Genomic DNA, 72,089 nt, shown 5'->3' on the forward strand with positions numbered 1-72,089 from the left:
AAGCCGAATAAAAATGAGATAAAAGGAAGAAACCGTCTCGCAGGATGACTCATTTCTATAGCTCATTGTTTGGTGCTGATTATTATGGCCACACATAAAACTCAGAGCAGCGCTTTCTCTGTCCCGTTATACAACGTATATGTAGTCATTGTTCTGTATATCGGCATTTAAAAGACAAACTGAATGATTCGTACCACGATGTAGAACTGTCACTTCGTTGCTCATCGGAACAGCTGTGGGGTCGCTTGGGCTACATGACTGTCCAGTGTCATGATCCATGATTAACTCTATAACCCCCTCAAACTTAAAAAAAAAGAATGTCCGAATGACAAAACATGAATGTATATGATATTCTGAAATCGGAATAGATTTCAGAAAGTCAAATTAGGGCACTATTTCAGAGTTTAGGGTAATAGAGATGAGAATGAGAAAGTGAGTTCCCTAATCCTCCGCTCCATTGGTTCATTACAGGGGTGTCACCAGCTTTTTTCAAGGGGGGGGGGGTGCGTGTATATTTCTGATTCCAGTTTCTTCAGTTGGCAACATCACCATCAAACGGATTGTACAGTTCTGTTGAGATTGGGCTTCCAATTTTTGATAATTATATTTTGTGATAATGAGCAACCTCTTATGAGATATGAAAGAGCATAAATATTTCCAAAACAAAGTGGTCCTATAATAAAAGGTGGGACCAGATATTTATTAGGATATCTTTGTTTTACTCTGTTTTTGGATATCTCAGCCAATTTAAAACCAATTTTCATCAAAATAGATTAACAAACTTTGGTACCTGGTATGCTCTCTAACATTTCAGATAGTAATTTCTAAGTATCTCGCGAAAAATTAACAGCTGAATCCTCACCTCAACTACGTAATATTTAGGCCTATCACATCCCTTTAAGATAGAGGGGAAGGGGTGTTTTTCGCAGACATCATCTGCCTGTGGAATCGCACGCCTTAAGCCGTATCGCGTGATTTCGACATCACTTGATATTAAATAAAAGAGCAAAGATGTCACCTTCATGTAGTCACTGGGGTAAAAAAGAATGATTTTAACTTGTATACAAACCTCTTTGGAAATATATGAACATACTGTGCCTACTCCTATGTCTCATGCCTATACTGTACGTTGTGCGTGAGATGCAATTTTGATGTGCGAGTATGAAATTACTCAGTTCTAATTGTCATTTTGTTTTGCTAGCTTTGTTTTCCCTTTTCCATGTAGGCTAAAAACTGCTCCCAAATTTTGTGATTTTATGTGATTGTGAAACAATGAAATATATAGGCCTATATAGGCTTAACTATCAGGGCCATACGGAACCAGGGAGGGGCTGGGTTGCAGCCCCCACTCTTTTGACTTAAAAAAAAAAAAAAAAAAACCTTGGAAAATAGAAAAAGTAGGGGCCTATAATTTCTAATACAAAACCCATGAGTTTTTAAAGGTTCCGTATACTCAACACGCGGCTACCCTTGACCAGATTCCTGGAACAGCAGCCCCTCCCCCTCTTCCCCACCACCCCCCCCCCCCCAAAAAAAAAAGAAAAAAAAGAAAAAAAAAGTTCCCCGCTCAGATACCACCACAGCTAGAACTCTAATGAAATAAACTTCTGTGTTACATCAACGGGAGGTGGAAGCCCACCTCCCTGGTAGTGGTAATAGTGTATGGAGTTCTGTTGGATCTACCACCTCCCTGCCCTGGATCTATACCTATCAGAGTGACGGATCCAGGAATTCCATAAAGGGGAGGCGCCTTTGCAAGATTAAAAGGAGGACGCACTAACCCCTTCCCCATTTCTTCTTATTATTATTTCTTTTGTTTTAACCAAAAATAAAGAAGGGGCTTGCGCCCCCCTCTGGATCCGCCACTGTTAATCAAACACGTAGATCAATCCCACTGAACTCTCAATCTACGGATCAATCATCATATCGATGGGATCAATCCACAGAATATTAGTAAGATTTATAAGAAGCGCTAATACGATATCTGTGCCTGGATCAATCACGCGTACACACACTGTAGGATCTCTGTGTGCCCACCACTTCAGTGGTGGGTGGTGTACACACACAACAAAAATGCCCTCTTTGACGTTGGGGGCGCTGTAGCACACGTCTTAAAATTATTTATAAAGCTTTTGTTCAGCACCTCCGCCAGGAAGATTCCATAGTGTAGTGGTTATCACGTGAGTCTAACACACTCAAGGTCCCCGGTTCGATCCCGGGTGGAATCACGTTGTTTTTGTCTCTTTTAGTTTAAAGATTGTAGTACATATTCACCCACAGCACACTTCAAAGCGAAACATTTCGGCGAAAGATATAACGATATATATTTAAATTTAGTGTCCTACAAATTTCATCGTTTTGCAGTTGCAGAAGCTCCACTTTGTGTTAAAGAAAAAAATTCACTCCAAAATTTTATCACTTCCATACGAGAAGAAAAAAATCCCTGCAGAATAGTGAAAAAATGATCAAAAGCGCACATAAGGAAGTCATAACATTCTGAAATTTCAGAATTTTTCAAAAACAATTCTTGACTGGTTGTTATGAATTTTCAAATCAGCAAATTCATGATGTCATGCTCTCACAATTTCTTATTCATTTTATATACAGAAATGTCAATGACCTCATATTTCAACTGTACAAATGTAATACTTGCCTTAAACTACCCAAAATCAAATTGAACAATGTTACCTATGGCTATGATCATACTTTGGTATGGGAATATGCTTTTACGTGTATTAGCTGAAAATGCAGAAAGTTTTCCGAATTTCATTACGTATGAAAAATTGTGAGCACATGACATCATCGACTCGCTCATTTGAATATTCGTATGGACTGGTCACGAAATGTTTCTACAGCAATGTGAAATTTTAAAATGTCATATTTAAAAAGTTCTGTGGAGATTTTTTTTTTCTTCCTTTTTTTTTTTGGAGTTTATTTTTTTGGGTGGATTTCCTCTTTTAAGTCTTTTTGCCAAATATTTGGGGTCTATTTCACATATTCTTGAGAATGAAATTCCTTGATGCAACTACCTTCTTGTAAAAGGAAAGAAAGAAAATGGAAATTATCAGGCCACTTCTTACTTTCTGAACATGTGTTAACTTCCTTGATCAAAATTGCTTTTTTGTCATTATTGAAGTATCAATAATACATGCAAGACTTTCAACCCCCCCCCCAAAAAAAAAAACATGCACACACACAAGCACCCTTATAAACATACACATACATGCAAATACACACACATATAACCAAATTTCACTACATTGATACGACAGCAGCAGAATTTGAATTTTTGAAAACTGTTTTTGTCTGTTCATAATAATTTATTTTCCATGTACACATTGCACACTGACAAAAATTGGGTTGTACATAAAAATTTCACGATATATAGGAACACCTTCAATAACAGTTTTGCACAGCACAAAAAAAAAGGAAAATAAAGAAAACTAGAAAGTGATGCTGTGTTCTACATATACAAAAGAAAGGGAACAAAAACCCCTAATTCATCCCGTCTTCTTTCTAGTACAGTACTTTTTGCCGTAGAATACACAAAAATTTGCTTTTTTCTTTAGATGTTGCCACATAACATAATATTTACTTGGCAGATATCCGTCACAAAACATTCTTCTAAAACAACTGATGAGAGATACACATGATAGAATACAGGTCAAAGCATACCGACTACTAAAGCACCAAGCTGAGGATGTACAGGGCTAGCAGGAGTGATTCCCTCTGGTGGCAGAACACGCCCCCCTGGCTCAAGTACCCCCTACACGTACGAAAACAGGAATTTTGTGCTCACTTTAGCTCCTACCAGACTCATAGTCGACAATGAAATCTGCATGTGTCATCTCACTATGACAATCAACTCAACTACTGCAAAACAGAAGAAGCCAAATTGAAAAAAAAAAAATGAGGGGAAAGGGAAAAAAAGGAAAAAACAGGGGGAAAAAAATACTGTGATTCTTGTATGGCTTCTTCCATAAATGCTTCAACTGCAATGAATGCAACATTTTTCTCTGAGTTAAATAAATAAACAAAAAAAGGAGATAATTTCAAATCTGAATTCCAACTCATCATTTCCTGGTATACCTCAATGAAACGCAACAAGGAATGTAGTACCACCTTTGAAATTCATGAAGATAAAAAAAAAAAATTATCAGTGCGCGGCAGAAATTCACATCTGCAAGAATCTATTCTACGTATCTTAGATGCATAGTGCAAACACTGGAGAATGTGACATGTTCCATTTGTATAATAATTTATACCTACACTACAACATGCGAATATTCCTCCTCTTTTAAATCAGTCCGTTCATCTTCATAATCAGTAATTCATTCTCACTTATTGTATAACATGCAATGTAATTTGAATACTATTGTTAAGGTTGTTGGATTTTCATTTTCCTGATACTAACAGATAGGACTGCAAAATTTGTTGAAATTATCACATCCTATTTCATTCATATGATCCAACTGAATAGAATTGATACCTTTGGAGAGAAACATCATAATTTCATATTTTTTGTATTTCCATTCTGTTTTGAAACAAAGTTAAGATATGTTGTCATCCTTGTGGATATTAATTTCATCATGTAAACATACAAAATGAAAAATGGACACATGTTCATGTGCAGAGAGCTATGTGTCACTGATAATTTAGATTGGGAAGATACATATTAGTGACATAACTGACTTAAACGAGCCTACTTGATGATACATGTCATCAAGAAAATGTGAAAGAACATTCAATTTTAAAAAAAAGTATACATGGTGTGGAGGCATGATAATCTACTAAGACCCCTGCAAGAAATAAGGTTACCATGGAAATATATTAGTTACTAAAGCAAACTACAGATAAGTGACATTATATCATTAAGTAGAAAGTGCCTGCAGCATTTTGTAATGCATAATCTTCCTGATCAATTGTGATCACATTTGGTTCATTTCAAACCTTTTCATGAGTTGCTCACATACTGTTACCATCAACACTCTTCCACACCTATGTTACGAGGTACTTGAGTTGATACTAGCTATTAAAGATTTCAATCTTACTGTCAATCAACCAAGTGAACTGCAAGTAGAGCAGCACTCCAAATCTATACTCTCCACAACTTGGCAAGTCAATATAAACACTGCTTTGGATACCTCAAAATCGAAAGAGTGACTTTGCACAACCTCCTAACTTCTATTATGGTATACCTGCAGTTTCGTTTCATTCTCAAACTTATGAAGGGCAAGGCATACTTTTTGTGCATCAGTTTGGGATATCTAACACGAAAATCATTCACATATCATCACTGAACAAGAAATGAAGATCCCGTACCTTCATCCCTCCATCTAAACATGTGGTTGTGAATCCATTCACTTTGTAATACATCAAAGACAAAAAATAAAAGCCCACTACCATTCCTTCTGCAAACATGTGCATTGGTGGGGTTCTGCAGAACTCTAATACAATTTCCCTTGGACAGATTTCGTTTATAGAATATGCCATGAGATAGTGCAATTATTAGCCCCTCACTGACGAATCTTTGCAGTCAATCAGACCCTTTTGTTTGTGTTTGCTTTTGCTATGGCTTTGGTTACTTTCAGCACTCAAATGTCAACGAGGGGACCATATCTGGGGCTGGAATTTTTCAGGATCTGATGACATGATTCAAAACATCAATGAAATTTTATGATAAAAATGAATGTTTTGCATGGCATATGAAACACAAGCATCATATGCTCGACATCCTACTACCAGGGGAACCAATAAACCCGTGATCCACTTCCCAAGCCCTCCCCGGCTAACATTTCCCCGGAACAGCTAGCTCATCACAACTGCGCTCATTCAGGCTACTGGTCTCTTCTCTCATTGGCAGGAATAGTGGAGCAGACGACAGCCATTCACTGACTCAAGCACCTGGGGTCTACTCATGTGGAAGCATATCGGTGATGTGGACTTACAGTGACAACATACGGACCATCCTGACATGAATGAGATTATGATCAGCATCACTGTGATGACAGCGATGATGACTATGATGGTGATGATGATGAGAATGATGATGAATATGATGATGATGATGATGATCATGGTGATGATCATGGTGATGATATTGCTAATAACAGAAAAATCTGATTAAACATGAGACTAATAATACATACCATAATGCCTCTGGCATTTTTAGGAGTGATGACATAAATAAAACAACTAAATCTGATACTGTATAAGCTGTTATTTTCACATAAAAATATTTTTGCGAATGAGGAGGTCATGGACATTTTCGCGAGAAGTTGTTTTTCGCGATTTGACACCGAGGCTATCATAAGTGCATTATTATGATAGCATATGGTGACATTTTTGCATGTTTTTAAATTTGCGGTCCAACAGTGCCTCGCAAAAATTTGCGCAAATTAAACCCTCGCGAAAATAACAGCTTATGCAGCAGATCTGTATGTTGACTGATGCATAATATAATCAAGAATTACTATGCTTCAATATTCATGTAAATCCTCCCCCCCCCCCCCCCCCCCCCCCACAGTAACAAAACATTTTGGCCATTTCTATTCCTCCATGACACACGGTAGAGTAACCACAATGACAAAACAGAAATGTGTGAAAAAAAAGGAATGAGGCACTTTATAAAAACAAAATCCTATCCAAAGTAAGATGAGAACTTCCACAAAACGTATGCACCTGGCAAATAGACAGGTATTGAACTTTATTTGACCCATCAAATTCCAAACTTTTCCAGTGTTTTTTTCTTTTAAGCCATTCATTGTTAGTGTTTCATTAGGTAGAGCAAGATATTCTCATTCATATGATCCATCTGCATGCTTGGGCTACAGACCTTCCAATGCCACTCAATTTTTTGACTTCATAAATGAGTCTCAAATTGGCAACACATTTTCCATCATTAACATTCCTGCTTGTCTCTAAATCTGGCATATTTTGGGTAAATTTTTTTTGAATTACTGCTGACTTTAGTAACTCCACCGGTTCCATAAATTTCTTTTTTTTTCCTCCAATGTTCAAACACGCAGAGACACTCAGAGTTGCCAATTTAGTAACAGGATGTCGATGACACTTTCTGGCGAAAATTCTCATAGGAATTGATGGGTCAAATCGAGGGGGATGAATAACACTGAAAAACCACATATCTGCAAGGAGAAAAAGGACAAATCATCCACATACAGGTCCTAGAATGTGCAGGTCACTCATTATGTCACAACAATGCAGCTGCCAATAGGTGGGCTACTGTTTCTCACAATTACACATTTGTTTAAAAAAAAAAAATGACATTGAGGAGCAGATGCTATGTACATATGGAAATCAATTGGACTTGATTTGTCATATTTTGTTACTTTCTCTCTTTTTTTTTTGCATCTGGACACATTTAAACAGTTTGGAAAATAAACGAACTAATTTTTTTGCAGCTTTACTGACAAATGCAGTCAATTCTCTTCATTTTTTTTTCAAACTTTCTCTTTTGAAGTAACAATGAAAACACCAAAATCTGACAACCTAGAACAATTTCACCAATGTGACCGGGTAAAATGGCTAACATTCAAATAAAATTATATAAAGCAAGCATATCTTATAAGTCTGTACTTTATTGGCACTTGATGATATATATATAGTAACAATTACTCTCTTTTACTTATTCTATTTGAACACTTAAAAACTCCAAACATAGAACACATGTACACAAATTCACTGTGAACTACACTGTCTTACTACCTCCAGTATATGTAGATCCTATGTCTCTTAAAATATAGATTTACATCTTATATTTCATCTCTTAAGTGTGTTCTCCTTCACTGACAAATTGTTTTATAGAATATTAGAGTCATATCTTCTAAATTATAAGCTTTTTTTTTCCCTCTCCTTTTACACAGATGCGTAAGTTCTAGATGCTTCCTATGGGATATCCAGGAATCATTCTGTAATCCCAATTCCACGGATGCCCCTAAGCTTACTACTGGAAAGAGGCATCACCCACGATAACAGACGCCAGTGAGAAAGAGCCTTCGTGCTCTTTACATCTCTCCTTCTTGTGTGTGGTTCAATTTGTTCGCCCTGTTGCACTTGGAAAACACTGCTTACATTTCATCGCACGCAACGATTTCACAACTCTTCCGCTATCTACGAGGTGGAAGTCAGTGTGACTACAGCGACTTGCACGTTGCTGACGTGATGACCGTAAGACGATCCTGTGTGCGCACTTTACCGTGCAACTAAGTGATATGCGCTGACTCCATGTTATTTACTGTGTGCTCCATACTAAAGAAATACAACACAAACTTTGACATGAATACCAAACTAACCGAGTAAGCAGATCGTTACACTGTACCGTCACTAATTTACAGCAATGTCTACTGTTTTCCAACGTACAAGAATGAGTATTGCAACTTGATAAGTTCAGTCCAGTGATAGGCGATGCTTGTTTCTATACAAGAGTAGGCAGTGAAAAACAAGCCAGATACATGTTCGCTCCGACAGTCTCAGATACCAAACAATTCAGAGCGTAGAGTGAAACCTTCAATCTTTAATCACAGTCAGAGAAAGATACGTGTCATTTTTAAGAAAATTTCCAGGGAAAAAAATAAAAGATGAAATAAGAAGAGAGAATAGGGCTATCAAAGAGGCACGTTACACATGATGGGTTTAAGGATGCATGAAAAATGGTCTTGAATCAAATGACGATTTGTACAAACACAAGGTCTCCTGCTTACCAACAAAAGTTCATTCCTACATTATATTAGTACATGTGTGTGTGTACTTTAGGCAACACAGCTGTGAAGTTACTTTATGTCTCTGGGGGGAGTGCTGGCAACAACACATAATCATGGCAGCCAACCATTTAAAAGCATGTTATCCTTCTAATAAAAAAGTACAAAACCCATATTCAGCCATTTCAGATGGTTGTGTGCGTGGTATTTTTTCTTTCTCCTACTATTATGTCTGCAAAGTTGTCACGGCATTAATTCAAGGTAGAAGGCCGCACTATACAAAGTTAAAAATGGAGCACCCCCCTGTAGTCAATATTGTTTGGTCACATGTTACGTCATTAAATTGGCAAAGCTTCTGCTCAATAATATCCCTTCATGTAAATATCACATTGGGAAATGGCTAAAAGAAGTAAAGTATTTCAGGAATATCATGGCTGTGAAAGTTTGCTCACCATGCAGAAAAAATTCCAGCAACAGAGTTGGCCTGGGAGAAGATACTACTCAATGTTTGACCACACAAGGGATACAAGCTGCTCCAGTTTAAAAATTTAATATTAGCAATTTCTTGGACCCCTACAGAACCTAGAGAGGAGATTAACATCAGTTTGTGAGAAGAAGAATTAAAGTTACCAGAATTTCTAGAGGCCAAGGAAGCTGGTTTCATGTTCACCAGTTGCCACTGGCACCTATTCAAACTATGGATGGAACCTGGATAAGAAAATTACACACACACAGTGAAGAGGAAAAAACAACTAAACAATTTTTGTAATATCGCTTTACTATGGTATGTAAATGTCCTATGCATGCACAGAGGGTTGCGGTTATGATATAGGAGGCAAGGGGGAGGAGGAGGAGGAGGAGGAGGAGGCCAGAGATAATCGCCCCGAGAAGTCCCGCTCCGGTGTCTTGAGGAAGTAGCTGGCGTTCACGTGCCTCGAGAGGGCGTTCTGCGCCATATCACTGTTCGGGAACACTGCCAGCACCACGTAGTTGGCGGACTGCTCCGATTTGTCCACCTGGCCTGTGCTGAGGGCCTGAGAGAGTGGGCTGTGGTTGGGCAGCCACTGCAGGTCCACCCCGTGGCGCAGGAGATCGTCCAGGTGGGTCAGAAGGCTACCGCAGGTGGTGTCGGGGGACATGGCACATACCTCCACTATCTCGGACCCTACAAAGGCACAGGAAGAAGGAGTACACTGTTGCAGTTGCTGTTCATTTTCAGACGAGCTATGAGTGTATCATCCATAACACTTATACCTTTGAAAAGCACAAATGAAATTCAGACATTTTCCTATATACCACTGGTCTCTTGAATGGTATGCCACCATCTGTAATCAACTTCAAATTGACCAGATTTCTGACGGTTTTTTGGTACATTGAATGGGTTAATGGCAGAACGACTAACACTTCTTCCAAATGATATCCATATATCGTTTGTGTCAGCAAAATCCATCACTGTTTGTACATAGTGAAATTGTCGGGATTCTAGGTTTTTAATAGGTGTTTCTGTCACAAAGTGAAAAGTATCTCAGTTTTTCAAAGGGGGCATGATACTGCAGAAGCTGAGAAAATCCAACTGTAGATAATTTTACTTTTATCATGTCCACGCTTTTAAACAATCCACTGCAGTCCTGCTTATAGATGAGAGTTGCAATGTTCCTTTAATTATTTACACAACATTAAACCTATCATCTAGCATTCTTCAGGGCAAACGTTAAGCAAGAATCGAGAAATGAAATTAATTATGCATCAATCAATCAATCAATCAATCTTTTCACTTCTTAAACTCCTATACTGCTATACAATTATGTGGATATCAATGTCCTCTTGGATACTGTAAAACCAGAAATGTTTGTGTGCATTGTAATTCTGCAAATTTTCTGAGAGTCAAGATTTGCAAAATTAGAATGTACATAAAAGTTCCTGTCAACACTACGTGCATTGAATGCCAGTGGCAATTCGCAAAAAAAATCATGCCACAAAAAAGATTGGGTGTTCCAATTTTCGAAAATTTATGTTGCGAAAAATATCTTGCTCTACAGTAGGCCCATAATGAAGTTTTTTATTTCCTTTGCTAGTTCCCAGTGTCCTATGTCTTACCGTGGCTTTCCGGACTCTCTGATACCACTAGGCTGTCCCCTTGCACCTTGCGCTGTCTCCTCGGTGCTTTGGACTGTTTGGTTGACTTTAATGAAGGCCTCATCCCTGTGTGGGGAGGTAATAATAATAATAATAATAATAATAATAATAATAATAATAACATCATCAAAATCAATCCCTCATGTTCATCCCTCACCTTGACGTGAAGAGTCGTGACGTGATGATGTGTCTTCAATGTCAGATCGATATCTACACATTATCGTGATTTACATAGAATCCAAATTCATAAGTGACTGTTTTGTTCTTTAATATACACATTTCCAAGTTTCACTGGGTGCACAGCAATTCGTATTTGATGGAAAATTTGATGTGATTGTGATGTGGACAAGGGAATGTATGTTATATGCATTAATGTACCCCTCTATGCATTGATAGCTAGAACAACAGAACCCTTTTCTCATTACATAGCTTCTTATGGATAGCGAAGTCTTCACTTATGAAAACAGAGCCAACTAGAAAAGCACTCCGAGAGCGCAGACCTCCGCCAAGCAGTTACTTTCCACCGATGATCTTGCTCTTCCATAGAGATCAGTGATTTCCAACCCCTGAAAAATCGCCTGATTTCCCAATATAGAAGCCTTTGTTACGTCATAAACCCTCAGATGCGCGGTGCGCCTCGCCCCAGCAGAAACTAGAGCACGCGCTTTAGTGCGCGCATGAAAACTTCAAAAATGCGAAGCTTGAACTCCCCAGTTCATTGACCCTACGTGGCAGAATATAGAAAATCCTTCATAAAACCCATAAAAATTTCTGGACCACTACCAAAATTTAATCATCTGTTTCTTGTGTCATTCTCAACTTTTCCTGCAAATTTCATCCAAATCCGTTCACAACTTTTTGAGTTATTTTGCACACGGACAAAGAAACAAACGAACAAACAAACTAACAAACAAACCAACGGTAACGAAAACATAACATCCTCCCTTGGCGGAGGTAAAAATAGGGTAAAAGCACAGAGTGAAAGGAGTGCTGATGAGCTTGGATAAAAGCAGAAAATGTCATTCAGCACCAACCTTTGTCTTGACTGCCAGGTCTTTGGAGTTGTGGTCCAGGACTCTGTGATGGCGACGTTCCTGGGCTGTGCAGCCCCTGAGGTAGCATACCGACACCCATCCCGAGACCTGGACCATAGAATTCCCTTGGCCTGGCCCCGTGTTGCTGGTCCAGCCCATGCCCTCTCCGCTGGTGCAAGGGATTGTAGCCCATCATGGTTTGGGGCACCATGCCCGGGGCCCCTGCTACACTGCCTGGACCGGTGCAAGGCACAGACTGAGAGTAGGACACACCTGGCCCCAAAAACTGCGGGGACTGTGGCCGCTGGCTGCCCAGGAGCCCCGGTCCCTGTCCTAGAAGCTGCTGTTGTTGTTGTTGCTGCTGCTGTTGGCTGACAACTGTCATGGGTATGCTGTGGATGGACTGGGAGCTGGGTGAGGTAGACCTTGGCACTTCCCCAGGGCTAGCCAGGGTGGGGCCATAGTGAGAGGTACTCCCGCCCTGGGGCAGTTGGGACTGGTAGAGTACTGGTACACTCTGATGGGAGGTGGAGGAAGTCTGGTCCATGGGGGCTTGGTACACAATCTGGGGCTGGCCGGGCTGCTGACCGGGAGGCTGCTGGGGGGACATCACCCCCATCCCGGGGAACCCCTGGGTGGAGTAGTAGCCCTGGGGTGTGCTGACTGCTCCCTGTTGGTTGGAGGGATATAAGACACCGCCAGCTGACTGCACTAATTGGGGAGGCTGGCTGGTGGGTGCAGGCTGCTGGGGATGGGGCTGGGATGGGGGCACACCTTGGACGGCTTGGGGGCTGTAGAGGGCAGAGGGCGTGGCTGCTCTGTAGGCTGCAGGTTGAGGCTGACCACTGTACAACACCTGACAATATCAACAAAGAGCATAAAGATATTGACGAGCAGGGGAGGAGAGTACAGCAGAATATTCCAACTAGCTGTCGGACAATGACGAAAGGTACAGACATTTAAAATCAACAATGCAGTCAAGTTGTATAGGGTAGAAAAAGTGTAACTCATGTCCTCACGAAACAAAACATCAATTATTCCTGATGAGAAAGTCTGTTTTCTGATATTCTATGCAATCTGATAAATGTATTATTCATGGCTCCTTTTTATTAACAAGCACACTTTCAGAGGGCTGCTATCAAATACTATCAGCAGTTATTTTTCCTTTCCCATTAGACATAAGATACTGTCATTTGGTCCACCAAAAAAAAAAATACTGCTTAACAAACAAAGTAAATACTTTGTTTTGTTAATATGATGACACAATTTAGATGTAATATATGTATACACCACATTTTAAACAACACAATAGGACAAGTAACACACAAGCTATCAGCACAACTTGAAACAAATTTTTATCTGCACCTGCTGATGTGCTTGAGGAATGCCTGGTTGTTGCCCCACCCCTTGTTGCTGAGGAGCTTGATGAGGGGCCGGGGCTTGGGATGCAGGACCATGGGGGAGTATGCCCTGTGGGGACGGGGGTAGCCCTGCACCCCCTCCCGACCCCCCATGTCCTCCAGACAGCTGGCGGATCATGTAGGGCTGGTTCATGCCCTGCTGTGTCTGGAGCTGCAGCAGGGGCGGGTGCTGCTGGGGGTGCGGGTGGGGCAGCTGCGGAGGTTGTGATGGGGGCTGCTGAGCCCCTCCAGGCGGCTGGTGATGTGGCTGCTGGTGGTGGGAAAGTGGCAGTGGCTGGTGGCTACTTGCTACACCCCCAGGAATGGGCTCTGATTCCCCACCTGAGATCTGCCTAGTCAGAGCCAGACCCTGTAGTTGGCTGCTCAGATCAGCATACTCCTGCACAAACAAACGAACAAACACAACCCCAAAACGTCACCTACAAATGTAACTGATACATAAAAACAATGATTTGAGTGATACATTTTATCAGAGATAAAGCAAATTAGAAAATTGGGCTCATAGACACAATTCTACATCCACACACTCAGTGACAGTCTATATTATTGCAAACCAATTGTCAAAGAATTTTGTGAAACACTTTGTGCTTCAATGTGTTGCCAAACAGCAAGAGCAATTATTTGAAGATAGATTAAAAATTCAAGCAAATACAAGCAAACACTGGTCAGAATCAAATGTTAAACTTTCATTAATATGCCTTGATTTGCATTAACAAGAAAATCTGGATTATGAAGAAAAAAAAGACCCACATAAAATAATTACTGATAAATTGATAAATGACTACAAATGGTAATGAAAACAAGGACTGTTAACATGAGCAAAAAAAATACAAGAAACAATATAAAGACAGCATGCTACAAAACAATACTACTATCATGAATTTCATGCTTGTGTACACAGCCGCTCTGCATGTTACATACAGCACATGGAAGCTGTAACTTGACGTCATAGGTCATTTAAACCAGTGACAATCTCAAAGTGACTTGGAGAGACAGTCTGAAAGTTATTTGTCCAGCAATATAGAGCAATCAAAACCATGCACTCACAGATCTTCAGCGGTAAGTCTATATGTAACAGGCAAATGTCCATATACCGTAATTATATCATACTGTACATGCCATTTATTCATTTAGTCAAATTTTGTGCGAATCAGGACTTTTTGACAAGTTTGTGAGTGGTGAAATTCGCAATCGTGAAGTACAGTACCTTGGTAATGAAAGGAGAAATGTATGCATGCATGTCACATTTATGTCAGGATCAGAATATATATTTTTTGAGTTGTTTAATTCACAATTAGCACCCAACATGTCAAACATGGGAAAATAAAAATACCCCCCCCAAAAAAACAAAAACAAACAACAACAAAAACCCCAAAACATGGCGTATACAGTAGTCATGACAAGCACACAGATAGGCATTGTGATGTACTAAATGATGAAAGTGGAGAAGAGAAGAATATAAATATATCAATTCTTTGCAGCCAAAGTTACAAGGATATACAGTGTAGCACTGGCAGGCTACAAGGGGGAAGAACATGAACAGAAACTAGCATGAACGCTAAACAGTCATTACAGAGCTACTAGGATTCTACAACACATAATCTGCTCTTTTGAAGAATCTACCACAAATAGAACACCTCAAGTCCATCTAAACCAAGATGACTACGGCTCATCAAGCCTACATCTTGTGTTTTATCAGTTCAACGCTTTCTCTTCAATCAACTGCCATTTCACAGTCTTGGTAGACCTCTACCAGGACTCAAAAACAGCCTAAATACAGAGCATACAAGGCTCTAGAACACAGAAACTTTGATTGGGTTCCACAGCACAGGGAAATTGAAGGCTCGACAATGGGGACCCCCCACCCCCCAAAAGATTTACCCATCAACACTTGGGATTCCATATCATATAGACAAATAATGGGGATTCAAGCATACAGGCAGGTTAACTTCAGACTCTACAGGATGTAGGCTGTACAGCTTAGGACGATGCAGCAAATATACATCTCATGACAATTTGAGACTATATAGCATCAAGAAACCTCAACTCGGGACTATAAAAAGGATAGAAACAATAGACATAGGATTTACTGTGTGCCATTTTGATTCCAAAAGGGGGAGAGGGTTGGGTTAGGTCTGCAGTGTCTCTGGAATTTAATGTACGATCTACAGCATGCAAGCAGCTTAACTTGGTATTCCATAGCACATAGACAACTGGACTGGACTCCACTGCATACACATAAAAACGGAGCTATGTGTTACACAGAGAAGTCTATGTAGCGTATGGAAGTATCAAGGCAACTGAACCTGGGTTTCTAAGTCGTAAAATTGCAGAATTTCTAGGATAAATCCAGCAAAGTAGAGCAAAGGACAGGTTTTTGTGCAGACACTGAGAAAAGTTCTGATATATATATATATATAGATCTAACTACCCGTACACTTCACCAGCGACTGCTCTTTGACTACACAACATGATCGACACAGTGTAACAAGAAACCAGAAAGGAGTACTACTTTCACAACAGCCATCTAATTGTTGCACCAGACTTTCCACACAAACGTACACAATTTGACCATGGTTGGATACTAAAATGCAACGTTTGAGCGTGGCTATTGCAACTGTAACTACAACTATGAGACAAGACTGACACAGCGAGGCTAGGTAGCAGAAGCTAGCTAGCTACTGGAGGGGAGGCCCCTACCCCAGAGTGCTGGTGTTGGACCATGACAGTCTGTGGCTGCTGCTGGTGCTGGTGCTGGCCCTGATACGTGGAGTGGATCGAACCCTGGGCTGGGCTCTGTCCGTAGCCCAGCGGACTACCCCCCGCCGCCCCGCCCAGGGGCTGGCCAAAGCCACCGAGGGTGGGGTGATTGGATGACGAGACCTGGTTTGTGAGTCAAAGTTGGTTAGTGAGGAAGAGATGTGGGCCAGGGCAGAATTTCCTCATTCTCATCAATATCACTCCTACAGGGAGTTTTAGTATTAAACAATCTGACCAATATCACACGTGAAGGAGTTACAATTATGGAGATACTTCCTTTTTCCACTGATTACTTTACATGCTAACAAAGTGTACATAATTACATATTGTGTGAATCTATTCCCTGTCAATATTCATTTACCTTTCTCTCTGACATGACTTTCGAATATCACCATCAAAAGACTACTTGTCCAAACACCAGTCCCACCACTTAACATAAGACATATCATCTTCATAAACTGCAAACCACCATCACGCTCAGCATCGCTACCTCACCCTATTGCTCACACCATCACAAATGCAAAAAGATATCACTACTTGATGCAAACAGGTTTCAATTGATTTCCTTGGTTTCCCACTTTGATTTACAATATTCTACTCAAAATCATCCCTATAACCTGCATATCTAACCTGGACGACACATGTAATTCTAACATAACCTGGAAACTTTAATTTCCTGTATGGGGAGGCTGCAATCGAAGCAATACTCACTATTGCCTGACTGTGCTGCGCTAAGCTCGGCTGGCTTCCAAGCTGCTGCTGATTGGCCAACTGCTGGGCGGTCTGAGTTGAGAGGGCGTGTCCCGACACGCTTGGCTGCAGCTGATTGGACGAGGGTGTCTGAGAGTTGGGTGGAGAATGGACCACCATGGGTGTGCCATCTTGGTTTAGGAATGGAGTGCCTAATAAAAAAAAGAAAAGATGGAAAGAACATTTGTCGGGAGATCCATGCGAGACTCGGGTCTTCATCATCTGCAGACTAATCTATCAAATGCCTTCTTGAGATGCAATCTACTGGATTTGACAAAATTGCTTGCAGAAGAAAATCTCTACCCTTTCGATCCTACGGGGGAAAATATTTTAAGTTGTACCATTATCTTTCTACTCATCCAAGTAGGCTACTTATCATCAAATACAACGAAAATGATAATAACTATTCAGATTAGCACGGAGCAACAAATACAGCAGGGCCCAACATTAGCAGTGGCCCGGAGCAACTAAAAATTAATGGTGGGCCACCACACTTTTCAAAAGATCGTCTTTTCATGGTCCAATCAGGCAGCTAAAATCTAATACGAATCTTTACGATTTCCATTTATTTTGGGCCACTACATTTTTTTGTCAGGTCATCAAAATCAAAAATTCAATTTCACCGATTTTAGTTGGTCGAATGGGAAACCAAAGAAAAAAGTTAATTGTCAAGCCCTGAATACAGTCATATAACTAGTCTGCCAACATCAAGACTATTTAAAACCATTAAGAAATTGTATCTCAGAGCATGTTGTTGTACTTTTTCTGTGTAAAATGAGTCCCACAATATAAAAACCCCCCACACATATACACATACAAACACACGCACACACAAGAAAAACGATGTGGGAAATAAATGTAGCTGGAAGCCAAGTCATATCGAAACAATGTAACATTTTTTCTCACATCTTCTATCATGAGATCACTGTTAAGCACTGCTCTTTGAATTTAAAGAATCCTAAAAGTTACCTCAAGACATTGCTACACAATCCTCACCAGTGTGCTCATCTGTTATTATGAAGTCATCTACGAGCAATGCTCTTTGAAATTAAAAAGTCCTAATCGTTATCTGAACACATACTGTATACGCTATAATTTTCGCGTACATAAATTTTCGCGAATTGCCGCTGTCACACATTTTCGCGAGTGGTTAAATTCGCGATTGGGGGACCAGAGAAAATATGAAGTGGCAAAGAAAGTGTGAATTTTCAACTTACTAGCAAATAAGAATGATACTAGTTATACACTGCATGAAAAAAACTTACCAAACTCTACTAACTAGTAAGTTTTAAGTGGTTAAGTCCATCGCGCTAGATTTCTGACGAGTGGTCCCCTTGCGATAATGGATTGGCTCTCTACAGTATTCGTAAGTAGACGTGGACGTGCTATATGTACGTAAACAAGCTTAGCCAGTACAGTATATAGTCTGTTCGGTAAGCCATGACATGGTATACTACTAGTACTGAAATTTTCGTATCATCAAGGCAAGGGATTCATTTTGGAAGGTAATATTTTCGCATGTTGTTAAATTCGCGAATAGCTCCCGACTCGCGAAATTCGCGAAAATAAAACCCCTGCGAAATATATAGCGTATACAGTAGCTACACAATTCTCACCAGTCTGTGGGTTGATGATCACGCTGCCAGGGGGAACATTCTCTATATTGGATGTAGCAAACAGAACTGGTTGGCCGATGCCAGGTCCCGCGTGTTGAGGCAGTGCGCCCTGCTGTACTATGAGGGGTACCCCAGCGTGCGTGTGAGGTTGCCCACTCTGGCCCTGGTGCTGTTGTTGTTGCTGCTGTTGTTGCTGCTGCTGCTGTTGCTGTTGCTGTTGCTGCTGGGTGGCCAGGGGCAGCAGCTGCGGCTGGGTCTGGTAGGCCTGGGCCCCGACGCTGAGGGGGAATGCACTGGTCCACGTGACCTGTGGGCCCTGCTGGAGGGAAGGCTGGGAGGAGTAGGGCAGGGGTGGCTGCTGCTGCAGCTGAGAGGGGGCAGGGGCCTGGCTAATGGGGCCTAGAGTGGGCTGGTAGGGGGGATAAGGGGAGACGAAGCTTCGCACTTGGCCGTGGGGGCTTGTGGCACCGCGGTCCACTGAGTCTGTGAACAAAGCACACCAGCGAGTGTGACAGCAAACATATCATAATACACTACATCTCAAACAAGTCTCCAAATTCAGCAGTACCGCACATGGCAAATGACTTACAATAAACTATGCTGACATTTTACTGCACAACACTCTGTTCTATTTTTTCTATAAAACATAATGTATGTTTTGAAACATTGCTCTGACCTGCAGACAGTGAAAGGTACTGCTATTCAATTTGATTTTGATCTCTTGACAAAATAATTTGTGCACACCTTTTTATTATTCCGGTTGGGGGAGTGAGTGTAAAAGAAATACTTTAAAAGCTGTTATTTTTGAGAGGATTTAATTTTCTCAAATTTCGCGAATCTCTGTTGGGCTGCAAATTCAACAACATGCAAAACTATTGCTATGTACACAGAAAAAGTTGCGTGCACTGATACCCTCAGTGTCAAATCACAAAGAAAACATCTTGTGAAAATGTCTGTGACCTTCTTATTCAAGAAAATATCTTTGTGCAAAAAATAACAGACTTTACACTAACAGGTAAACAAACTGAACACTGCACGCAAGTTTTGCAGCTGATAGGAAGGACCTTTTGATGCCATACATAAAAACAGACATACATTACAAGTGTAGACCATAAAAGTTTTGTTTGATGACAGCGTCAGAGTAGCATCAGTGCCTGAGGGATACAACTTGGGTCTTGGGAGGCAGTTCAGCCTTGTACCTCGTCACGCAGGTTCTCTCCTGCCACTCACTCACCCATGGGGTGCAGCTTGCCCAGGCTTCCGCGGCTGCCGAGGCTGGAGCTACTCCGGCTGCTGGCGCTGCTGTCGTTCCGCAGCAGCAGCTTGTGGGACAGGCTGCCGGCGAAGCTGCTGGCCTTGGTGACCGCTGGGATGGACGGCCGCTCGGACCCGCTGGAGTCCACGCTGCTCCACGGCCGGTCCTTCTGCCAGTGGGAGGAGGAGGAGTCGTCTGATGTGCCGCTGTTCTGCCGGCTGGTGGCCTGCAGGATACTCTTTGGTCGGCTGGGAGGTGGCTCCACTGTCAGGCACTCCTGCAAGGCGGTCACAGGGAGGGGAATAACATTATAGCCTCTTTCGTATAAACACATACGCAGGTTTACTGTATCAGTATTTAGGACAAGCCTCCCCTTCCAAACAGTAGTATCACTATAGTGTAGATGTAGAGTGGGTACTCCTTTCAAGTTGGCATGTTAACATTCCTAAGACTTATATATTCCGTGCTTGGCTGACAGATGACATATATATGCAAATACACAACACCCTATGCCAAATGTTGGACATGCTGGTGACAACTGCACTCACACAAAGTCAACAAGTGGTTGCAAGTGGAGCTCCAGACATGTGGATAGTGGTACATGCTTGCACTGATAGAGTGGTTGCCACATGACATGCACTGCCAACACCATTAACTGCAATAATACCGACTTGACGATTGATACAAAGGTTTGACGGTTACATACACACACAGAACAGGCAAAAGTTGTGACATTTAACCTCAAGACATGACATGCACATTACTCAAAACATCAAAGCTTATGGCAAAGAGATATCACAAGTTCACGGTAAAATTCCATAAAGGCCTCTGAAAGTGTATAGCACATTTTCTCATCGGATTAACAGGGGCAGCAGAGTACATGGGTCAATCAAAATGCCTGTAACCTGACAGGGCCACAAGGCTATAATCACATGAGTGTCTTCAGGCATGAATGGTTTCCTAGCATGTGCTGGAATGATTTGATTGAAATGGGAACTGGAATTATATATTTCTATTTCTCCTGATTTCTATTCAAACAAAGAGATTTATGTGTTCCCATGCCGAGTGAAATCACGAAAGACAAACTGATGAACTGATAAAGGGGTACCACTACTGTAAAGTCGGATATTAGACATTACAAGTGAAATTCTCTGCACAGGGTCTGTGAACGTGTGACAGGCATACTGTTTGACACGGATCTAGCGTAAACGTACCGTAGTTACCTCTTGGTTAAATATTCTGGCTCTCGCCCTCTCATACTCCTCATGCCTCTCTTCAAAGGACTTGCTTCGTTTTTCGTCTTTTAAATCGCCCTTATCTTGGCCCTATAAGAACACATCCAGAAAAACAAATAAAAATGGAACGGAAAAAAAAAATCGGAAATGAAAAGGAGAAATCAAATGATAAAAACAAGGCAACTTGAGTAAAAAAAAAAAAAAAAAAAAAAAAAAGGAGAGAGGACAAGAAAGGGATATGAATCATCACTATTTAGTGGCCATGCAATTAAACACCAATCAAGGTCATGGCAACCTGAATCTGAGGAGAAATCAAAGCATAGTTGAAACGGCTGCTGAAGAATTTTCTGAAGTGAGAGGGGCACACTTGGCTTTCCATACATGACTGCCAGCTTTTACAGCATAGCCAAGTGGAACAAGACGTCGTGTGTGCTTCACAATGATTCTCTGTGAGCATAAGATTTCTGACATCATTTTCCTTTTTTTTTTTCTTCTAACAAGTCAGAAAAAGAAATTTACACATGTGACATTGCGATGTCGGCTGAATTCTTTGAACACCACAATATACCTAAACCACAAATGTTCAAGGTCGTAACCAAACATACCCTAATCGTGTGTTGCTCAGATATCATATTAATTCTTGGTACTGAAGGACAAGCTATCAATGTACCTGATCTCATCAATAACCCAGTCATTTTACTTTCATATGCCACAGTTGATGAGCATATGTCAAACAGAAGAAAGGAGCACATAAACAAAATCTATGCTTGAGCCTAGAAGCTTGTCAATTTTTCTTCCCCGTATATGATTGGTTTGACAGATAGACTGTACTAGCTAATCAGTCTACCCAGTCTCATTGTGAACAAAAAACTACATTCATTCTGGGGGAGGGGGAGAGGAGGTAAAGTTCATCATACACAGTCAGTGGTTAAAATACATAATGCAACAGCAATACTGCCCCATTTAGATGCAGAAAAAGAATAGTGAAAGGAGATGTAGGCCCTTCTACACAAATTAAAGCTTTCAAGGTCGATCTTCTCTGGGCAGAGAAATTTGGTCCACTAATCCTCCTTTATTTATTTATTTTTTCCATATAAAGCATGCTATAGGTAGCTTACAGAAATCTCCAGAGTTCATAGAAGAATGTCCTAAGTTTGGAAACATGGTAATATACAGATTTCATACAAAAAAGGCATCTGAAATTCAACATTAATTTTGTACAGACTGTAAAATTGAATGGCATATGATTTTTGCAGATAGAAATTCATGCAGCACATAAGAACACAAGCAAATATGATCCATGCACAAATTTACACTCTGCATTACTACAGCATAGACATGCACCAGTAAAAAAAGATGATTTTTTTTTTTTTTTTTTTTTTGGGTCTGTAGTGTCACACAACACTGCAATTGTGTGATATAAATCAAAGGCAAACATGAATGTAACGGAAGAAGCACCAGGAAGCACCAGTAATGCTGCAGACTTTTTAGTCTTTCTGCTCAAATTTTACAGGTAAATTGTGCAGGAATCATGAGAAAAGTTTCCTGCACACGCTTATTACTTCCAAAATAAAGAAAAAAATTATACAATGCAACAAACATCACTGCAGGGTTTTCGCAAAACTGAACAAATGTAAACAAGTCATGATTTTGAATAGTGCATAACATTGACATGGCATCACAGCAGTTCAAATTGCTCCTTCATCGAATTTCATAAACGTGAAACTTTTCCCTTGTGAACATCCCCTTCAGAACAGTACTCAAAAACATATGAAATATATATGTCTTGCACGCCTTTTTGATGCGAAAGAGTCTTTTACTGCCTTGAAATGAAATGTATAAATGATTATCCAATTAGTGAAAAGAGCAGTTATCCATGGGCAATGTAATCATCTGACTGGGTCCTTAATTTCAGGCAACAAGACCAAGTGCTATATTTGATGCTCAACTTAATAGAGAGAGTGTCATTCATATGCTGATCTGTCCCATTGTTCTGAAATGTTAGGTCTTTATATTTGTTAGTGTGTTGTTGTTGTTGCATTTAGCTATTGCTATTATCATATCTTATGGGGGGGGGGGGGGGGCTCTTATTTCATTTCAGTAATGAAAGACTAATTTTGTATGCCTAAGAAATCCCCTTTTTACTGCATGATTCTCCCAATATAGAATTTGACAGAAACTCTGAAAATGCTCACAAATATCTGCTATTAGATTACGGTACTCTTAATGTGCTTTCTTCTCTATCTGGATGCGGGATCATATCTCTCTCTCTCTCAGAGGAGTATAAGAGTGCCATCCTGTATTTCTTTCATTATGTTTTGATATTTTGTGCTATCAAATAATCTATCTACTCTCTGTTCGCAATGGGAGTCATAATTTCAAAACAGATCATCAAAGTATGCTCTGTTGACTGTTTAATAAAAATGAAATATTGTAATGAGATTCACTGTGCCTTTATACCTTTGAAAAAGAAAGCTCCCCCCCCCCCCGCACGAATGAAATGTATGTGTCCATGTTACATTTTCCAAACAAAAGGAATTTATGTCCTTATATGCAAATATTGTACACGAGCTTATGAAATGGCATCGACACAGGTGATATAATGCCTCTTCCAGGGGTGATCAGAAAAATACTCTGAATTCTGCCATAAGACAGGGTAGGAGTTAAAGTTACACCATTATGAACTTTGAACTTTATATCACCCCCATCCTCCTAAGTTACTGAAGAGGTCAAGGATCAACCAAACTCATCCTACCTCTTCATCCTTGTCATCGAAGCTGGTCGTGTTGTCTCTCTTCAGGATCTTCTTGGCCGTACTCTCCATCGGCTCTTCTCTGATGTGCTCTCTGAATTTCTGCTCAGGTCTACGAGAGGGCGAGAGATTTCAGCTTCATTTATCACAGCAGTCATACAAAAAAAATAGTGAATTGACCCCAAAACAAAAAGATATTTCACACAAAATAAAGTCGCTGATGCACAAGAGAAAATTCCAGGAAAGTTGGACTAACATCTGAAAGGTTGGCTCTATTAAAGGGAATTTAACTCAAATGTACATGTGGATTCAGTGACTGCAAACACATTAGTAGTACACAGTGGTGAAGTTTGATGAAAATTTCTTGAAGTTTTGGTTAAAACTACACTCATACTTTTATCTTTATTCCAATGAATCTGCTCTAGTTCATATTTGCACAATGCAACATTATGATACTGAGGTGGATGAATAAATGTGACTGTCATTACAACACATTTTCGAAACAAAAGTTTCATTATTCGTACAGTATTTTTGTCAAATCATTTCAACAAAATACAAGTTTGATTTTCTTAATCCAGGTAAAACTACAATCGCTGTTTGAGCTCACAGAAGAGGATACAACCTGCCTTTGTGGTACCTTGCTGTAAACTGTTCACTCATGAAAAAACATCCATTCAAATCAATCACAATCTAAACAAGCCAAGTTGAATGTCATATTCTGATATTAGATTGCTATGATTACAGAAACAGTGTCCTAAATCTATTCTGGAATTTGGAATGCTTACCTATCTAGGTTTGCATCCACATACTTCATGGTTGGGGTCTACATAAATTGCATATCATGACTACTGAAATCAAATTCTCATTGATAAGTTGACAAACTGCAGCGTAGAGGAATAATTCATTGCAGAATTCCATCTGTAGTTTAGGTATACTGACAAACTTCAAATACCATGACATTTACAGTGTCAGCTGGCAAAGTGGGCACAAATTTCCCCAGATTAGCAAAACGTTAGTCTGATCAGCTCGATGAAGCCCTACTAGTTGGCACAATGATATGAAATGATGGTATTTTTTGATTTACAGGCAGCCGAGGATAACATGCAATTTGTGCAGAATCAGTAACACGGCCACACATTTCCATGTTCGCGCAAGATTTACTGCCATGCTCTGATGAATGTTTATGACTTATCAAAATAATTGTGATTCATCTCCCCTGCCATCTGCAAATTGCCTGGCGGGACGAGATTTATGCGACAGACTTTGAGGTGGAATGGGAGAAAAAGAAAAACATATTTACATCCAAGGGTTGTCAAACGGGCATAGCTTTTCTGTTCTGTGCCACTGGCTTGTTAAGTCTCACCAACTGGAAATCCTGAGGTATGGTATGAATACATTTTGGCTAAATATACTAACGGAAAATGAAATCAACGACAGCCCAAATGGTGAGCCAAGACAAGGACGCCTCTTCATGGCGCAACTCACATTCTTGTGTTTGGCGTTTTGTTCACAACCACTGCTTTCCCTGATTGGTCAACATTGTGGTCAAGGCCAAAGTAGGCGGCAACACGGTGGACGATCATCCGGTGGTATGATGTCATGGAGGGGAACTTTAGCATGTGTTCGCTGCAGATGAAACAAAGATTTACATTCTGATGATAATCTCTGTGTATGCAAGTGACTGAGAACCCCGCCTTTACTGGCTGAGCTAAAAAAAAAAAAAAAAAAAAAAATAGTTGGATACATTATTTCTGAGATTTTGGTCTTAAATATCATTGTACCATCAGCTTTGAATTTAAATGTGAAATATAAGAATAAAAGGCAAAGAAAATTAATATGGCACAGTGAGAAAATTGAAGAACCTCTTCACACATCTGAGCATGTGGAACTACTAGTATTGGCCTAGAATGGTTTCCCGAACAAACCAAAGCAAGCACTAGCTCAATTAGGTGGAGCCGCTACTCTTCTTCACTCCTTGATATTACAATGGGCAACAGCTTTGAGATAAGGGATACACTCACTCGGACTGAATGAACCTGGTGAGTTCGTTCTCCAGTTTGAGCAGCATTGTGCGGTCATTGGCTTTCTGCAGGGTGTCCACGATGAACTGGTGGAGGTCCACCCCACTGGAATCTGTGTAGATTTCCCTCTCCTGGCTGGGCTCTGGGGAGGCACGGAAATATAAAGTACAGACATCAATTGAGTGTGCGGTGTCTTTAGAAGATCTCAATTCTCCACAAACAGTGTACACAGATGGAGACAAGAAAAGTATTATTATGCAAATTAAGCTTTCTCTTAATGAGAAAGAACAAATGTAGTGCACTCTCATAACCCAAACATTTGTTGAACAGAGACGAAAATATACAACATAAATATACTCTTGCAGAGTAGCTGTCACTGCTCACACATCGAGTCGTCTGTTTCCCCCAGAGTCACGAGTCTCCCAAATGAGACAATGCTATCCGTTGCACACATTTGCTCTTCATCACAACTGCATTATCTTTGATGGGAGGGTATGGTGTGATTTGAATGTATATATAAAGTCATCTGATTCAGCATCATATGCTAGTTGTTATGACGCAAGACTGAGGAAAATTCTGAATGTGGGGGACTGCAAATACATGTTCACATCTAATCCCAAGAGCCACCCCCTCCACTCTATAATTTGTGCGAAACATGATAAATCAACTGCCCTGTGATATTAAAGAATGTCCTAATAGCCAGTTAATGACATGAAACCCCTAAAATAGCACAGATTACCTCTTAAGCATAGGACATACAAACAAAATGTAACAATTTGAGATAAACCTCTGACCTTCATCAGATTCTGCCCCTTTGAGATTTGCCCAAAATCCAATTAATAAAGTGACACAATCTACGTCATCCCTAGTAGTACTGGAATCATAAACATTGAAATGTCAGAATCTGACCTTGATCACTATCTGACCCCGGATACGTTCACCAGAATTTGCCCAAAATGTCATCAGTGAATGAACATTTCATACTATACTCATATACCAAGTTTAATGAGAACATAAAAAAATTGGGATCCTATGATCCTAGCCATAAATTAAAAAACACCCACACAAACACACATACACACTCAAACACAAACTCCCTTATCTACCTTGTCACATTTCATCCTTGCACAAAGCCTGATGAAAATCAGATCATTTATTTCATCATAACTCCTTGAATTATGATATATCCACCATGAATCTAGGCGGACGCCCCACAAGCTGAATGCCCCTTCAACCCCCTCAGCATGGAGGCATTCGAAAATAGGTCAAGAAAGCATGTTCATGCACAGCCTTTGGAGGATACACATGGGTGGGGCAAAAATGGAAATGACAGAGCAAAGAGAGGGAGACAAGATCAATAAATATGGAAAGATAGATAGATAGATAGATAGATAGATAGATAGATAGATAGATAAATAGATAGATAGATAGATAGATGAATAGATAGATAGAGAGATAGATAGATAGATAGATAGATAGATAGATAGATAGATAGATAGATAGATAGAGCAAGCTGAAGAAATCCAGAAACTCATCAAAGGATGTACCATCGACAAGAAATAAGAAAACAGTGAAAAAAAAAGAAAGATGATGATATCAAAATTTCCGAAAATGCAGGGTAGAGAGATGCTGATCACGAGCTGTGGGTAGTTGTAATGCTTAGCTTTTTTTTAAATCTCTTCAGAATGAGAATGTTTCCATATCTGGCAGTTTCATACCTAGGAGTGAATTATTTGATTCCAGCAGGTCAATTGACCATTCCTTTGGAAAAAAAGAAGAAAAATTAATCACAGTGACACCACTTCAGTGTGCCTCCGGGCCCTTTCTGCCTTCCCTTGAATTGCTAGTGAAAGTCGAGCCAGGAAGTAACTATCTTGAATGGTGCCGGTTTTCCTATAACCAGCCTGCAGTCAATTAATCACCTCTTGGTTCTTCTCCTCTTCCTCATCTCATGCAACCTAAGCTCTTTCTCTACTCCTTCTCCAACCCCTCCCCTCCCTCTCCCATCATCTACATGAACCTGACCCGATCACAACAAGCCTGGGAGCAAAAGGTCTAGTGATACCATCACATGCTAACCCTCTCCCTGCCGCTCACATCTTCTAACTCAGCCCTCCTCCTCCATCACCCCTCCCCTTCCCCCTCCCCATCTCCCTCACCATCCCCCAGCCCATTCCCTATCCCTCTCTTCACTAATCTCTCCTCTCCAAATCTGGGAGTGGAGCAAAGGGTCTAGTGATACCATCACATCCTAACCCTCTCCCTATCCCTCCCTCACCGCCATTCCCCATCCCCATCCTAAATCCCTCCTCTCCATTCCGCTCCTCATTCTCCACCCCAAACTTGAATCCTCTCTCTTTTTCCCCATCCCCCATCCAGCATCCCCACTCCCCCCCCCCCCCCCCATGAATACACCCAAACAAACATAGATCTCATGTTGTCACCTCTTGATAGCGCTGGCTCGCTACGAGCCTCCAGACTGCCCTGCTTGTGCACTCGATTCGACGGCGTCTCACCACTCAGCTGGTGAGGCAGCCTTCGTATCCTCTTGTCATCCTAGGAGAAGGAACAAGACAGGGTCACGTGGGATGAGCGTAAAATTAAAACAAAAAGTACTGTTAGCTTACACGTTTAAACCAACACAAGGAGAGAAGCTTAATTTGTATGGAATACAAGACATCAATCAGTTTATATGTTTAATCTTTATGCCATTTTGACAGCATCACGACGTAGTGGAGTACATGTATCTATCAAAATGGCACACATGGATGGATATTACTTGATTACCAGTTGATTTGCAAATGTACGGCAAATAGCGAATAATTCTGAGGGAATGAACCTGATTGTAATTCCTTATAAATGACAGATTGCCCTTTCTGTAAACAATCAACAAACAAGCAAAGAAAAACAGATTGCCCTTTCTGTAAACAATCAACAAACAAGCAAAGAAAAACAGGGAAAACTGGACAATGGAAAAGTCATCAACTCTCCTCTTCCTACATATCAGCAGGTTCTTACCTCACCAAAGTTGAGTTCAGGTGTAGACGGTGGTGACATGTCATCTGAAACTGGCTGACTCCGCAGCAGAAACTTCTTGGCGTTGGCCCTCCGCCTAGAGGGGGTCTCTGCCTCCTCCTGGCTTGCTTGCCTGCGCACCCGTGGCATCCCTTCACCCTCCGACTTGACCCCCTCCTCTGACCCCATCCGCCGGCCCAGCTTGGGGTTGCGCCCACCTCCAACCTTGCTGGAACAGTCATGTTTCTTATTGTTGCCCTGCCCGTCAGAATTCTTCCCGCCCGGGGAGTCCTTTTTTGTTGACTCGAAGGAGCGTTCCTTGCGGAGACGCCCCTTCCCGTTCCCCTCCTTCCCTTTTTCCCCATCCTGGGATTTATCAAATGAGTTTTTCTTAGTCAGCATGGCATTCCTCTTACTGTCCTGCTTCTTCAGGTCATTGTTCTTGGCACCGGCAGGTTTGGGATCCGCCTGCTTACCTGTCTCCGACTTGAAGTTCGCGTCCGGTGCATCGATGCGTATCTCTGTGACCTCATGGGGCACATCGGGCACTTTCTCCTTGCCATTCTTTTCTCCTATACTGATTTTTGGATCCATAGTCGCTGAGATATTCTTTTCCCCCCTTCCTTCCTTTTTTTGGTTGTGGTAGCTGTACCTTGGTATTGATCCTACAGCACTGGCCCTTGCTTATGTTCAATATATTCAGGCATCTGGAAGCAAAAATACAAACAAGGAGTGATGAATGTTAGACTCACTCCTTATCTATTTCATGCTTGTGGGCAAAGTACAAAACTATTACAAAAATAATTCAAGATTGATAGCATCATTCAAAGTAATCCTACATTCGTGTTTAGTCGCCCTGAATGTACACAACATAAAAGTCCTAACAATTCAAGAAGAGAATACAGAGTCTGTTGTAGAACTAAATTGTTTTCTTCAGTCTTATCATGCAGACAAATAATAATTTGTCTTTGTCTTTGTCCTCTAAAGCGGTTTCCGATCATCAGGTGAAGACTGTACATGTATATGTGACCCGCAACAACAAAAGGATCCGAAAGTCAGGGGAGCTCGATTTTCTGAAAATGACATGATATTATTCCCTTACTCTTCTACTTTAATATCATCCACATATAACACGACTCCTAGAAATACTCGGTTGTGGAGATATTGATGATTTTATTAGAGCATGTCGAACAGTTCAGGAAATGAGCATTTCGAGAAAACCGCCTTTAAAGTTTTCCTTCCGACACAATCGTGATCAAGGGGAGGAAAGACAGTTTTCAACTCTTGACAATAGAAGATAATTATGCTCCTAGCAACCTCCGTGATGTTCATTCAAGCTTAGTGCCAGCAGTCTATGCATGATCACTCCCTCGTTGCTAGGGGTGGAGTCTATGTGCGGCGCTAAATCCAAATCTTCGGACACGTCTCTGTTCCGTTGAAAGTTGGAAAATAATGGCCCAGAAAATGCTAATTTCTTGCCTTTCCTTGATCATGGAGCTTCATAATTTCGGCAGATGATAGACGATACATTAGACTACAAAATTACACCAAAAACAGAAATTCAATGGTTTTGACCGATTTTGATGATCTGACTTAAAACTCAATTTTTTCAGCTCATGCGTCAGCAACTTTCGGATCCTTTTGTTGTGGCGGGTCACATATATCTATGCAGTTCCAGTTGAGAATCTTATTTCACATTTTTAAACAGCACATTAAGGGAAGTGCTCGCTGAACAAGTAGTGTCGAACATGAATAGACATGAGGCTTTGAGATGTGTCACATGGATGGACCTGACTGGTTTTCCAACATCTCTGCCCCCATCTTCTTGCTTGCGTCATCAGAGTAACATGACATGATTCTTTTACTCCTCAGTTTGGTTTGGACCACAATCTCATTGATTACAGTTCTAATACTACCTGATTCTATCTAGTTTTAATCTATGCATACAGAGGTAGCTGGTTAAAGAATCTGGAAGCTGCTTTTTACTAAAAAAGAAAAACAAAACAAAGCAAAACCCAAATCCATGGCATACACACAATGCCTCCTAGTACAATACGGGATTAACTCTCTGTGTGTCCATAAGGGTATTTTCGCCACCCAAGCCACTCATTTCATTTCCATTAGGCCTGCCTGGTTGCGCTGATTTGCTAGAACAAGGTTTAACCACAAACGGGGTCTCCAGCGGATCAGCTTTTGCTAGCAGCTCCTGAGACCGAGTATCGCCAGAACTGACAAATTAAATCAAACCTGTATGATGTTGAGAAACAGGGACAAAAACAAAACAAAACAAAACAAAACCCTCCCTCATGAAGTGCAACATCAGCAGATCAGCTTACAGGGCACATGGCGTGCTGAATTCATGTCTGCTATAAATATCTCAAATCCCTTTATTGCTGAAAATGAAGCCCTGATATTGCACATTTAATTATTCTTCCTGAAGTGAGATGGCAGACTGTAGTGTGGGTTTTTTACCACACAAACATCAGAGAGACACCTTCCTCTTCTGAAGCATCATTTCATCATAATGAAGTGCTGTGACCTTTATCATTCTTGGTTTGAGCTTTTTAAGGTGAAATTCCACTCCATTCCATTCACATAGACTTTCATATAACAGATTGCAATTTAACAAACAATTGTGAATTTCGATCGAAATTGCACACATGAAGTGAAAAAAAAGTTCCGGAAATTTGAAGTTTTAATGTTTTCATGAAATAGTCACAACTACATATGCAAATTAAATGAAGTGAATATTTCATCACCTAGCAACTCTCTCATTGGTTTGAATGTGACAATATTATATAAATTATGATTTTGGTAATTAATTCAGCATTTAGCGACTACAATCCCTACATCATAATAAGTCACCAATGCTATATTTGTGCTACCCTACAGTTATTCAATGAAATAGATAACCTACTGTTTTAAAGTTTGATCGAACAGAGGAGAAAAGTAGCACAGATTAGTGGGCAGGTCAGTGGCAGGCTTGTCATCATGACATCACTGCCTATCATTGCTTATTAGTACAGATACTAATTTGCATAATATGCTCATACGGCCAATAGCGATGCTTCCTAAAAACAAATGAACAAACAAACCAACCAGGGACAACAGCAATTTAAATTTCAATGGCATTTTGCTCTTATGTCCAACTTTTAACATTGCTAAGTAGTACAGAATGCTCATATGGCCAATAGCAATGTTTTCTAAAAACAAATGAACAAACAAACAAACCAGGGACAACAACAATTTAGATTTCAATGACATTCTCCTCCTATGTCCAACCTTAACAACACTTTTGATGAGGAGGGTGATATACAACATAATTTCAAAGAGAGTAATAGTTAGACATGGTTATATTGGACATCATAATCAGGCTGCTCTAGATAAGAGCACAATTTTTATTTTTCATTCCCAAGACATATACTTTTAGCAAAATGTCTAAAAGGCTTTGCTTGAATTATCAAATAATGAGCTAATTTAGGCCTCTAATCCAGTACTTGAAATGAACAACACATCATACAGCACACAGCTTAATGCTCTGAGTACGATGATCATACATTGTATAACAACAACATATTACAAGAACTCTAGTTCTCAATTTCTCTTTGATATCATTCAAGTAAGCTAGATACTTTAAAAGCTTAGCTAGAATAAATCCCACAGGAGGTATTGGGTGTGTATGCCTGTAGTGCGGAAAGCGTCTTGATAAAGTTCAAGTACTGATCTACAGGGATGCCAACCTTGTAAACAACACTACAGTACTCTGAGGGCTTGAAAGGTGTATTTTGGCAGAAAAACAGTATTTGTACCTTTTAAGCAATAGTCGTGTGTAGCTACACAATTTGGGATACAAAATAATATTGTGTAATATATATATTTTTAATGTAACCTGCATTTTTTTTGGGCAACAAACAGTACAAAATACTGCAAAATAAGTAACAGTTGGCATCTCTCGATCTATATAAGACCACAATTAACTAGAAATGTTGCTATGGTAACTGGTATGCCTCCACCATATTGCATTGTTCTCCTAATAGCTCTACAGTACATCCTGACAATGCGAGATGATGGTTTGACATGATTGGCAAAAATCTGGAATGACATGTTCAAAAGGTGGGCACGACTACAAATGTGCTGAGTGTTTACATTCCTTGAACCAGGTTTCATTTGGATGGCTGAATTGTTTCAGAGGGCAAGTACTTGGGAATTTGAGCTTTTAGTTGACCTTTGACCTTTGCCTTTTTATGATACTATCCAATTTTCATGACAATACTATTGAAAGATATTTTCAAAATATGGGGGAAAAATTGTGACATTTTAATATTTTCACTTGACCTTTGACCCCACAGCCCAAATCTTTTCTTTCAGAATCACTGTGCAGTAATGCATATAATACCATTAGTGTATTTTAATTAAGTGTATACATCGAGTCCCATAAATCTCCAAGGCATGGTAAAATAGTGGAATTTTAGTTTTTTTTTACGCTGCTGTCATACTACGTGGGAGAAGAAGTTATTGCATACTTGCCATTCTATCAAGATATCTGGCATGCTCTACTTGGACGCATGGATCGATGGGAAATTGGTTTTGCATATTCTTCTATGTACAGGTGAGTCCGGCCATGTCAACCTCGGGTCCACCCAAGATCCTTGAGCATTTGTCCCTACAAATAAGAGAAAAGAGAATGGACAATGGATGACGGTATCTTTTTAAACTTTAGTTGTTATTTCTCTTCAAAAAGATGAAATTTGACGCATCACGAGCGACCGACAGAGGAGGGAAGGTGCAGTACTGACAAGCTTTGAAATATCATTTTTTTTTAATGGTAAATCACTGTATATGCCATAATTTCACAAGTATGCTATTTTTGCACACTGAAACCTCTTAAACAATTTAGCAAGTGGTTGATTTGGCACTGGAGAAACCACATTAAAGGAAAGAAGAAACGAATAATATAACTTTTCAAGAGAAATGTTAATGATTGCCCACCTAACCGTACATGTGTGTTAAGGGAGGCAATATTTTTGCGAGTTGTTCATTTTGCATACATCTGCTGACTTACAAAAATAAAAACGTCATGAAATATACCACATGTACAACAATAACTATAAATGACATACCACTGAAGCATTGTGTCCCTTCACACACTGTACACACTTTATGATAATAGAACATGTAATTCAGCATGGCATAGACATACGATGTAGTGACATATCTGTAATGACTTCCCTAGCAACATCTCTGTTATTTGGAAGTAGCAATTGATGTAAACATTTTGTATCATTGTAGCATCTCAGTGTGAAAAACTTATGTAAACTGCAAGCAAAGAAGTGAGCTAATAGAATCTTTTATCTATTGCTATGTTGGATTTCATGCTCCATATATAATCATGTTAACCTCTGATAATAATAAAAGGGACTGCTCTCATGCCTAATTACTAAAAACAGAGATATTTCTAGCTGAAAAGTCACACATGTCTTTTGTGTGTGTTTGTTTGTGTGTGTGTGTGTGGGGGGGGGGGGGGTATTCCATGATCTTTCACTACAATGAGTTGCCATTTAGAGCAACAAAGAACCACAGGTTTTGCGAGATGAAGTGGTTTCCCCTTGATGGTATGGACACCACACTCTCATCTTGTCACCTGTGGGTGACTTCTGATAAACCATCCTCTTTCATACTTGAAGTCTCTGCATGATGGCAGACAACAAGCAGGCCTTTAATTTCACATCTTTTCTACGAGAGCTTTTCAAAGAGGTCGAAAAAAGACAAGATGCGCCTGCATAGAGGTACAATTTGCCGTGAACGTGTGTGGGTGAGTGGTGCCTATGCACACACCATCAGTCCCACATTGCACACACCGTCCCAGCCTTCTTAATTGTGTTAAGGTGGCTCAACAGGCCGGGCTTGAATGCACGCTTGGCTGGCGTGACCTTTACGAATGAATTCTCACTGAAGTCCCCTCTTTGCCATGGAAGAAGAAGCGCGCTCCGAATTTCAGGCGGGAACTGCCATCATGGCTCAAATATGATCTTTTTTCCTTTTCTCCACTTCTTCTCTCTCATTATTTCTTTTATTGTCCTTGTGTTTTGTTTTGTTTTGTTTTGAAATGAATGTGATGTCACTGGCTGCTTTAATCTCATCTGGTTCGTCCACACGCCAGGCAAGTTGGGCATTGGAATATGACGACAAAGTTCATTGTGACCTTGGTTGCTAATGAGTATCTAGAGGAAGAACTACCTTGATGTACCACTGAGGTAACACACATTGAAAGCACATAAATCATATCTGGCCACGTTTGTGGGGGTGGGATGGCACAGGGCAGGGATGATGACCATGAGAAGCCCACTGAATTAAGCCAAGGTTAAAAACACTGCATGGAGTTTGAGGACTTCAAACTGCACAGCACTCAATTAACCTTCAATGGTATCGGAACAATTTCGAAAACGTGCTGATCATTGCTAACAGTCAAAATAAAATACTGACCATTTCTTTCATTTTGAAAAGAAAACACAGAATCTTTTTAAGCTTTCTTTCCCAATTTATCTCCAAACTACTGAATAATTTGTCATCAATGCACATCTCTTCCTCTAGATTCTCTGAGTAAACTATAGACATTGGGTTGTTTGCTTTGGAGTTGCTTTCTTGATTGAGAAGATATATGAAGGGGTAAGAGAGAGAGAGGAAAGACCTAGGAGAGATTGACAAGAAATTTCAAAATGCAGCAGGAGAAGGCTAGGGGAAGAACAAATACTTCTATTTAAAAAGAAAAGGCATTTGTGTACATTCCCCCCCCCCCCCTCATTATAGCTCACATAAATCCTTGAATTTATTGTGACATTGTGTGGTGAATATAGGTCACCTAGGCAACAACATTGGCTCACAAAACCTGCTATTTGTCAAGGCCAGCGTGTTGGGTGTTGCAGAGGGAGAAATGTTTGTGAAAAGATTCCTGGCAGAAGCTCGAAGCTGAAATTTTCAAAGTGAATTCCAGTACTTCATTTTCCCATGATAATTGATTCATTTGAGAAATAAAATGACAGATGTATTGCACCTCCAAACATCAAGTTTTCAGTGAATTAAAATGCATATATGAAGAGTTTCATTGCAAAATGAGCTAAGCACCATTTTCTAACATTTCAAAGTAAGTCCATCACCAGATCGAGCAAAATTAAAACTTTCCAGCAATACCTCACTTGTGACATAACAAGGCATATTCTAGAAGTTATGATTAAAGATATCTTGCATTTTCTTATTATTTACTGTTTTTTAGCAGCGTTAATCACAAATATCTCAACTTAACGAGAATGGAGTTAACTCGTTTTGCGATAAAACTCTTCATATATACCTATATAGCATATCGCTGTTGGGGAGACAAAACCTTATACAAGCGTATCTCAATGATGTCAGATACTCAGAATTGAGTGAAAAACCTGGCAGCCAAAGCATAACAAAAAATGGGATTGCCTTTCCTTTGAAATGCCATGGTGGCTTCGTTTTGGGGTAAGACAGCTAGGAATCAGACAGGACATCACTTGTCTGATTATCTGACAATTCGTCGAAAAAAATAATATTTTCAGCAAATTTTGAGATACAAGGTCTTGTCACTCCAGCAACGATATACTCGCATTGCATTCCTTATCTACGCTCACGAAGAACAAGAAGGACATTTGATCAAAACCAGTAAAACACACCAATCTACTGTTTCTTGAGCTAAACTGTTCACAGAGTGAAATTGTAGATGTTGACCTTGCAAGAGACGCTTATCAGATTTTACAGAAATCAGTCACCTCGCCATTTGATGGACATTGATAACAATCTAGGAGGTAGATAGTTATCAACATCTGCATGGATAAATGGATGTACAAACAGAACAGCAATCACAGAGCATGGTGGTACTGGCACAAAGAGAATACAGACATACAGTAAATGGGGAAAATATGTACATTTTACATACATACACATATCAGGATATAAAAATGTATGTTGATCACAAAATGCACAATCAAAAATAGAGGAATAACAAAGTACTCAAATCTAACCAAAATCATTTCGATATGGAGAATTTCATTTAGTTAGGGCAAACATACACTGTGTATGTATCTCAGAAATATGTGGCTACCTGTAGTATTTCAGGTTGTTGTTGTGTGATAGGATATACACATATGGCCATAAGCTCTATAAAAAAAAGATGGCTTGATAGACGGTGTATAAGAGATGAACTGTTACTATCATAGCAAGTTGCAATGCATTACATCCATTAATACACAAGGGTTTCGTGATTTTTCTTGTTTTATTTATTTCTTCGTCTTCTTTTTTTTTTGGGGGGGGGGGGGGGGGGGAGAAGGGAGGGACATTCCTGATATGACACGCAAGATAAAGATCCAGAGAATGAAAAGCCACTGCTAAAAAGCAAGGGGGTTAATCTGCGGTATAATCGACCTCAAGTATCTCCAACGTGATGGGCATCGTGCACTGGAAGTTGATGAGCAAAGATGAAGCCACACACACAGAAAGCACCATCCTGACCTCAACTCTCCTCCTCACATGATCTTTGGAGGATAAAACATGAGCGGAGTCATAATTTGGGGCGGAGGCAGGCCAGGGCGGGCTGGCAGGGTGGGGGCGGGGTGGGGCTGGGACTCTAACCAGCATTCCCAGGGAGACGACGCTGTCAGAGATAATGACGGGGTTGGACAGCCTTGCGATTGATTGCCGGTAACCCTCCAAAGGCCAATTCTCATCCTACCGTGCAGGATTGATACTTGACGGAAGTCGCCCTTCGGTCGTTACAGACCTTCATCACGCAGATACAGGTACCCAGACCATCGGAACCCTCAACCAAATTTCATTATTTTCTTTCCTCTTATGAATCATCAACAATTCACAGCATCTGAAAGTACAGATCTCTCATACAGAGCAATAAATTTTCTGCTAGAAACTATAAAAAGAAAAACCACATTATTGTAAAAAGGCAGCAAATAAAGATATGACGCCTGTTTGTGAGAGTATTCAAACTGACAATTTCATGATGATGAATTAAATGCACATTTGTTTCTTGCAATGATGAGTTTCTAGTATTCATTGTGCTTGCAGTGTGACCTTTTCTACGGGTGAAATAACTCCATCTATCATAATTTTTTTAATGTCAGGTAAACTTCAGACAAGCTTGACATTGCAATGTATAAAATTTATGAAAGAAGCATCCAGAAATTTTAGTGCATCACTGACCTGGTCTGTTACAGTATCTTCAAATGAATTTGGTACCACTAAAAATACAGACTCCATGTTTTAATGACTTTTAGTTCTCTGTACTTTCCAACTTAGATGTACAATGTAAGAAATTACACTGTAAGATGATGTCTCCACACTAACAAGGCCATACCCAAATTACTTAAGTATGACTCCATTAGACTTGTCACAGTCTGGTTGGGATTTTTTTTAATGTGTAAGGTACATGTGATGTTCTCGCTGTGATAATGTACATCCCCGCACACTCCTTATTCATCAGTGCAGCATGACTACTGCAGAAAGTGTTATGAGTGGTATTTGACACAAAATCTTAGTAAGTGACACTGAACCATGAACTGTCAAGCCTTACAGAAATGCATACCATTTCTTTCATGCGAGTTCTTTAAATGTGAACTGACGTCAATATATTCAATAACCTTGCTGACCAGCCCGACAAAATACCTCTTTCTAGGCCAGAGTATTGATTAACGGACTAATCAATATCAAACCTTAATCACGGTTCTAAAAATGCGCCATTTCACGCTCCCGTGGATATTGTGATTAACCAACAGAGATGTGTGCAATGAAACAGCAGGATTATACTGATACCTCAAGAAGGCAGACATGTGGTTTCTTTATATTACCTTGGAACTCCTTGTGATGTCCTATGATGTGCTGTTTGCTGATTGCATGCCTTGGCAATCGAAAGCTTGCAGTGCCATTGTCTGGCTACAGATACCCCATTGTGATGTCATTCATGAGGCATTCAAAAGGGATTTGTGTTTTAAAATACTTTCTGTGCCACAGGATTTGGACAGTGTGTACAATGCTATGAGGTTTCTTGTGTCAGTCAGCACTCGAAGCAAACCATCGGTCACATCAAAACCTGGTGTGCTAACCGACACTGTTCATTTCTCCAACATGTCAATCCTACAATCCTATTCCTATAGACAGCATGACACTGCAAGAAATCAATTCTACAATTCTATCACAATGCACATAACCATTATAACTCCACATGGAATCACATATGGACGCTAACTGCACACACATCTTACGCTCTGCCATGTATCCCAGGTAACAACACCATGTCCGTCTGCAATCTTTTCATTCCATTTTGTAAGATCTCTCCTTTTCTTCTACGGCCTCCTTGCTCTCTTTATTTCCTCCTGTCTATTCTCGTCCAATCAGTCGACTGCAGCCCGGTGCCGCGCCAATGTCGCCATTGGATATGTGTAATTGAAGTGCGCTAATTAGAAGATGTTTATCTCCGCACAATGTTCTGTGACAAGTTGAATCAGTGCTGAGAGAGAACAGGTGCAAAGGTGGCAGACTCCACCATATCTTCATCCTTACTCTCTTGCTCTCTGTAAGAGACCTTGTTTTCCTTTTTTCACCCCCCCCCCCGTCCCCTTTCACTGATAATGACTTACTATCTTCTGTAGATTAGTGTGAGCAAACTGCACAATTGGTACAGCATTTCAGCATCATGGTGATGCTCACTGAAGAAAAGGGAAGGGGCGGGGGGGGGGGGGGGGTAAGAAAAAGTGCATCTTTGTGACCATTGAGACCAAACCTCTCTTCTACTTGCCCCTAAGTCAGACTATCAATGAGACATGGTACAGTGTCTGTTGAACACTGTGTAAAATAGAAAGCGGGACCTGTCTATCCATCTCTTTGTTAACTACACATTGATAGGTACATCTTATGCAAAGATTGGGTGTCATTTGTGGCATTAAGGTATTTTCTTTGCCTCAGATGATGGCGGACATTGGTGGAAGCTATCCACTTTGGGGATGAGTGTATCTGACCCGTCTCTTGTGGGCTGTGCTTATTATCCAGTTTTGTGCTAAGTATCCAGTTTTATGCAGGTTCATAGTGGCACTGCTCAACATGCTCATTCTACCCATCACAGGAGGGATGATCTATGTCTACATAAGTAATAACAACCCAAATGGGAACTTGAAGAGTTCCATGGAGGAATTCAAAGAAATGACAAAAAATCTGGCAAACTGAAATGCATATCAAACTGGGCATAATATAAGTATGTGAAACAATGCAACATTAAAAGTAGGTCAATACTGTAATTATCACCCTTTCCATACTCAAGAGAAGTTTGATGGAAATAGAGTAGATGTGAGCATGCATGCTTAAATCCTGGAGCTGGCTATTATTTTGAATAGGTAGGAGAATTTCTTTCATCCTCTGTTAATTAAATACTTCAGTAAACAGAACAAAGAATATATCAGGTAATTTTTAGACAAAATGATTAAAACAAAAACAAAAGTAGTGCTACATTGTTGTCAGTTAAGTAAGGATGTCAGTACGAAAGCTCTCTTTCACACAAATCACATTAACTTTTACACACTAGGCTTCTTATCACATTGTAAAGCAATACTTTTGCAAACCCCTAACGTCCTGATCAGTTCAAATGAATAATTATTTTTTGACTTAAAAGCATAACATATGCCAGTCCAACATCTGATATTTAGATGGCTGCACTCTCACACCATCCATGTTACACAACTCCTGGTGGGAAAAGAAAATGTAGGGCAGGGTATGACCTCTGACCTATCAGGGCTTGCACAGAGCTTTGCTGCTTCCTAACTGGTGAGGAGCCGTCTCGCTCCGACACGATGTGCCTGATTAGAAGGTCTCTTGACATTTGAATACTTCTCCATTGTAGAGAAGGAATCAATATTTATACTCAGCAGAATGGGGGGAAAGGCTGTATAAAAAGCAGTTGACATTTAATTAAACCTGCAGGCATAAAACGAGATGGCGAGAAGAAAAAGGTCTCTGCTGATGTGGGCTTGTCAGTCTCCTGCCGTGCTCAAACGGCGTAACTATTAGTGTGCCACTGACAAGCCATGGCCCACTCACTGAATCAAAACATCGCAGCCGAGCTGAATTCATATTGTGGGCTTTCAAATAAACATGACGACAATCCCTACACACAGGAAACACCCAAGTGATGTCAAAAGAAAATGAGGGAAACGGGGAAGAAGAAAAAAAAAAACCTCATAACAAAATAACATTCAGTCACTGTCAAGATGATACTTCCTGACATTAAAAAAAAAAATTAACAAGATGCATATATATAGCACAAGAATATCCTCCTGACGAGAGCAAAACTATGACGTCTTTTTACTGCCGTCACACCGAGAAAACACTGCAAATGTCAAAGCAACCTTGTACCTTTAGAACCACTACTGAAAATTACTTTCAAAAAAAGATAATTCTTCTAAAAGCACTTTTGATTTCTATTTGGTTCACCCTTTTTGGTAAATCAGGCAGACATAAACTTTCAGTATAATTAAACACTCTGTACAAAGACTATGGAGGGAGCAGACATTGGCAAAACTTCTTTAAAATACTGTTAAAAAGGAATTGCGGTAAGTGGGATTGACAAAATGAAAGATCAGCATCTACAAACAACTGATCTAATGGATTTCTGATCAATAACTGATGTTGGACATAGATATCCATTAAAATATTGTACACGCCATATTAAGTGACTTTAATTTTGTGCGAATAGGGACTTCCCAACAATTTCGCCAGCAGTTGAAGTCGCGACCATGGAGTACAATACTTACTAGGGAATTGTATGCATGTACATGTCACATTCATGTCGGGAACAGAATTAATATTTTTGCATATTTCTAAATTTGCAACGAGAACCCAAGTCACAAGATTCGTGAGAATAAAAACTTTGCAAAATATGTGGTGTATACAGTACACAGTTCCAATCATATCAATAGGTTGGGACACAGATTCTGAAATTAATGGCTGCTAATCTTTTCTATATCAACTCACAGTCTAAGAGTACCCATCAGTTTTTGGGTAAAGTCTATGGATTTATTAGAATCTTGTAGGCAAAGTGTTGAAGAATGGTTACCTTTTCCCTTCTTAAACCTATATTATGCCTCAGACTGTGGACAGTGTGTAGAAGGCTATGGTGTTTTTGGTTTTTTTTTTTGTGCCAATCACACTTAAAGTATGTAGAGGGTTAAGAGGAAAAAAAACAAATCTGTGTCATTGTTTACTTGCTGACATCATAGCTGATGTGGTACAGTGTACTAAAGCTCTGATTGCACCAAAAAAAAAAATTATATATGTGCAGTCAGCATTTCCACAGGGAAAGATGCTTACGTATAAATCAACAAACGGTACAGTGAAATGTCTGAAAATGAAGCAATAACCCTGGATTTTTGTGTGTACTTTTGGTTAGTCTGCTTTTACAATTCTGTACCAAATACACAAACTATGATATCTGGGAACAAAAAGCCAACAAACAAATAGGAAATAAAAGCATACATGTCAACAAAATCACAGTCTTTTTGTATATATATAAAAAAGTCATGCATTTCTGCTTTGCTTTCACTTTTACATAGGCATGAAATATAACTTACGAAATAGCAAATATTCATGAAAGAAAAATAACAACTTTTCTTCCACTCTTTCAATATATAATATCACGTTTTCTCTACCCTATCAGACTTACATTGACTTATGATTTGTAGGCATCACATACACACAAAAAAAAAACAGAAGAAAAAACCAGACATATGACAGAAGAATCTATTCATTAAAGCCTAAACATGAAGGATACTAAATACCTAACTTCTTAAAGCTGGTCAATTGTGAAAACTTGAATGTGAAAACCCTCACTGCACCTCGTTTTTGTTGTTTCAAAGCCAAATTGATTTTCCTGAAGGTAATGAGGAAGGGGGAAGGGGGTGGGGTAGGGGAAAGAATCTAGAACCTTGTCGGGAGGCTTCATCCATTACTCCCGTATCCCCTACGATCAGACCAGCATGTGTAACTTTGTTAGCCGCTGCGCTCACTCATGTACACGTGCAGAGAAAATTGCCCGCCCTGATCACGAAAAAACAAAGTACAGTGGCACAAATACCCTGTTTACACTGACCATTCAGACAGAAAGACAGGTCACAGTCTCTGGCTGACTCTCGCAGAACTTTTCTGCTGCTTTGATTCTCTTGTGAAAACTGCCCTCTAGGTATCAGTGGTAGTGTAAATGTTTGCCTCGCCCTGCTCTGTAACTGATGCGCCAAAATGTTACTCAACCCTGCTCCTCTTCGTGTAGACTTCAAATCCTTGGATTTGACTTCAAAGCCATGCATGGCAGAGAGTTTCAATCCTTGCATGGTATGTGTAAAATAATCAGATTACACGCAAAACCCATCATACGTTGAACATCATGGATAGTTTAAGAGCTGGAGCATAGTGCATTTGCTTGAAATAATCAATTATGCAGCTATGACATCTTGATATGTACAATGTAGCTGAGAGTGCATATTGATAATTATCTTCTAATATTTTCTTAATCTAAATGGCAACTACATGTTACACGAAGCACTCAGAGAGCTCACACAAGGTAGAACATACACTACCATTCAACTAGTCTTATCATTTTTTTAAAAAAATCTAAATAAATGCACTATTCCAAAATCAAATGCCACTTTTCAATAAAATCTTGCAAAGAAAAATATGATACATCAATGTCTTCATTGACAGCAACATTTTCCAGCCATTTTAAGTAAATACCAAACCTTTTCATATTGATTATGACAGGAAGCTGTGTTAAAATAGACAAGCAGGGGTTAAAATGATGAGTAGAACTGACCTCTTATGCAACAGGTAGTCTCTTCACATTGACTTTCTCATGCTTTTATAAAATTAGATAACTTAATACCTTTTCATTTACTAATTTGGAACGGGCTATCATCATCAATTCGTGACGGTGAGTCCACGAATCGTGCCTTACTCCCAGTGCAAACAGAGCCCCGAGAAGCCCAAGCCACCTAGCCTTTGGGCAAGTCATACTCACGCTTGAGCGGTTTAGACTCAGTGGCTGGAAAATGTGATTACACATTCAATTCTCTCATTACAGACTCTGTGCGCGTTCCTTCCCGCAGACACAGGCTCACACCATGGCAAGGTGCTCATTCCCCTCTCCCAGAAAATCTCGCATCACTACATTTCTAGTCTCTGCTCAAGCCAAATTCTCTCCAAACCTCGGCAGCTGCTGAATACCAGTGACTGGAAGGAGACTAACTCCCTATGGTAGACAGTACATTCATTAAGAACCAGTCTATGGTGTCTAATTCCACATGGAACTTTAATCAGAAACTAAGATATGAGAAAAAAAATGCAGAAACAAAATCAGGTATTGCAGTGGAATAAGATTACAATCAATATTTAACAGGGTTGATTATTTGATATTTCGGTTGTTATAAATTTACACCATAAGAATACTGCATATCTTTATACTCCCATCTGGATTGTGAAATACACATTACAAAGCAGGCCCGTAAAAAAGAAAATAACAATAAATAAAAAAGACTGTGCTGTCAGAGAAACTGATATTCAAAGTTGACACCCCTAATCTTCGAAGTTGGAATACTTTTAGGAGTCTGGGCAATGTCTCTGCAAAAGAAAAAAGAAATACTGTTGCATTTTGAGGACAATCACTCCCAGTGTTTCTCAGGAACATCCTCTCTCCTCTCTCCTCTACCATCCTTGGAATACAACATCATGTCTTCCGTCTTCCCCAATGATTCTACCAATGACAAGTAACCCAGTTTCATCCTTTCTGACCTGAAGACATGTGACCTAGTTCTTGCTACCAAAAAAAAATGAAGAAAAAGGCACTGACAGAAAAGAGAGAGGAAAAAAAAAATGGGAGGAAATTGGTGTGGGATGGGAAGAAGAAAATGTGTTTGTAAGGGGGGGGGGGGGGGTAAGGCAGTGGCTACGAGACATTACACACATATTTTGAGATGACTGCTTGGCATAGATAGTGAGAATTGACTGTTGGGCACACAAGTTAAGGAGAGAAATTTTAAACAGGATTTTTTTCATCGGCTATTTATCGACAAAGAATTTTACTTTTTTTTTCTTTTTTGGTCCAATACCAGATGACAGCACTTGTTCAAGTACTAGACAGAAATTAGGTGACATAAAGTTCTCTCTGTAAGCTTCTACATGTCCTCCCTGTGAATCTCGAAGAATGTATCACTATGATACATAGCACAGGCAACATGCAACATCTATGAATTTGTCCTTTTTGACAGCCACTCATGATGACTTCAAGTGAAAGGAAATTCTCACACTATTGGACAGGATTTGCAAGGGCAGAGAATTACACCAAATGACGATGACGGTCATTAAAGAATGACAGAGCTAATCTACTTAAGATATGAACACATTTTGTGAGGCGGCCAGAATATGTCAAGATTCAACAAGAAGATTAGAAGTATTTTCTTTGAAAGAAAAGAAAAAACAAGGATTTCTGTCATAATGAAACATGCTATTAAAATATCTGGCTGTGCAGCAAAAGGTGAAGCAAGAATCTGGGATAACTTGCAAACTATGCAATCTTGAAAGATCCTCATTTCATGCATAGAAGACCATTTAAAATCAACGTTTTATAGAGATGACATTGAAAACTCTTGTCTCGATGCCACTACACTCCTACATCATACTTGCTGGAAAGGATGCCAGTTCAGATATTTTAACCCGTTGAGGACGAGTCCCGAGTATACTCGGGCAGGTGTCTATGGGAAATGCGTGTTGTAGCAAAATCAGTGTATCCTCAACGGGTTAATCAACTAGGAAATAACAGCACACACTGCAGCAAACAATTCCATTAACCCCCTTGGGTATCTGGTATGTCGCAAGGGATGGGTTACAACATTTCTTGATTCTGTACATTATCAGTGATTTCACTTACCTTGGGAAGTGTTCCTATGTATTACATACATATAGCTCTCATAGAGACATGGTAGTGATACCAAAGCTGCAAGTATATGATGGACTATATAGCCCCTCCTGACGGGATCTATGCAATTTGGGATCTCATTTGTACAAAGTAGTCCCACATGAGTGAATTGATTTGAACAAAGCCAATAAATTATTAATTGCATCCCGGCCATATGCAAGCTCCCACACTCTTAATGACCTGTACATGCAGCAGACACAACAAGTCATACAACCCATTAAATAGCTTTTCCGTTGGCACACAATTTACAGGGTAGTGCCATACCCTCTTTTAACTCGTACCTGTCTATTTTTATTTTCATTTCTTTTTTTCAATAGAGGGGCTGGATTGGATATTGCTCTATTTCTGGCACTGTAAAAAAATCTATGTAGCCTAGATCTGTGTCATTTGATATTCAATTCAGTTCACTTTGATTCAAGATTATTGCCCATTTCTGAAATGTCTTTTCTTTGCATGCACACACAGAATGCATGGTACATATTGACAAAACACAGTTATAACATAGCTACAAAGACATACTAGAGATCAATATCAATGTCAGAGATACCTTACAATGGAGGAAATATGTATACGGGTTGAAATCGTGACAAGTGTGATGTGCGTATATGCAGGTGTGTTCCCAGATATCAAATTGAATATCTATATAAGAGTTTTACAATTTTCACCTTGTAGCACCATCACATCGGTGCTACAGGATGATATGTTCATGAACACGTTTGGTCTAGAGCTGAAGCAAGCATTCAAGTTCATGAATGTGACCTGAAAGAAGCCATTCATGTTTTATGAGACTCTTCCTGCACATTAAGGCATCAAATATCCTTTGGCCTTTGGAAGAAAATACATTTCGGCATTCTCAGGGGATTTACAAGTTACGCTCTATCAATTTTCCCGCCATCATTCCCCCACCCACACACACACACTTCCAGTTAGTTATGATAATAATATGAAAAATTAATAAAGCACTTATGACCAAAATGTTTCATAGCCCTTTACAATCAACATGAGAAACAAACATATAAATTGACTACAAGTACGAATAATCCATCAATTACACAATCACTGATATTATTCTTCAAATGAGTGGGTCTTGAGTTTCTTTTCAAAAATGTCTGTGGTTAGTGGTGATTTGCTGCACAACGCTAAATGCATCATGGAACACTGTAGATCAATGGCTCCTCGTCAAGAGGTATATTCCACCAAAGCCATAACCCAACAACATCAAACCCTGCATTAAGCCAGGATATTTTGAGCAAAGCTCACACTGGTTTCAACTGAAAATGCACACTCCACATTGAGTGATGTGCTTTAAATCATCAGTTATGTAGAATCTTAAAAAAAAAAAAAAAAACAGATGCCACACATTCGTGTTGAAAATATAAAGTAGTATTGACTCACAAATCAGTGTCTCTTTACAGTATAGTGTATGTTTCTGGGCTGGCAAGCTTCCAAGAGTACAATGCACTATAGCTGGCCCACTACTCAAGGTCAAAAGCTGACTCTTCTGTTTTGACACATACCTACTAATGGTGAGGCACAACAGTTCATTAGGGCTAAGAAAAGACCAGGGTGCATGTAATAATGAGGCAGTTCATTATATACGCACTGTAACGCACATACAGATTACATACTGTGCATACTAACATATACACACAGACATACTTGCTATTCATTGGAATCACAGTTCAATTCGATTCAATTCAATTTTGTTGTTTTTATCTTGACCAACAGCCTAAAGACTTATAATGCGAGTTTAGTACATGTCATATTAGAATGTGAAAAGAAAACAGCAATATTAAAATAAAGTATACAAAATCAGTAAACACAATCAAATAGATATACATGTATACTAAACCACAGTAAAAGCATGGAACATTTTAGGTAAAAAAGAAAACAATATATCACTTTATTATGTGAATGGACTGAATGAATAATTACACAGGGAATAATAAACAAATGAAAGAAAAGAAACAAATTGATCAGGTTAAAATGTTGAGGCAGAACTCTGTAATCATGAATTTTAACAAATTCCACTGATTGTACGATGAAATGGGAACCCTGTGGGCTCCAACAAGTAAATTGACTATTAGAGTTGCTCCCAGAAAATCATAAGGAAACTTTAAGAATGAGGATATACAGCTAAATGAAAAAAAAAAAAGTATGCTGAGGAATAATTCACAGCCCTGTGTGGAAATGGAAGCAAGCAACACTGCAGAGAAAATACTGTCTCGAGGGGAAAATACAACTCCCAAGAGATTGTTAAGACTTACATTACAGCGATAGGCAAGGCAATATCAAATGTTATATTTCACGGTCAACATACACATCATTTCAATCTAGTGCTGTCAGCAGCCAGTCAAATTCTTTCACTGGACATGTGACATTTTGAATACATTCTTGACAAAATGACTTACTAATATTGCCAGCATAAGAAATACAGGAGTTATGATGTCATTTTATAGGTCAAGATATGAATTACAATTAAAACCAATGTCTCTCTTTTATTGACTTGATTCTTTTCATAATTCCATAAAACAGATTCACCACACAACCTAAAAGTAACATATCTATTTATTTCTGTCTAGATACAAGTAATTGAACACATGAACACAGAGTACCCGACAGCAATGATGGCCAAGGTTTCATCCATTCCCCCCCCCCCCCCCCCCACACATGAATCTGCATGAGAGGGACAGGGAGTATTATGATAACTAGAGAACAATCTGCAAAATGGCTTTTTATCACCTCTTAAAGGACAAGTCCACCTTCATAAACATAAGGATTGAGAGAATGCAGCAATACCATAATAGAACACATCAGTGAAAGTTTGAGGATAATCCGTTCAAAAGTTATGAATTTTTAAAGTATCTGCGTAGTCACTGCTGGATGAGAAGACTACTACAGTGTATGATGTCACATGCGTACAACGATATACGGAAAATAAAAGGAGAATTTCATAAAACTTTACTTCTTGAATAAAGTGCACATTTCTTCTACTTGTTACTGACATATGTTAAGGATAATATTATTCCCCCCGCCTTCTGAAAGAGAGAAGTCGAGTGTTCTTTTGTTACGCAAGAAAAATGGAAATATGTTGAATTTTCTTTATTCTTTCTTTATATCGTTGTACACATGTGACATCACAAGCTACAGTAGTCTTTTCATCTAGCAGTGACTGAGCAGAAACTTTGAAAATTCATAACTTTTGAACGGAATGTCCGATTTTCCTCAAACTCTCACTGATGTGTTCTACTTATATTGCTGCATTCACTCAACCCACATGTCTATGAAGGTGAACTTGTCCTTTAATTTTGATCTTTCAGTGACAGCTAGTGACAAGAAACATACAATTCAACACTGTATCTATATTATCAATCCTATAGATGCAACTGGACACATCCAAGCCGATATGGAAGAATGCCCACTTATTGATTGAAAAAACAAAACAAAACAATATCTTGGGCATTCACCTTCCACTGCATTCAAAATACTGACTGCAGTGCTTCAATGCAAAAGATTGGTCAGTCTGTGTACTGGAGTCGTTGACAAGTGCTGAATGTCTTTGTGTGCAAGTTTAATCAGCCTCCGAGTACTGTACGTCCAAGGATGACTGGCCACTTTACTCACCTTACCTTTGAAAGCCTCATGCTGCCAGTGTGAAACATATACTAGTAATCTGAATGTAATGCTCGGATTTTGCAAATACACAGATTTCACAATATATTCCAGTGCATGCATGTAGCATTCTGACAACCTAGTCAAGAACTACATGTATTTCGTCAAAGGTTGCATGTCATAAAAAATCTTCTGTGTATTAAATCCATTTGAATGCACAGTGGATGCCATAGCTGTTGCTGGGCCAGGCAAGCCTAAAGCAAGGTCACAGAAAACTGTGTGCAATCTGAATGCAGCCTGTAAAGTGGTCCATTGTTGGTTCAACATGGTTGAATGTATTTAAATCCCCTAATATTACACATCAGTACATGCATGCTACACATCATGTGGGCAAGCATAAAATGTATTATATTTGACAAAATGACAATAATAAGCTGCAAAATAAGTATGCTAGATATCTACAATAACAGGTATCTGTATGTCACCCAAATGGTAATAATGACTGCTACGTTTAATCTTTCCAATAATTACCCTAACAAAAAGTCAAACACACACACACACACACACACACACACACAATGATTGTTTTTATGAGATTGTGACATAATTTAATCATTCTAACACTTTGTCTGGTCATTTCAATCCGGGGTTTCACAGTAAATAATATGTGTACAAGGGTAGAGTGTGCAATATAAATTCTATGTGGCTCAACATTAATTTATGGCAATGTTCAGACAGTAAAGGATAGTCAGCCGCCGAATCAATCACAGAGTGCTTGCATAGTGTCACTTCCACCATAATTGGCTAATGTCGCCTATGTACACAAATGTGTATTACGGGTATGAGGATCTGTCTACATGATTACATTATTTTGAAGAAAAAAAAATCTACCACTGAAAGTTTTTTGACTCTTGAGAGTTCTTTTTCTTTCTTTCTTTCTTTTTTGCTACAGAGAAACTGATCTTCCTTAGATGTGAAGTATACAAAAATGGCACACTGACTCTGTCCTATTTTTTTAAATCAAGGGACTCTCCTGACTGAATCAACATTTAATACTGTAAAACCAGAATATTCGTGGCATGAAATTTTCGCAAATTGCCACTGGCATTCAATGCATAAGTGTGTAAAAATAGAAAAGAACATGTGCTTTTAAACGCAAGAATGTCTGATTTCACAATGGGTACACATAAAAATACAAACAGTACATATATATGCATTTAGTATAGCAAAATTCAGTGAACTAAAACCCTCTTTATATTTTGGCTAGCCATTGGATTGACCTTAAGAGTGATGTAAACTGGGTATTTACACTGGAATATATGCTTGCTCCTGATCCTCATCAAAACGAAGAGAACTTAATTTTTTTTTCTACATTTTGTCTCATTTTCCACTCATTTTGGATTTTCTACTAATTAGGATCTCATTTTGAATATTGTCTGCATGATCACATTTTCTTCAATTACAATATTTAGAAAGACGAAATAATTTCCCAAAGTCATAGCTGCTCCCACCTTTTTGCTGCCCCTTTTGCATTTAAGGGAATTGTTCCATTTCGAAACCTTGCTTTAACAATTTACCCAGGGTTGCACACACAAAGGGTCTGATATAATAATGCTGATCCTGCATCACATCCTACAATCATATCAATGCTCCTAAGTTTTGCACTACTTGAGTTACACCTGCTCTCTGTACATACTCACACACACACACACACACACACACACACACACACACACACACACACACACACACACCCTGGACAACACATTCTGAAAGCTGGCTGTTTAATTCAGTTAGCATTTGGAAATCCATTAGCACTCGTGTCTTGATTCCCTATGACCTTTATCTTGGCTTCGCCATTCCTGCGTCCAAGAGCCACCAGATCCACCGCCGCCTGATCGGCTGTTAATTGGTGCCGATTGCATCAACCCCGGCCGTAATTTCAATACGGTAATACCTGCATGCTGTGGGGAAGATGACGTAAGATGCGTAAATACCATCCCAATCTCTTGTTAGTGGCCCACGGACATTCATAGAATATGATGGCTCAGAAGCTATGAGTGCCTTGAAGTTGCAACTAGATACTGTCAGTTGCTGTGATTTTCACTGTTTGGGCTGTGAATTTGTCATCATAACTTTATAGATCAAAGCTTTGTGATCTTTTCTTATGACAGCACTACACGATCACCTTCGACGTGCTACTTGGCTAAGCTCCAGCTGATTTTGAGGGCTTTTCACACGATCTGAATGCTGAACTGAGATATCTGTCACTAAACAAAGTTATTATATTATTCAAAACAATCTAAGTGCTTTAACAGCCTAGCTCTACTTCAATGCAATTATATCAGACGCAAAGTACACTATATATTGTGCTGTACACATTACATACAAGTCTGTCACACATGTATATGTATGCAATTGTCTTTCCATTTACGCATAGATGTTTAATATTCTACAAACACGAGGTGTTAAAAACACTATGTTTACACTGAACACACTTCTACTGACCTGACACAGTGTCCTGCACATTACAGGAACAGTGATCATGTCTGCATACCTCTTTTGTTATTTGGAATACAGTGTTCTCTGTTGATATGCACCTCCTTAACATCAGAAAAAAATATACTCAAGATTGTGAACACACTGCGTGAACGTAATCAGTACATTCACTATAATCAGTCCCTTGCCATCCATCTAACACACCAAGAAATCCAACCTTTTCCCATCATTCTCTCTCTCTCCCCTGTTCTTCTTCATCTCGCACCAAATTTGTGGACATAGCAGCTGGTTGCTAGGCAACGGGCAATTTCTCATTTATGTACCAATTGTGGGCGATCTGGGGCAGGCGCGCCATTGGAGATACGTGGGCCGTGAGGATATGATGCAGCCAGGATACCAGGGTGGGCTGTTGTCGTTGTGTCTGTCAAAGCCGGAGCATGACACACATCTCGCACAAATCTAGGACCACTTTTGAGAGGAGAAGATAATTTCCTCGATGGGAGGACAGGATCTCTTCTATGGCCATCGATGGTGCCGATAGTCAGAGAATGAGCATGGTATCTTGACGAATCACCTGACACTGTATTGTCAGCTCAAGTGATGATGACACCATTTAAAATTGCTTCAGATAAAATGTCTCATATTTTTTTGCAACAGCGAAGAACAGCAAAGCATAATCTTGGTCTTATCAAGACAGCAAGCCTTACATATGAATACACGGAAGGATTGTACACAAATTCACAAATTCTGATTTTAGCATCTGACTTCATGAAAACAAAATCACAACCTGAACAAAAATCCATAATTTCAGTCACCAGCATCTGAATTTAACTGTGTTCAGCAAGACAGAACAAAACTGCAGCTTTACCAATTCCCAGCAAATTCAGCCACTTGATTAAACAATTTCTGTCATCCTACCACTGGTAGACATAGGCCGTATCACATACTCTTTGATAAAATGCCAAACACTTACTATAATCTCTGTTATTTCTAAACTGTGCATATATCATGTCATTCTGGATCGAAGGTTATTTAAAGTTAAAAAGTGAATGTTTATGCCAAAATATGTTGTAAGATGAAGAAACATGTTTTGAAACCTCTTCTCAAGGGTTATTTTGAATGATAAACAGTCATATTTAAGTTAAATATTTCATGTGTTTCTGGAAAGACGTAAGTTTTCTTTGATTGTATTTCATACCCCCACAAGCACGATGGCATAAAGGTGATCATTGTACTGTTTGGTTCTTTGTATCCTACAAATGAATCTGTGTAAGTACACACATACATACACACACACAAACATAATTACACACCACACAACCACAGTGCAGTAAGTTGTCAAGACACAGGCTCCTGTGGTGCAAACTATGACACATATATTGTGAAATTGTTACATAACGTAACCAGCCAATGGACTGTCCCTGAATGAGGGCAGCTAAAGCTACGAACGAATCAAACTCAGATCAGGGATGAGTAGCTACGAACCCAGTTTCTATTAAACCAAATGGCTTTGCAGCTCTGGCATGTATCCTGACTACTCCAGTTATACATGATATTGGTGGAAGGGAAGGGAGGGGGCGGGGCCGGTGTGGAGGGAAATGAGCAGTCACATGGAATACAAACATGGCAGAAACCGATAGCTATAACAAACTTCTAACCTTTGGTATGACCCCGGACCCCTGGCTCCCTGTGGGTGCAGCTCCAGTCGTTGACTTCTCACAGATTCCTACTGGCTGTAACCTGCAGAGGAGTTAACAGGAAGTCATGAAAGAAATTACACAAGAAACTCCATCTTCCACTAATACGGTGTACATGTTTGCGTTCAAGATTAGCCTTAACTGTACTGTCAAACACTGTCTTCTTCAACGTAAGACTCATTCACAAATGTAATTCAAACAAAAGGGACAGTACTCGCAGATGCTCTTAATTATGAACTATTGGTCATGACTATGTTTCAAAGATAGGGAGAGAGAAAATTTTGGATTAATACAGTACAGACCATAAAAGTTACAAAATGGGACTTGTAAGACAGTTTCATGGGTGGTTAAGTGATTGAGAACTGTAGCAATAGTATTTGATTTCTTTTAGAAACACTGTTAGGCATTTCCCACTTCTTCCACAAAACATATGATGTACACATTTTACATCATAGTAAGATATGAACAGAGCAAAGGATAATACGATATGGCTGTCGCTCCAATACTCTGGACATCAACATAACTAGATAAGGCCTGGAAGACAATGTTATTGACCTAGATGCATAGTAAATGAGATTTAGTCTGAACAATGCCGCTACACGTAACGACAGAAACATCTGGGGATCACCAGACGATTTAATTCAATGAGTCTCAAGTTAGGATTCCCATACAACAACATCTATTTGAGCAAGAGTGTATGTGTGTGTGTATGCACGTGTGTACATGTATGTGTGTGTCTCTTTATCTCTGTCTATCTGTCTGTCTGTCTCTGTCTGTTTCTCTCTATATATACTACTAAAATATTCAACAAAAGGCTATGAAGAGGCATTTGGAGACAAACAATGTCTTGACAGTCGTCAAGTACATCCTACACAATGTTTTCCTGACACGCTAAATATACCACTCCAGCAGAATATATGAATGATCAACTTCTGCTGTTCTACGCTTTCAGACAGACATGTGAAAAAAAAAAATGATAATGCCATATTGAAGAGAGAGTAGGTAGGTGGGAAGACAAGTTAAAGGCACGCCTACACACACTGGTCACATAGTAATTGAGACTTCCCACATTTCTTTAGGGGCTGCCTCGCTCGCATGCAAATGAGCCAGCGTGGCCACCACAACCTGTACTTTGCACTGACATTACTTTTTCTCACCGCCACTGACCTTTTGTGAAGCAAAAGGCATCCAACCAGCGGGCTGGTGGGCGTTTCCGAGAAGCGGGTGTTTGTACGGACGGAGATTAAACAGTTGACAAATTAGCGGGGAAAGTCATCACGACAAGATGAAGGCGTATTTCATGACTTGAAGGGCAAGTGTTTGCAAATCTGAGACAATGGCACCACATGCACATGTTTGTGTCTGGCAAAGTCTTGTAGCCGTGCCATTCAACTCTAGCAGATACTAACTCTTGTTTTGTGGATTAAAATCATGCTTGCTATTCTCATCTACTGACAGCATTTGAGCTAAATTCCTCTTTAATATCTATAATAGATGCCATCTTCATCAAGATTTGTTTCAGAGTGCAATGTTTGAAATAAAGATAGTCATTACATTGTACTTACTTAATTTTGAGTGATCGTGACAAAGATATCTCTTGTGGCTGTTGTCATGTAAATATTTAGCAACAACCGAAAGTTGAAATAGTGTGATATATCTGTTCATGATCATCAGCATTGCCATTCCGTTATGTCATCCTGATTATAAATTCCAGAAAGGTACAGCCTCTGTCATGAATATATTCCGGCTTCAACTAGCAGAGAGTCAGTGTGAATTAGGAGTTAACATCAGAGGAATTATTATCAGTTGGAATTACACAGCTACAGACTCCAAGCCGCTGGCTATGTGGTCTTGACTTGCATTGTACGAAACTGAATGTATTCTGAACCTGACTGAAAATGATTGACATATCATCAGGTATCATATTGTTTGGGAATGTCAGCTTCCATTGATAAGCACTTCAGCTTCTCCAGAAACATCTATCATTATTTCATTGCTGTTTTAAGGGCCAGGACAATGTTGATAGATATTTGTACATTGTATGACTTCCTAAATGGGGGAAAAAAACAACAACCACAAACAAACAAAATCCTCTACAAGTGCTTCCACATGCATATGTGCGTGAATCACTTTATGAAATAATTTTAAATGTATTTGCCATGCTTTCATCATCTTTGTTGTGTATTTCTGACCATGTACCTATGCATCATAGGACCATTTTCAAATGCATGTAAACACAAACTGATTAGTCAACTGTATGCAATAATATTTTTAGCTTTAAAAGTATACACACAGTGTCACCTGAAAATCATTGCTTATCTCCTTGTGTATGGTTATACACACAATAGCATTAATATGGTATGCATTGGCAATAACATACCAATGGTGTGTACTGCCCTGCACGGTGTGGAAAATACCTTAATATTCATAGGTGCTTTTACACCCTTGTTCTCACACATTCCCTTGTGATATAACTGCAGCTAAAGGTTACCAGTGTGTTAACGATGGGCCTGCTTGACATAGTGTGTACACAAACCACAATACCTCTCATACCCAAGTATAAACACATTCCCCACCTATGATAACTCTGCCTGTGGTTACAGGAGTGTTGCGCAATGACATGTAGGGGGAATCTCAATGCTCCGTGCTGTATGGGCTGCCATGTAAACATGCATCCATCTATGACATGCCAGTGGTCTGTATTGAGCCCAGACAAGGACGAGCCCTACTCTCTTTAGTATAAACACACTCCATGTATGATAACATGCCTGGACTGAATCATGTGTAGGTGGATGGGAGAGAGTGACTGCTAAGTGCTGTTGTCACACATTTTGCCTTCCATACTAAATTCACACCTAAAGGGCTCACTGTGTAAACAAAAGCACACTAATGCACAGGCATAGTTGTGGCATCCGGGAATAGCTAAGTGTTGCACAAAGAGATCCTATAGATGGTACATTGTAATCATGTAATGCCAAGTACTGTAAAACATGATATATTTGCGGCATGAATTTTTCGCGAATTGGAGCCGACGGCCTTTTTTGCGGCATGAAATTTTCGCGAACTGCCACTGGCATTTAATGCATATAGTGTAGACAAGAACTTTCGCGTGCATTTTAATTTCATGAATCTTGGCGCTCGCGAAATTCGCGAAATTAAAATGCACGCGAACATTTCTCATTTTACAGTACTGCACTAGCTGTACTCTATCACCTTTTGGTAAAGTAGATACAGGATTTTACAAATATGTGCATTCATGATAATGATGGTAACAAGATCATCACTGTCATCCCCATCATCATCATCATATTCATCAACATCATCATCATCATCATCATCATCATTGTCATCTTCTTCCTCTTCACTATTACTATGAATATCATCACTATTGTAGTTATCGTTTTCATTATAACTATGAATGTGAATATCATCATGACTATAATCATCAATATTACACATCTTCATCATCACTACAATTACACATTGCCCTAAATGAGTTATGGGTTGATATTACTAATGATGAGAATTTCGAAGATACATTGAGTGTGCAATGTGATTAATATTGGTGTACAAGGGTTTGAATTCTGGACAAAGTAAACTGAACATAGAAAGAGGAACATAGACTAATATAAAGAGGATAGAAATCTGATAGTCTTTGAACAAGACACAAGTAATGAGGACTGCTACATGGTAACAGCCAAGGTAAATTGAAATTTCACAGTCGGTACGGATTCTAGTCCACTTCCTAGACTGTATTTGTAGCATCCATACATGCAGTGTGCCTCCCACGGATGTTGAGGGCGTCTGACTTACACAAAATTACCGATCCTCTTTCGGGAGTACCAATTGGTGGAGTGTCCTGATCAGCGGTTTGGCGCGTTGTGTGGGGTGCATGCATGTTACAAGCGTGTGCTAGTGTGGGGAATGCGGACGATTAAAATCATCCAGTATCTGGACTATACAGATTCAAGCATCCTCCTACACTGCTTCCCAGAATGCTAGCCAAAGTCTATTTGTGGGCATTCATTGGAATTGAAATAACCTGTAATGTGCCAAATTGAAATCAACTGTTTCATGTCTGGTTTCATGAAAAAGAGACATGACCATTCCTGGAATTTTGATTTTTCAAAGAATGCACAAGGGATTGCACAGATGTCTCTGTATTGCTGAGTTCCGGGAGATGGCTTCAAAAATGTATGAGTGGTAAATTTAGACACACGCACACAAAGTTAGTCTCTCATTGCACAATGTGTATTTAAATAACCATTTTTGTTTGATTGAATTTATTTTAATTTCATTTTAATTTGTTTTAAATTTGTTTAAAATTAAGTTTAATTATGAACATGATACAATATTTTGTGCATTCTGTAAATTTATTACATTCTTGACAGATTGTATTCTTGCATGTTTTGTCATTTCTCGTCACTGACTCATTGTACTAAATGCTTATATTATTACTATGGAACCTACACCCTACAAACTTTTGGTTTTTAGTAGGTTCCGCATATTACACGTTATTCATATATCCTTATACATTTGCTTAATTCCATCTCATATTGACTGTTCTGTTAAACTTATTTTTCGAAATCAAATGGAATGCAAAAAATTTTACAAAAATGTGGAATATGGAACAATGAATGACAAAAAAAAATTATAAAAAAATCATTCTTTGCATCTTACCTCTCCTGTTATTTTGCAAAGCTCATAGATTACCTGCAGTCTGTAGTACAAGCCCATTTTCATGTGACGTATAAAAAAATGTGGTGTCAGATTTCAATCCCTGAGACGCATTTCTGTGTATATTCTCACTCAGAGCCATTTCCTAAAATAAATGCTGCATTCTACAAAATGTTCATGGTGTGATCTGACATTAACCTTTCCCAAGATGAAATTACATTATTAGACCCATTTGGAAAAAAAAAAAACAGAAGAAGAAAAAGGTTAGACTTATGCAGAAGTGCAACTGCTTTTTAACAGAAACATCTTATTTGTTGTGTACATGATTCATGATTAGATCATATCATAATTAAATCATAATGAACTTGAGATGTGTGCTAATCTTGCATGAGACTCTTGTCTTTGGTGATGAGAAAGATATTCCAAATACAAAGTACCCTGACGTCTTGCCAACAAAGTCCCTGCTTGCCATTTTGTTTACATCTTCTGATACACGATACTCATGAAATACAATGCTGCATACAAATTACTGTAAAACAAGGAATGTTCGCGTGCATTTTAATTTCACAAATTTCGCGAGTGCCAAGATTCGCGAAATGAAAATACACACGAAAGTTCTTGTCTACACTATATGCATTGAATGCCAGTGGCAGTTCGCAAAAATGTCATGCTGCAAAAAAGGCCGTCGGCTCCAATTCGCGAAAAATTCATGCCGCGAATATATCATGTTTTACAGTAATCCATGAACTACAGAGGGTATTTTTAGCATTTTTAGTTTTGGGCCACACAATTTGGGGGACACTATTAAAAAATATTATGTTTCTAGTGTTTATGTCACATTAAATACTATTTTGAAAAGGTTAGATTGAAAATTTTCATTAACAAAATTTCCTTTTGATAATTTTCATGTATCATTATAATAGCCTATGCCAAACATAAATGTTCATATTGAAAAATACCATCACTGTTGTAAAAGATACAAAAAATTACGATATTTTTCAAATTTTACTTAATGGTTTTCCAAATTTTCTACCTAATTTTGTATATTGATATCTTAGGACACCAATACAGAAATATCAGGTATTTATCTCTTTTCACTGCTGAGATATTTGCATAATTGTGAATCATATCAGCAATGTCAGTGTAGTCCCACACAATGACTTTCAGTGGTACTTTGCGCAAAAATGCATACTTTTGACATCACTTGTATTTGTCAAATTTCACTTTAATGATAAAATTTATTTTTCTGCTTTAGTTTGAAAATATTAAATATGTTTGAGTGAAAACACATGGGTTTTCACTTAAAAACATGTTCATGATAACAAAAAACAAAACAAAACACAAAATGTAGCGTACGACCAGAAAACGGGCCCTTAGCAGTATACAGGTTAAATGCTTGCAGCATCTAATCTCTAAAGCCTTTATCACACTGTTATGCAACGTTCCAATTGGTCAAAAGGTGAAAAGGGCATGGCACAAATTGCAAAGTCAACTTGAGGTTTGACATTCCATCTAAATAGGTGCATTTTGATGTCATATAATTTATACCTCAGCAGCATATTTCACATAATTGACATACACTTAACGCCAATCTCTTCACAAAAATCGTAGAAAGAGCCCTCGAATCTTCACCCGGAGAAGTTTCATACATCCATTGAGCAAATATTCCAGGTCAGCAATATCGCTAGAGAGCTCTCCCAGCTATTCATTCACACTCATTTCATCATCAATGCACCCTCTAATATTAACCATCTTGTTGAGCTACTTCTTCACGCACATTTTATCATCAATGCACCTCCAGCATTCACAGTCTTGTAGAGTTCAAATTGAATCTATGAAAATAAGAGGACAAATGAAATGGGAATCAAACAACAATCTGGGAGTCAATTCAAAGTTGGGCGTTACATAAAACCATTGAACAACAAGCAAGAGATCTCAGTCTTTTTGAATGGGAGGAAAATAGAGGAAAACATCTCAGTAGTGAATGAACAGGAATTTATGATGACCTTCAAAACATCGCCAATAATCAATGAGCACTTAGAAGTTTTTTTTCCTATATCTTTTCCCCCACCCCCCTAAATCTATATCTCTTGTACTTTCTGAATCTTGCCATTGAAACATCACTATTGTAGTTCATATACACTATATCTACATTTTCTACATTGTTTTTTTGTGTGTGTGTGTGTCATGTACCACATTTTTAAAAGTATATTTGTGAGTGATGCTTTGGCACATTGCATACTTTAGGTTCAGAAGCTGTAGTTAAGTTGAACACACTCCTGCATGCACCTGAAATGACAATACCATTGGTTTTTTTTTACATAAAAAGTTTAGAAAAGAGAACATGTTAATTTTTGAGCCAAAATCTAGAAAAAAAAATGTACAAAAGGACCATTATCACGATAAAACAATGAAATAATCAATAATGATGGCTCTATGTCCCCTTAATCCAAGTTAATGGAATTAAAGTGGTCTACTTCTTGCTCCCTTTTGGAAAAACTATGACTTCAAGAAATACTCCTGGGACTCATCATGACACAGGACACATCACCATTAACAAGGTTTCCCTCAGAACTATGGGAAGGGGGAGGGGGAAAAGGAATACCAAGGACATTAGGCTTTCTTTAATTTGGTAGCACAAAGCAGGCAGGTAGGCGCAGTAAATCGTGGACGCATTCAGGTACCCATTGAAAATGTCAAGGGCACTGAGCTATTACTAGTGCAAACGTCATCGACCAGAAGTAAAGGGCACAGGCAATGTGCGGTGCCACACAGTGGATGGTTTTTAGGCCGTCCCTTTGGGATGAGGGGAGAGAAATAGAGGGAGAAGGATGGGGTGGGGAGAAACACGGAGTGAGAAGGCTGGATAGGATGGTAGAGCAGTATTTAAAACCCTGGTAGCAACATTGAGATGGGTGTAAAAAAAAAAAAGAGAAAATGCATGCCTCCTCAGTTTTGTTTTTTATTCTTTACTTTTTTTAAGGCACCTCCTGCGCCAAGTTCTCCTTCAGTCTTTAGACATAAAATGTCAGGGAAACAAAAAACAAATAAACAAGCAAAGATATGCACAATAACAAAAATCTAAATGTATAACTGCATGCACAATCATCTTCCCCTGTAACATTGTTTGCTGAATTCCAACAAGTTTACAGCATAGGTCCATGTTAACTATATTGTATTATGAGCATTGTAGGCCTACACCACCATATTGGTAAAATTTGATTTGAATAAGACACAAATAGGCACAAATATCTAATGAGAACTATAAATTGGCTTTTAATTGAAAGTATCCATTATGCCATATTGGCAAAAGCCATGATAAATTTTGCACCTTAAAAGAAAAATGAAATTAGAGTAAAACTGTAAGAGCATGCCATTGAAATGTCATTCCCTCTTGAATCAAAATCGTAAAAAGTATACTTTGTGAACCACAATGAAAATAAAGAGGAGGAAGAGGGAATCACTATTTGCAAAGTCTGTCAATGACAAGCAAAAAAATTGATTCATGCCACGCTGGTAGTAACCATCTTTTGTTGCAAAGTCTGAGGACGACGTGCTTGCCTGCCAAACTGGAATCATTGGTAACAGAGCACAATTATTCATTCTCCTTTCTTTTGTTTTTTTGCCATCAAGTGGCTGAAAACACCTGCTTCTCATAAAAATTAGAAAGAGAAAGGGGGGGGGGGTGGAGGAAGAGAGAGAGAAAACAACAACAACAACCATCAGCACTTAGATATCTAATCACAGACCCTAAAGGTCAGCTATGCAGGTTTCGACATTTTCTCCCTCTTTTCTCTCTTGTCACAATTTATTAAACACCCTCATTTACATGTCCCTCTCCACACAGTCTCTCTCCTTCACGGGCGGGGGGAAGAAAATGTCAATTCTTGCCTTCTTCAGTGGTCTTTTGCTTCAGCTGTGATAATCCATGCGAAAGTTCTCGTGGGCGAATTTTCATACAGTGACATTCAAGAGGGTATTTCAATAACACCCGAGAAGGGGTTGGGGGGAAAGGAGCAGAAGAAATTGTGTGTGGCCTTAAAAATCACACAGATTAAACATGCGGAAAAGAATATAAGAAACAAAAGCGAATGGAAAAGATAAAGGAAGAAAAGCTGAACTCAGTATTAGCAGCTGATGCAGTAAAGTTTATACTGGATTGAACTTATTTCAGTGTGGTGCATATGCGGCCTTCTATAGATGATTTATGAATTCAAAGGAATACAAGTTGCTGGATGTATACCTTTACCATGCCTTTACAGAAAATGAAATCTATGTGGGAAGAGTGTCTGGCGCAAGCTCTAAATCTACACAGACTGAATCACAGTGATATAACACTGACAAAACCCTTTGTGGAATAAATATATCCCATTCCGTGGAAGGGGGAACTGACGAGATTAAAAATATATCATGTATGGATAGACTGCCAAAGATACCCCACAAGAGCAGAGCAAAATGTGGAGGCGTGTATATGATGTTGCCTCAAACGTGCTTAGAACTCCAACAGAAAATGGCGCGTGCAATGCAATCATGAAATATGCATAGGCAGGTAGCTGGAATCGAGAAAGAGGATCCATGTGTGGGCAGATTAAATGACAAACTTGCACTTTCTTAAAACTAGCCCTTATGTGTTTCATGTTTCCCCCGTAACACCTTTAATCTAGAACCTCTGAGGCCGTTGCTGATAATCACTCATACTTAAGAATCCTATTTCACAACTCTGGAGGACACTTTGACAGTGGGAAGAAAGAGAAGAATCTTAACCTTTCCCTCTTTAATTAGTTTTCCACAAAAACTTGCTTATCTCATAACATAAACACCATGGGGAGGAATCTTGGTATTAGCCAATCACTCAGAAAACTATCCTCTGATTCCATGAGCATCATGAAAACCATGCTTTGATGAAGCCTGACTCAGGTTACACTAGAAGGCAACATTCCTCTGCTGTAAGTTGAGGATTAAATAAAAGGAACCAGTCTTAACAAACAACACTATTCTGTTAATTAGAGACACAATCATAAGACTTCACTTTGACCCATTAGCTGGATTAGTAAACCATTCCATCTCAAGATATTGAATTTTCCAATAAACAACAACAAAAAATAATGTCAATAGTTCTCGCAAGAAGATGTACAATTTAATGAGGGCATGGATGCATCTCTCAAGAAATCGTACCAAACTGGTCAAGTGACTTTTAAATACAGTGCTGTGCAACTTTACATCATTACTCACTGAAAAATAAATAGCGTAAAATAAATATATAAAACAGATAACTCACAATTTGCCCATCAGTAAGCATTGTGGCATATGACATTATGCATAAAGTGGCACCTGAAAAAAGTACAACCAAATACACTATATATTATTTTCCTGTCTTGGAGAAAGCCCAACTAACACTGCATAAAATGTGCTTCCCGAAACAGATCAGATAATCTTTCACAGTTTGCTTTATGAGAGCGGCAGGGTTTGGAGCACTGTAGGTGAAGACTTTGAAGATCCCACTTCAGCATACTGGGGATGCTTCAACTTCAGCAAAATTTTCGAACAGAGAAAGCACTAGAATACAGAATCACACATCACAAGAGCTCTTGCCATAAACAAGTTTTACCCTTCACTGGGCAAGGCTTATTTCAAACACCAACTCTGAGCAAGAAGTTAGTTCTAGTGTATAAAAAGAAAAGTTACAAGTGCCTTGTCTGATTTGGAAAAGTCATGAATCGTCTCTGGTTTGTGGTTTTGTGACCATAAACTTTACCATTGAGAAAACAACGACACACTTTTCTGTAGCCTCTCATAAAGCAGTTTTTCCATGCGAGACAAACACAATTGTACCTTCAGGGATAAAACTGCTTTCTTACATATTAATACGTGAATACAAGAAAGACCCAAATCCATCAGACAGAATTTAGAGAAAAAAAATAGAATAAATAACTTCCGTATGTTTTTATTTTTTTCAGTTATTGGAAGGTTATGTATACATATTGAAACGTAAAACAGTCACTTGAATGATCTATATTTGCATGACTTCGTAAGGGGTCTCTAAAGATGATAGCCAAATTTGGACTTGGGTTGTTCTTATATTCAGGTATTCATATACTTGTCTGCAGGCTAACTGTGTGCTAGTGATACTGCAACATGAAACATAAGAAGGTACATCATTAATCCACTGCTTCCAGAATCCGGATGTGCTGTGTATTAAAGGACAAGTTCACCTTCATATACAAAGGGATTGAGAGAACACATCAGCAAAGGTTTGAGGAAAACTGAACAATCCGTTCAAAAGTTATGAATTTTTGAAGTTTCAATGCCGCCAGTGCTGGATGAGAAGACTACTACAGCTTGTGATGTCACATATTGTCACTAGTGAATATGGAATACAGCAAGACAAAAACATCAAATAGATTATAAAACTGATATAAACAAAAACCTCCCCCTCCCCTCTCCCCAACATATAGATCCAACAAAAATAAAGTGCAATAGCTAAAATACCAAACAAGGACAATTTGATTCGATTGTACAATATGTAATGCTGACAAGGTATTTAGTCAACTAAAATATAATCTTTATGTCAGGTATTCTTTACTTATGCTGGGTTCCCACTGTTCTGTGATCCGCTATTAAAACAAGCCTTGATTGACCATTAGAAGCTGGTCATAGAATTTCTGTGTATCACTTGTGCTACTTTGAAATCGTGTTCTTACTCATGGTGATCTTGAAAGATCTAATCAGATCTTGTGATCAGTCCTGGCAATCACATTGATCATAGACAATTCTTTTATTTTTATTTTGGGCTACTACATTTTTTTTTTTGGGGGGGGGAGGGTAAGGGGAGGGGGCCAACAGAATTCAGATTTAACTCTTTATGTGCCATGGTGTAAACCCCTTGTATGCCACATTATTCTGAGAGTACAAAGTAGCCATGCTTTGAGAAAACATTTTGTTTTTCAAATCTATGTAGCTTTTATGCATTTTTGTTACAGTACCCTAGACATGTAAGGTGCAAAGTTGGAGAGAAAATGCCACGCTTTGTTTTTTATATAAATTGTATGACAAATCTGTGATTGCTTTGACCAATAGCTACATTATTGTAGAGGCATGACTTTTGCACACAAAACAGTGACAGAAACTTAGAATTTACTCACAAATCCAGTAAGGAACACCCCTTTGATAGTCAATCACCACATTAAATGCAAGCTACATGTGACAGGAATGGAATTGCGATAAACACTCTCACTGTACTGTGGCATTCGGCGATTTATCGATTGCTTTGGGCGGGTTTGCACGTTTGAGCAGAATGTGCGAAGATGGCACGCCGTCGACTGAGTCAGGCATGCGAACGTGGCACATAAAGAGTTAAAGACATTAGCGGACCTTGCAGGCCACCAGAGAAAAACATTACTGTCAAGCCCTGGACACGAATATGAGACTGATTCTATTGTTAGGGTAATCTCAAAGCATCCCGGTTTAACTTGATTGCCTGTTAATACCAATAAGCCTCTGGCTGTAACTGAATAATATTATTGATCATATGCATTAAAATAAATCTGACACTGGCTGACAACTCAATGAGCACAGATAAGGCTGAAATATGGGCAAATCAAAATATCATGTTAATTCTCAAACCCCGCCCACAGTGACAAACTGTCATATTGGAGATGCCACCTTAAAAACTAGTACGCGTCTGCAGATATTTCAAAATTAATATTAAATGATGAACACCAAAAACACAAAATGTACTTCTCTGTGTCCCTACTGTCAGTATTAAGACACAAGATTAGCACCCACAGTACATCATGCATACATTCTATAAGCAATGTGTGCACAGCATAACTGCTGCACCGGAGCTTGCCGTTTTACACAGTGCATTGTTTTCCCACACACACCACTGTCTGGAATGACTTACACTAACTCGCCTCTAATTCTAAAACCTGCATTGATATTCCACAGCAAGAAAAGAAGAAGAAAGAGGAGGAAGAGGAGGAGGAGGAGGAGGAGAAAAAGGAGGCAGAATTACATTACCTCCCTTGCAAGAGATCCCTGACCCTATACACATGATACATACACAAAATACATTCCACTAGGAGGTATAGACGGTACCTCTGATATACATGTATGAATTCACTGTTTGAGAGTGGCACCGCATAGTAATACTGTGACGCAACCTCACCTTGCTTTCTACTATACCACATACAGTGCCTGGAATCCTGACATTATGCCCATACCATTTTATTTCTTTTAAGTACACGAAACCTCCAAGTGTTGCCAGTTCATCTCCTGCGTAAATATTATACCCTAGTAGATTGTTGTTATTTTTTTTTAAAACCTGCACCGGATGCAGAGCGTTTCATCCCAGCCCATCATATGGTATGACACTCTCGCCTCACTGCAAATCTGCTCATACTGCAAATCATGGCTGGGGGTAGTAGATAGACGCAAGGTATGCTGGCTAGCTCATGATTGTGATAACTAGGGCATGAGCCGTGCTCTGCTATAGCCATTGTATACACTAGCACATGGGTGTACCATAGCTAAGAGGGAGGGAGGAATAGAGAGAGAGGGGGGGGGGAGAAATGAGAGAGATGAAGGGATAAAGAGACACTGCAGGTGAACAGGTAAGATAGAGAGAAGGTAAGAAAGGAGAGAAAGATCTAGGATACTGCAGGTGAACAGTCAAAGAGGTAGGAATAGCAGAAAGAGCTGAAAGAACAAATCCAATCATCCCCAATCAGCAATTGTACTTCTGTGTAATAACAGGGAGGCTTAGCACAAAACACTTTCCTTCGCTTGAGCATTAAAAGATCTGCACCTTACTCTGAAATTAGAAAAAGATCAAACTAAGTGAAAGACAGGCAGCTACAATGTGTATTACCATCAAGCATGCAGATAACAAATGACATAATTGCAAATAATGTGCATGTAGCTGAAGATTATAGCATAACCTGCTAAAAGAATAGAATCAGGCTCTCACTAAAGTTCACCTGAATACCCCCTCCCTCTCACTGGATGAGAGGGAGGGGGTTGAGGGATATAAGAGGAACAAGAGCTTGTAATGTAAAGGAAGTGTTCATAACATGCACAAAGAAAATGGACGCAGACAGACAGACAGATACAGACACAGACACAGACACACACACACACACACACATGCAACTGTAGACATATATACAAACATACATACATACGTACATACACACACAAACACAAATGCACACAGGCATGCATTAATTGTAAAAGATGCACAGACATGTCACCGTGATGACGGGAGACAGAGATCAGGTCTAACCGTATTTTCCCGTCCCTTCACAGCAACATTGAGGGGAAAACGATTTGACACAACATTATTCAGCGTGCGCTCTCCCGTCATCCCACCAGCTTTCGTCTCTTTCCTGTATCTCCACTGCCTTGCATATTGAATGATAATGTGATGATACACCGCATGCTTTTGGGGACTGTACACAAAACAAATGGGTGTTCAGTCACTTTCGGTAATACATGTTGTTCTGCCACTGTATCAGAACAGTCAGTCATCTGCGGAAAACCCCTTCCAATGAATCCTTATCAGCATTTTGGGGCCCCTGTAATGAATTAATGACTACGTATGCACCTATGTTGAGAATTAAACACTTGCGGAATAGGTCCTGACGCAGATGTACTGTAATGGAAAATTGATCCAATTAAAACAAATCTTTGAAATGCTTCCTGTAAAGAAACTGCAGAATCAAGATTCACAGATGAATTAAAAAACAACAAGGAAACAGAATGAAATTCTAGAAACGATGTACGGAGAATATCATATTAGGAGAAACATGATTTACAATAAATCATCCAGAGTGTGCCGAACATCCTAAGGTAATGCAAGTGTGTATGTACGTGTGTGTGTATTGTGTATGCATGTATACATGTGTGTGTTGCACCAAAATAGATTGTCGCTGCCCCAAATACTCGAGCAGCATGCACTTTTGCTTGGTATTTGGCGACAACGATATTGGTGAATACAAAACGATACAAACAGAAATAACCGAAACAAAGCAAATTTGTATCCAAATCATGAAAAATAAACCATCAGACGTACCAGTCAAGGATATCTAATCATTTGCAACATATCATATCCTAAGGAGGGAACACATTGTGAAAAGTGCACTTAATGACTTGAGATTATCACATCATATCATATTACATAATCACATCTCATCCCTCTTGTTTATTGCAATGTCGAGAACAAAAGGATGCAGACCAGAATAAACAGCATGTCATCAAAATTGAAACAAATGTCAGACATGTTTTCACACTGTATCTACACACGTCTCATGGTGTACTCCTTCCTATCCTTCACACTCACATGATATCAATAATCATGCATAGCACCCAGTAACGCAGTTTTCTTCTGATAAAATATTACTCAATACACACACAAAGATTATCCCACTAAATGCTTTCTTTTGTTGAATTCTCGTGTGAGATTTGTTTGATTTGTAAGAAGTATCGGCTCTATGTGTATGCTTTCATGCAAATAATAATGTCAGTGCATTATTCATGCAATCTAACTAGATGTGCTACAGATATAACCCTTGGTCATTTGGGTATGGCAACAGTTTCATGACCAGTAGAATACACATAAAACACACACACTTACACACACACACACACACGCATGCATTTCTCTATCAATGAAGACATTTATCACAATTTCTGCAGGACAGGTCACTCTAGACTGACCATGCCAATGGCTTCACCTTACAATAGGTTAACAATCTATGTTACAGGCATGCACACTTAGCAAACATACACACAAACATAAAAACTCACACATACTCAAATATTCACACACACACACTGTACATACATAGATAGATACATAAACATGCACACACACACACACATGATACCATAAAGTATATTTATATGTATATATGTATAATACACATAATATATGAGTGAGCAAATCAAAGGGCTATATCTAATGATGTTCACCTTACAAATAAGATGTTGATATAATCTCACACCTATACAAAGTCATGTGTCTACTACATACCACAGTCAGCAATAAATCATCAAGCACTGGACCCTGTCAATGTATCCATGTAAACGGTTTCTACAACAAGACAAAGTGCAGGCATCGAATCACATTTGCTCTATCAATACGGAATGAGGTACATGCCTGGCGCTCTATGGGCATAGAGTCACGACTAGTCTAGACATCGCTGATAACAGGATCAATATTACTCCACACAGACTCGATGTGTCGGCGTGTACGGTGGTTACACTTGTCGTCGCTTTGTGACCAGATTTGAACTGGGCGATTGCCCTGCTCATCGTGAGACCTGCTGCTTGACGGGTCTTCGAAGAGATTTAACCTACTTTGCTCCGCGCAGCTGACTAATTCCGAGCCATTCTCGACCAGAAAGGAGCGTTACCGGCTAGCTGCAAATGCGCATCATCAAGCCAGACACAGATTTCTGTGAGGAATATGCCAGTCTTACATGCAGGCTGCATGCATCTCATCTCATCTAATAGCTGTCAATGAATAACCACAACTGCTCTGGCAGTGGAGTTAACCTTGTGCATTAAACTGTTCTAGGACACGTACGCATTACATATTACATGGGTACCAACCTTTGTAATGTCTATGACTTTGAGGTAACCGACATTGCTTTGTCACATTACAAACACTGATACAAAATTATACACTGTCTTTGCCCATAACCTTACAATAAATAAATATCTATTTACACTCCTACCCATACAGTATGATCCCCTTAGATATTGCTCCATCCCTCCACACATTTATACAGTCATGAAAAACAAGACATACAAACACACGCAAACACACATACACCTACACACATGGCAAAATTGCAAAATGTTATGCCCCATGATGTCTATTTGCTCATGGTATGTGACAGGTTTATGGCAACAATGAAAGTCATCATGCTTTCTTGATAGCTTGGGAATTAGTTGCCTCCCTTCCCGCTCCCTTCTCTCTCTCCATCACAATTAGATTTCAGGTCTCTCTCTCTCCATCTCTTCCTCCCCCTCCCCCCCCCCCCCTCCCTCTCTTGCTGTATCTCTCGTTCTCTCTCTCCTCTCACTTGCATCTATACACACACGTCTGGCCGGAGCTCCAAGCATCCAGTACAGACTAATAAACATTAGCAATCAAAGGGCCAATTCACTGCAACAGCACCCAGCCATATCCTCACACACACTCCAGAGAATGGGAGAGATATTTGAAGTGAGGGAGGGGGGTGGGGGGAGGTAATAAGAGAGCGGTGAGGCAAGCTCTGAGAAGAAGAGCTTGGAGGAGAAAGGTGTACGAGATAGGCAGGGAGACACAATGATGGCAAGAACAAGATAAAGTAGAAAGGGAAAGAGGGAAGGAAGGAATCTTCCATCTTTTTCTAAATGGTTGTTGAATTTGCTGTACTATTTTTATTTCATTTGTTGCAACAAAATATGGAATGGGTGTTGCATTTGTTACCTTAGCTAATTTCTATGTTCAAGTGCAAAAATGTCGTTTGAAGAATCATCTATGTTAGTTTGTCCAATAATATCAAATTGAATTGTTTTTGGTATTATTTGAATGGAAGTGAATAAATATTTGAAAAAAAAATAAGGAGTAAACATGTGTGTATGAGAGAGAGAGAGTGGATGTGCATGTGATAAATATATAATGGTATATAATGTGAATATGAGGAAAAGGGGGAGGGGAGAGGGAGAAAAGGGAAAGAGAGGACAGAGCCTTGAGAAAGAGAAGCTACCCCGGCCTCAAACATTTTACATGTATGTTTGCTGCGCCAGTTCACAGCTTAAAAGCAAAGAGGGGAATCCCTGCTGAAAATTATTGATGCGGTTTTCCCAAATTTTGCAATTAGGAGAATGAATGGGATTACCTGGTGCACTGGCTCACTGCAGTGTAAATGCCGACAAGTGTGGGGACTGGGAGGCATGGCCAACCATTCCTAGCTGGTATTGATTTTTCCTACTTTCGAGACCGTGTCACAAATCAATTTTTCTTCAGGCAAAATAAGTCAGAGTCACATCAAATTAAGAATAGAGAAACCCAGAACAAAACAGAAATCCCTGTAAATCTCTCCTTCAATTGGCTGCCAATTGGTGATTTCTATCAATAAATTGTAAGTTTGCTCTGTCTTTTTCTTTTTCTTTATCACAACCACTGCATACAATGTGAAAAGGTGTGTGAAAAGGGGTGATATACTATACTGGATTGCAATAAGAGAACATTGGGAACCTCAAGCTCAAGTCACACAGGATCTGGGGAAATGACCACACCCTAACAGAATAGGTGATTTAATCATATTCACTGTGGTTTAATTGCTGAAAACATAATGTATAAACATGGTGCATATCAACGTGCAATTAAGAATACATGAGCCAGGAATGTACCTGATCACACCCTCACCCAATACCAGATAGCTAGCATCAGCTTGCACCTTTCTAATACACATATGCAATTTTAAATCCTATACAAAATAATGTCACATGCATTTCCTACACTCTCTTTCAATGACGGTAGATTCAAACTAATTACCATCAGCCAAAAAATTGGATGAAAATGGCAAAATAACAAAGAAATTCCTCTTTAAATCTACTGTTAGCAACAGATGTATGGCATTTGCGCTCTGAGAGCATATACCTTAGACTATGGTCGTGTGGTCACATAATTAATGTCCAATTCCATCCAGTCTGAATCTGTACAGCAAATGAATGCGAACACTTTTGATCTAGACAATAAAAAAAAAAAGCAAGAGACGAAAAAACAGAGACAAATCCTCAGACAATGAGCATTTTCAGCGACCGACAAGAGTTCCTTGACCTTTGAATAAGTATCTGGGTGGTCCA

At 39.3% G+C, this 72,089-nt stretch overlaps 1 protein-coding gene and 1 non-coding gene across 2 annotated transcripts; one reads left to right on the forward strand and one right to left on the reverse strand.

Annotated features, from left to right (window-relative positions):
• The first annotated feature begins 2,155 nt into the window (after positions 1 to 2,155).
• Trnav-aac (transfer RNA valine (anticodon AAC)) lies at positions 2,156 to 2,228 on the forward strand. Its single transcript has one exon. It is a non-coding gene; the product is annotated as a tRNA-Val (tRNA).
• Positions 2,229 to 9,538: 7,310 nt separating this feature from the next.
• On the reverse strand, positions 9,539 to 33,367 carry LOC139742507 (uncharacterized). Its single transcript, XM_071653042.1, has 15 exons — positions 33,240 to 33,367; positions 28,716 to 29,419; positions 28,142 to 28,253; positions 25,698 to 25,839; positions 25,162 to 25,302; positions 23,680 to 23,788; positions 20,904 to 21,014; positions 19,669 to 19,966; positions 18,435 to 18,917; positions 16,780 to 16,970; positions 16,009 to 16,191; positions 13,253 to 13,687; positions 11,888 to 12,743; positions 10,815 to 10,919; positions 9,539 to 9,882 (listed from the first exon to the last, which is right to left on the reverse strand). Exons 2-15 carry the CDS (start codon positions 29,304 to 29,306, stop codon positions 9,539 to 9,541), a joined length of 4,101 nt encoding a protein of 1,366 aa, XP_071509143.1. The 5' UTR covers positions 29,307 to 29,419; positions 33,240 to 33,367.
• Between the last annotated feature and the right edge of the window lie 38,722 nt (positions 33,368 to 72,089).

Source organism: Diadema antillarum, unplaced genomic scaffold (genome assembly GCF_040938485.1).
Source record: "Diadema antillarum isolate AM-2024a unplaced genomic scaffold, OU_Dant_1.0 seq00001003_RagTag, whole genome shotgun sequence".
Lineage (NCBI taxonomy): Eukaryota > Metazoa > Echinodermata > Echinoidea > Diadematoida > Diadematidae > Diadema > Diadema antillarum.

Coding starts and splice junctions, on each gene's coding strand:
- LOC139742507 (XM_071653042.1), bottom strand. CDS start 29,306: ATGGATCCAAAAATCAGTATAGGAGAAAAGAATGGCAAGGAGAAAGTG. Junction 13,688..16,008: donor TCCAACACCAGCACTCTGGG/GTAGGGGCCTCC, acceptor TTGTTTGTGCAG/GAGTATGCTGATCTGAGCAG. Junction 9,883..10,814: donor AGAGAGTCCGGAAAGCCACG/GTAAGACATAGG, acceptor GTGCCTTTGTAG/GGTCCGAGATAGTGGAGGTA.